The 72,089-nt window shown below is 44.3% G+C and overlaps 2 protein-coding genes and 1 long non-coding RNA gene across 3 annotated transcripts; all 3 read left to right on the top strand.

Annotated features, from left to right (window-relative positions):
- Positions 1–39,778: 39,778 nt before the first annotated feature.
- LOC136497005 (uncharacterized) lies at positions 39,779–61,387 on the top strand. Its single transcript, XM_066492789.1, has 39 exons — positions 39,779–40,130; positions 41,538–41,587; positions 41,764–41,863; positions 41,992–42,099; positions 42,815–42,931; positions 43,119–43,269; positions 43,490–43,737; positions 44,192–44,377; positions 44,631–44,707; positions 44,793–44,910; positions 47,446–47,529; positions 47,774–47,866; positions 47,944–48,045; positions 48,197–48,262; positions 48,540–48,635; positions 48,723–48,830; positions 50,030–50,143; positions 50,231–50,317; positions 50,970–51,098; positions 52,409–52,607; positions 52,686–52,826; positions 52,948–52,991; positions 53,107–53,190; positions 54,406–54,474; positions 54,548–54,624; positions 55,147–55,216; positions 55,588–55,737; positions 56,493–56,564; positions 56,769–56,913; positions 57,045–57,109; positions 57,203–57,268; positions 57,939–58,032; positions 58,823–58,859; positions 58,963–59,020; positions 59,686–59,796; positions 60,300–60,367; positions 60,628–60,694; positions 60,782–60,850; positions 60,941–61,387. The coding sequence occupies exons 1-39, from the start codon at positions 40,065–40,067 to the stop codon at positions 61,028–61,030; spliced, it is 3,876 nt and encodes a 1,291-aa protein (XP_066348886.1). The 5' UTR covers positions 39,779–40,064; the 3' UTR covers positions 61,031–61,387.
- Positions 61,388–62,570: 1,183 nt separating this feature from the next.
- LOC136496008 (uncharacterized) lies at positions 62,571–64,966 on the top strand. The gene is made up of 4 exons (XM_066491764.1): positions 62,571–62,900; positions 62,976–63,884; positions 64,062–64,370; positions 64,470–64,966. The coding sequence occupies exons 1-4, from the start codon at positions 62,571–62,573 to the stop codon at positions 64,761–64,763; spliced, it is 1,842 nt and encodes a 613-aa protein (XP_066347861.1). The 3' UTR covers positions 64,764–64,966.
- Positions 64,967–69,570: 4,604 nt separating this feature from the next.
- On the top strand, positions 69,571–70,088 carry LOC136498479 (uncharacterized). The gene is made up of 3 exons (XR_010769632.1): positions 69,571–69,680; positions 69,748–69,960; positions 70,022–70,088. It is a non-coding gene; the product is annotated as an uncharacterized lncRNA (long non-coding RNA).
- The last annotated feature ends 2,001 nt before the right edge of the window (positions 70,089–72,089 follow it).

The raw sequence follows: 72,089 nt of genomic DNA, 5'->3' as shown, positions 1-72,089 counted from the left end.
AGTAGAGGAGCGTGTAATCGAGAACAAGAAGGCAACAGAAACACACGAGTTATACAGGTTCAGGCCATCGGTACGACGTAATACCTTACTCCTGTGGTCTGTTGGTTTGCATTAGCTATAGTATGATTTGCCGTGAATTCGTAGGGGGTCCCTGCCCGCCTTATATAGTCTAGGGGGCAAGGTTACAAGTCGGTTAGATCTAAGAGATAACCAGAAAGTAATAACAGATTACAAGAAACATGGAATCGTATATATCCTATCAGATCTCGTAACATCTTTAGGATATCCTCTCCGTGCCTTACGGGGGTCGCCGAGCAGAATCGTGCCCCACAAGGCTCCTTCTTATGGGCTGGACCGCCCCTGGAGGTATAGCCCATGTGACCCGCCGTGGGTATCTGGGGTCATACCCCCCACAGCTAGTCCCCGAGCGCCTTGTACCCGTTGCGCAACGCCGTCTTGAGACTTTCCGAGCAGGTGTGAACCAAGACCGAGCTATCCAAATCGTGGTCCGACCACCATAAGGAGTAGCCGATCAGTCGTGAGCAACTGCCGAGCAGTGTACAACATCGCCGAGCAGTGTGTTCCGAGCACGACTTGTCTTAAGGGTGTAAGGAGCTCAAGTCCAAAATTAAAAATTCCTGCATGGTAAAGTGAAGTGTGCCCACTTAGAATCCGAAAACAATGGTAAAGATACCTGGTTTATCCTTTGGATGCTTGGAGGCTTTCAGAAAAACAAACACATTCACCGCAAGGTGAATTGTGCCCACTTAGTCCCCGAGCCTGACAGTAGGTGACGTAGTCACGTGGTGCTAGGCTCAGAAATTAGTGAACCGTCCGAGCAGGTAGCCAGTCCCCGAGCATATCCTCGAGACAAAAAACAAGCACATTCACCGCAAGGTGAAGTGTGCCCACTTAGTCCCCGAGCCTGATAGTAGGTGACGTAGTCATGTGGTGCCAGGCTCAGAAATTAGCAAACCGTCCGAGCAGGCAGCCAGTCCCCGTGTTTCTGGCGTAGATATCGGATAAATCCAACTACGGCGATGGTTTCCCAAAAACCCTCAGAGTCAAGGGAGAGTGGGGAAAGTGCTTTATAACCGTGCCGCCACACACATCGCCTCCTATCTCTGTCAAACCACTCTGCTTTCTGCCTTTCACAATCCCATTGCTTCACATTTCGCACCAGTCGCGAGCATTCGCCTCCAACCCTAGGATCAATCCATAGGAATGGTGCCGAAAAAAGGAGCCGCAAAGCCGAAGAAAGTTGCCACCGGAGCTAGCCGCGACGAGGAGTGGGTGTCATCAAAGACATCGGTGACGGATCTTGATAAGATGGTGGCGGCGGGTGTTCTTCTAGATCGTCTCACTACTGGATGGCGGCCAGCTATTGGTGAGCCCTTCCTGACACCACATACTGATGAGGCTGTAGTATTTGAGGATTATTTCTAGCGAGGATTAGGGTTTCCTATCCACCCCTTTCTGAGGGATCTTATGGAGTTTTGGGCGATTAGCCTCTGTAATCTGCACCCCAACACCATTCTGCATGTTTCTATCTTTATCCATTTCTGCGAGGCATTTCTCGGTGTTCTTCTTCACTTCAACCTCTTTAGGCACCTGTTCTGTCTGAAAAAGAAGGGGGCAGCGGTTCAAAGGTGGTCGGCGGTGTGTACCTACAGCTTAGGGATGGGATGGCCAGTGAGTATATCAATGTTCCGCTGAATACCTCCCTGAAAGGTTGGAACTCTAGATAGTTCTATATCAAATAGAGTCACCCGTTGATTCGATGCGACGTCCACCACATCCCGGTTAACCACAGTAACTGGTCGGAGAGACCCAACAACGCTGACATGGAGCAGGTAATGGAACTTCTAGAATTGAGTAAAGTCTTGGAGCTTAGGGGTGAACTGGTTGTAGCTAGTTTCATAGTTCGGCGCATCCAACCCTGCAAAGAGAGGGCCCACCCGGCGTTCGACTTTAAAGGTGACAATGACGGTACCCGTGAAAGCACGGACCGCCTGTCGAAGAAAGAAGTGATGGACCATGCCATGGATCTATTTTCTTCAAATGTCTTGTTCAGCTGGCCTAAAGGGACGAAGGCTTTCAACTGCACCAACCCACCTCCTCAGGTAACCATTTTGCTTCGCGTCTATCAGACAATAATTGCCGAGCATAGGACTGACTCACTTATGAAAAGATTCTTTCGCAGGATAGGGCAATATACTTTTCAAACATGCCAAGAGCCGATTGGCCAAAAGGAGTAGATCCTCGGCGGCCACTGCAGCATGAAGAGGGTGAGCCGAGCTCCTCGTCGGATAGTTCATCCCTAGTGTCAGAGAAGGTCTGCAGGAAGAGACCGGTAGTAGACGAGCCGGCCCAAAAAAGGAGAAAAACCACCAGCTCTCATGCACACAAACCAGGAGGCATCTCTCTTGGAGAGGACCGAGCAGTTCGGCCATGACAAACTGCTGTGCTGGAGTGGTCGAACGATAATGAAGACCAGTCAACACTTCCGCCGAGCACGACGGAGGTGCCGGCAGATAGTGTCGCTCCCAAGCATCGAGCAGGGGAAAGTTATGGTCGGGCAACGGCGGACGCCCCAGCGATGCAAAGTACCGAAGCCCCCGAACAACGCACGGAAGGTGGGGCCTCCGAGCACCAAGAAGAGCGGCAGCCCGCTGCGGAGGCACAGGAGTCCTCCCACAAGGTCGACCAAGCAGCCGTGCCTGGGGGGTCAGGCAGGCATCGCCGATTCAAGAAAATCAATCGGAAGACCAAACCGTGAGTATATTTGCCTTGGAGTAATTATATTGTTCTTTGATTTCACCTTGTTACTGAGAAGTCGATATGACGCAGTGCGACGCCGAGGCCCGTGACCTCAGAAGAAAGAATGACGACTGCCCCCGTCCAGGAGTCCCCGAGTGTTCAGCGAATAGAGGACGAGCCAGCCGCCGCTCCCAGCAGACCTGTCGATGGTGAATCGTTGGCGCACACGATGGGCGCATCGGTGACCGCAACCGCGGCTACGACCGAAAAGGTCATTACCGTGGAAACGGAAACTGTGGCTGCTGTTGATGCATCGGAGGTTACAGACGCCACCCCATCAACTGCTGAGGAGCAAACGTCATCACCTGCAGGGGTGCTAGGGTGGTCGGAGCAGCGGTCCGACCATGGAGCCCCCCGAAGGTGCCTCAAGCGATGATGGAGGAGGATGAGGATGAGGTCGTGGAGATCGAGCACGCCGCGCCTGAGCCCCAGTCCGTCCGGATTCTCCGGAAATGCGGGGAAGGGGTGGTAGTCGTCAAGGAAGAAAACACCACCAGAGAGATAAAGAGGTTGAAATCCGCCATCGCCGGAGTTATGACTCAGATCGAGGTGAGTGCCACGCCAATAACACTGATAAATGTTGTCGGAAGATCAAGGTTTATCTTTTGCACTGTTAATCCACAGGGGATAGCTCGGACAGCTGAACAACGGCACCAACTGATAAAGAGGATGGAGCCCCTCGCTGAGGAAAATAAGATACTCCGAGAGGCTTTAAGTCTTTCGGAAAAAAGTATTTAGAGGGCCCAGCGGGAGCGGGACCTTGCGGAGTCGAATTCACGGGACCTTGAACATCAAAATGGGGTTCTATCTGAGCGACTAACGGCGTCGTCCGAGCAGCTGAAGAAGACATCCGAGGAGCTGGCAATTGCATCCGAGGAACTTAAGAAGATGTCCGAGCAGTTGAGCAAGACAAACGTAGAACTCGATAGTAAAACTAAACAGCTCGACCGAAAGTGCCAGCAGTTGGAGGATGCATCCAAGCTGAAATCGGGTATTCTTTTTCACATAATGTGCTTTGCAGTAAGTGGCCATATTTTTTTTGTGTCTTATCTTTTGTGCTTGCAGAGCAAGATGTAGAACTCAACCGGCTTCGCCAGACCATCGAACAAATCCGACAAGAGAAAAAGAAGGAGTCGGATCGAGCCAACAAACTGGCCGAAGAATTGAAAGGTAGGTTTCCCCTGATCAGAAGTGACGCCGTAATTCTTTTTTGTCGTGACGAACCATTGTAATTCTTGCAGATTATCGACATAAAACCAAGGCACAGTTCGATGTGCTGGTGCAAGAAGCCAAAGTCCAAAAGGACAACTTCAACACTATAACTGCCACAATAAAACCCGTGCTGGACTGCGTCAACATTGAACCGGCGCCCCGTCCTGATGGTAGGCAGCAAGGGCCAGACACCATCGTTCAGAGATGCAAGGCAGCGTGGGAAAACTTCAAAAACTTCAACCACGACGCCATTTTGACTGCCGCTACTCATGCCCTTGCGGTGGTTCGATCCCATTATCCATCCGTCGACATCCAGTCGATAGGTGGTGGGTTCGCCGATGGGCTGAGCATGGAGGATGACGTTGAGGATGTGGCGAAAGTGCTTGTCGGCGATATAGATCTATTTGGCGAAACCAAAGCTGCTGGCGAAGCTTAAAGAACTACTCGGATATTACCGCCTGTAATACATGATTTATTTGGCTAAGAAGAATATGTGTATTATCAACCCAATGCACTTTTCCCCAATATAAGCTATGTTCGATCTTTTAGTTTTCACTAAACTAAATGCCTTAGTTAGGTCGTGATCTGTAACGCATAACGCGGAGCCCATGCGTATGTTGGAGAAATAGGCGTTGTCATAAGACCGTGTCCTGCTGGCCAACAAGCCGAGCACCGAGCTCATGGTACGTTTGGTGGGGTGTTAGAGCCTTGTTGCCCTCTAGAATTACTATTGTGAAAAAACGTTCTTTCTAGCAGCCAACGTGAATAACGTGGCGAGAGAAATGGCTAAAGCGGCGTCCGAGCGGTTAGTTCATAACTGAAATCTAGGCCTTGACTAGCCCATAGTCCATAACGTCGAGCGCAGAGGCGCTGAGACGTGTAGGACGAACATGCATGGCCAGGGAACCGCAATCGACCAACCATAACATAGAGGGTGGAGCCCCTAAGCACGTGTAGGATGTAGCCAGGGACTGGGTCGTTTCCATAGAAAACAGAAGGAAAAAGGTGTGCTGTTTGACGATCGGCGGGCTATGTTGCGAAAATTGAAAGTGCAACACCGTCGTTGTTTTTGTAGGAAAACCTACGCGTCCCGGAGGAAGCATAGTAGGCGATTTTTGGAAAAATCATGTTCGGTGATTGGGAGTTAATGTGTTTGGCGAATTGGAGATGTCGTGTTTGGCGATCGGGAGTTAACTTGTTCGGCGAATTGGAGAAATCGTGCTCGGCGATTTGGAGAAATCGTGCTTGGCGATTTGGAGAAATCGTGCTCGGCGATTTGGAGGAATCGTGCTCGGCGGTTTGGAGAAATCGTGCTTGGTGATTTGGAGAAATCGTGCTCGGCTATTTTGGAGAAATCGTGCTCGGCGATTTTGGAGAAATCGTGCTCGGCGATTTTGGAGAAATCATGCTCGGCGATTTGGAGGAATCGTGCTCGGCGATTTGGAGGAATCGTGCTCAGCGATTTTGGAGGAATCATGCTCGGCAATTTTGGAGGAATCGTGCTCGGTGATTTTGGAGGAATCATGCTCGGCGATTTTGGAGAAATCGTGCTCGGCGATTTAGAGAAATCGTGCTCGGCGATTTGGAGGAATCGTGCTCGGCAATTTGGAGGAATCGTGCTCGGTGATTTGGAGGAATCATGCTCGGCGATTTGGATGTATTAGTCAAGCATATTGGAGGCCATCGCGGTGTGGCTTACATCTCGCTAACGTTAGTTGAAGCTTATGATGAAGGAAAAATGTAGAGAAATTATGGAGACCAGAACTTTATTAATATTAAAGTAAAGAATACGTATCTATATTATTTTAGGGGAAGAAACATATAAGGTGCTCTATGTGCCAGGAGTTGGGAACATCGAGTCCATCTAGGTCGCATAAACGATAAGACCCTGGTCGAGTAACACCTTTTACGATGTAAGGGCCCTCCCATGGTGAAGACAGCTTGTGAAGCCCTTCGGTTTTTTGTTTCTAACGTAAGACGAGGTCGCCGATCGCGAATGAACGACCTTTGACATTACGGTTGTAATACCTCCGCAGACCTTCAAGGTACTTGATTGTGCGAACGCAAGTAATCAGACGTTCTTCCTCGGCCTGATCAATGTCTTCTGTCCGAATAGCTGCGGCTTGGTCTTCATCATAGTTTTCTACTCTGGGTGCTCAGAATGCAATATCTGCTGGAAGTATGGCCTCTGAGCCATAGACCATAAAATATGGAGATACACCGGTACTGCGACTAGCTTGAGTGCGCAGTCCCCAGACCATAGCTGGTAGTTCTTTGAGCCATCTCCCCGGGTGCTTTTCTTCTTTCTGATAGAGCCTTTTCTTGACGGCGTCGAGGATCATACCATTAGCTCGTTCGACCTGACCGTTAGCTCTAGGATGAGCAACAGAAATGTATTTAACAGAGATGCACCTGTCCTCGTAGAAGTCTCAAAAATGATGGCCAGTAAAAGTTGTCCCGAGGTCAGTGATGATGCTGTTCGGGAGACCGAATCTGTGTACGATGTCTTCAAAGAGCTTGACTGCTTTTTTAGCAGTAGCTGCGATGACTGGTTTGTATTCGATCCACTTGGAGAACTTATCGATGGCGACGTACACATACCGGAAACCTCCTAGCGTAGGTTTGAAAGGCCCGATCATATCCAGTCCCCAGCATGCGAATGGCCAGGAAGCTAGAATGGTTTGTAATTCTTATGCTGACACATGTATTTGCTTGGCGAAAAATTGACATCCCTCACATCGTCAGACGAGATCTTCTGCATCGGTAATGGCCGTGGGCCAGTAGAAACCTGCTTGGAAAGCTTTGCCGACCAGTGTTCTCAAAGCCGCATGATTGCCACAGGAGCCAAAGTGAATTTCAGATAATAGCTTCACACCGTTGTCTTGGATGATGCATTTCTACAGTATCCCTTCCTTGGCACTTTTCCTCATCAGGGTACCATCCACCAACACGTAGTGCTTACTTTGGCGAATTAGTCATTCGGTTTTGATTTTGTCGGCGGGTACTTCACCGTTGGAGAGGTACTTGATGAATTGTTCCCTCCAATCGGCGATCTACAAAGGTATCATGAGCACCAACTGCTCGGCAGGGGGTACTTCTACAACTTCCTTGTCTTCCTTAATTGATGGTGTCAAGAGGTCCTGAACGAAGATCCCCACCGGGGCCATGGTACGAGAAGATCCTATCTTCGATAGTTGGTCGGCGATTTGGTTTTGATCCCGTACCACATGGTGATACTCAATGCCGTAGAATTTTCCTTCAAGCTTCCTGATTTCGGCGCAGTAAGCGTCCATCTTTTCACTGGAACAGGACCAATCTTTATTGAGTTGATTGATAACCAGCGCGGAATCCCCATATACCATAAGGCGTTTGACGCCGAGCTCAACGGCTATATAGAGGCCGTGGAGACATGCTTCGTATTTCGCGGCGTTGTTAGAGACCGGGAAATGTATGCGAAGAATGTATCGGAGTTTATCCTTCGTCGGTGTGATGAACAGAATGCCCACACCGGCCCCATTAATATTAAGGGCGCCGTCGAAGTACATCACCCAGTGCTCGGGGCAAGTGGCGGCGACGGGTTCTTGGATTTCGGTCCACTCAGCGATGAAATCGGTGAGCGCCTGCGACTTTATGGTCGGCTTGCTTCTGAAGTCAATGGAGTAGGTGCCGAGCTCAATAGCCCACTTGATGATACGAACGTTGGCCTCTTTATTTTGGAGAATGTCTCCTAGAGGGAACTCGGTGACCACAACGATCTTGTAGTATTCGAAGTAATGTCGGAGCTTGCGTGAGGTGATTAAAATTGCATATAATAGCTTTTGCACCTGAGGATAACGAGTTTTGGGCTCATTAAGTACCTCACTGATGAAATAGACCGGATGCTGTACCTTGTAGGCGTGTCCAGTTTCCTCGCGTTCGACGACAATAGCTGTACTGACAACTCGAGAAGTGGCGGTGATGTAAACCAGCAGAGTTTCATCAGGTCGTGGTGCTGTCATGATTGGAGGTTTTGTTAAAAACAATTTGAGCTGCTCGAAAGCTATGTCTGCCTCCTCTGACTAAGAAAAAAGCTCAGAGGCCTTGAGAAGCTTGAAGAAAGGCAGCCCTTTTTCACCGAGGTGCGAGATAAATCGGCTTAACGCAGCCATGCAGCCTGTGAGCTTCTGTATATCCTTGACACACATCGACTGTTTCATGTTGGTGATGGCGAAGACTTTGTTGGGGTTTGGTTCGATGCCCTGAGTGCTGACGATGTAGCTGAGCAGGATACCGGATGGAACTCCAAAGATGCACTTTGAAGGGTTCAGCTTCCATCGGTATTTGCTTAGGTTGGAGAAAGTTTCTTCTAGGTCGGAGATAAGATTGTCGGCGGTTCTAGTCTTGATGACCACGTCATCGATATAGGCTTCAACGTTGCAGCCGATCTATTGGTCGAGGCACATTTGGATAGCCCTTTGGTAGGTCGCGCCGGCGTTCTTTAGTCCGAAGGACATAGTGGTGTAACAATATGCACCGAAAGGCGTAATGAACGATGTTTTAACCTAGTCTTCCTCCTTGAGGGAGATCTAATGGTAGCCTAAGTAACAGTCGAGAAAGGAGAGCAACTCGTAGCCAGCGGTGGAGTCGACAACCTCGTCTATCCGAGGCAAGCCGAAGGGGTCTTTAGGGCAGTGTTTGTTAAGATCAATATAATCAACACACATTCTCCATTCTTTATTCTTTTTCTTAACAAGAACAGGATTAGCTAGCCAATCTGGATGATACACTTCTTTTATAAATCCGGCAGCTAAAAGCTGTTTTATTTCTACCCTAATTGCCTCCTTTTTGTCCGGCGCGAATCGTCGAAGTTTCTGCTTGATCGGCTTAGCGGTTGGCGAGACATTCAAGGAGTGCTCGATCTTCTCCCATGGTACCCTCGGCATGTCTGCAGGTTTCCAAGCAAACACATCGGCGTTGGCACGTAGGAAGGAGACGAGCGCGCTTTCCTATTTGGGGTCAAGGTGAGCCTCGATTTTCACCGTCTTGGAAGGGTCGTCAAGGCCGAGGCCGATCTCCTTGACTCCCTTGGACTTGGTGGAGGCCCGGGGAGGCTCTGGGATCTCCATGTCTAGCCCACCCCTAGAGGTATAGCCCATGTGACCTGTTGTGGGTATCTAGGGTTGTACCCCCCACAGCTCTGATACGTTCTTGTTCTTTTTGCCCCTTTGCATGGAGGGGCCCTCGCCTTGGTCCTCACACTTGGCCTTGCCCTTGTCCTGGCCTCTACAAAAGACCGCTCCGACCACCTCCTCGCTAGAGGTGTGGTTCGTGGCGATGTCGAGCATGTCGCGGGTGGCACGGGGCTTCTAATAGCCGAGCTTGTGGATCAAGAACTCACAGGTTGGCCCAAAGAGGAATGCGCTGATGACGTCCGCATCAATAACATCAAGAAGGGAGTTGCATCATTTTGAGAACCTATGGATGTAATCCTGCTGGGACTCATCGGGCTCCTTCTTGCAGCTCTTGAGGTCCTAGGAATTCCTAGGGCAAACATACATCCCCTAGAAATTCCCGATGAAGACCCTTTTGAGATCCGCCCAGTCGTGGATGCTGTCAAGTGGGAGGAATTTGAGCCATGCTCGAACATGCTCTCCCACGCAGATGGGGAGGAATTGAATGATGAAGTGGTCATCATCCACTTCTCCAGCTCGGTAGGCAAGCCAAAAGTCTTCAAGCCATATACTAGGATTCGTTTCCCCGGTGTATTTGGCGATGTTGGTGGGTGGTCAAAAGCGCTGTTGGAACAATGTTTTCTGGATGCGACGGCCAAAGGCCCAAGGTCCTAGGCCATCCGAGCTAGGACTCTGGTCGTCTAGTCGATGACCATGCCTAGGGTGTGTTTTCCTGCTCCCCTCGATGGTCTGGTCGAGGCCCGTGCCGCCTGCTCTCATCGCCCCATGATGGACGTTATCATCGCGCTGGGCTTGATGTTGGTTGTTGATGACGCTGCAAGCATCATGGTTCAGCCTGAGCCATTTGCACATAGGTGGTCGATGTGGAGCGAGCGCCAGGTCAGGCTGTGGTGCAGCTATGGCCTCCTATTCCATGCCCGACAACTATAGTGTGAGCGGTTGGAGCGATTTGACTAGTGTGCCCCCATTCTCCTAGTGGGGAAAGAGGCTATGAGGCGGTGTCGCAACGTGGAACTCTCCACCTATTGAACAGTGGCGGTTTCCACCAACATCCAGAGGTTCTGGTGGGTCACTTGCTCCTAGGGGTCAACAGGCTTGGGAAGGCCACACAGAAGCATTGCTACAGCGGCGATGTTCTGGCTAGCCCAAGCAAACTGTGGGGGGGTCATTTCCTCCATCTAGGATGTTGCGCGATGTTGCACTGGACCTGACGAGTGCCACCTTTGTCGTAACTCCTCATCGTGCTCCTGCGCACGCACGAGGGCATCCATGAGGGTTCGAATTGGTGTGAGTCTATAGAGACTCCGCTACCACCAGTGCCTATCCCAGAGCGTCCGCCATAGCGCACTCCTAGGACAGAGGGTGGCTAGGTGCCACGACGTTGCTGATGCTAGAGCTGTCGCTTTCAACCTCGTCATCCACGAGGTCATGGAAAGAGGCAGGAGCGTAGCCCACCATCCCCATGAATTTGGATGTGAGAGAGGGTGGTGTTAGCATCTTTTGGAGCCTCCATGCATACGTGTTTGTGGGGGACGTGAGGCCGTAGGGGAACCAATCGCATGGCGGTTGCGGTGGGGACAACGAAGCCCCTTCGAAGAATCGGCGGAAGGTATTCAATAGTGAGTAAAGAACAATATGTACATTACTCATAGTGGGGTTTGAGCCCAGCGTGGGCTTGAAGCAAAGCGCAGGTGTCTTGTCATTGAGGTCACCGGGTGGCCCAGAGCCGATGAAGGGCGCTCCTCCTCCGACGGGCACCGGGACAAGTGCATCCTTGCAGAGGCGAAGCACGTCGAGCTAGTCAGCGACAAAGTCTGGACTTCCGAAGAGGAAGGTCTGGGATGGCTCGAAGACAAGAGGAACCCACATCCCAACAGGTGGGAGCATGGGAAACTCTAGCGAGCCAAAGCGAATCGTATCACTTGAGCCCGTCATGCTGAAGATGGTGGAAAGGTGGGCCATCCGATGACCAAAAGCGTGAACGTATGGCGTTCTCCCCACGGACGGTGCCAACTGTTGGTGCAAAAAGTGACCAATAAGTAAATATTTATAGTTTTGCCATGCATTATGATAGGATGTGGCCTAGCACTCAATGACATAGGATTTATACTGGTTTAGGCAACGTGACCTACGTCTAGTTTCAGTCGGTCGGTGACTTTATTCCTGAGCCTAGGTGCTCGAAGTTTGCTATGGGGTTACAAACGAGTGGGAATAAGAAGAGGGTGTTAAAGGTCTGGTCGGGCTCTAGACCAAAGGGCCAAGAGTGATGGTAGCTCCTTCGTGCGCTAAGTATTGGAACATATGCTTTATGCAGCTTTAGAGTTTTAGAGCCATGGAGCTGTTCGAGTGCTCAGAATATCTAAAGCTTAGCAGAGAGAGAGTCGAAATGACCGTCCCCTATTGGGAGAGAGCGTATCCCTTTTTATAGATGAAGGGGATAGCCTTACAAGAGAGAGAGAGTGTGTGTACATATGCTATTAAGTCTTGTTGCCCATGTTGTTGGGTACAAGACGGTCGTTGGCACCCACAATACTATTTATATCAGACGCCTATGGTAGACTTTACCGTGTTTGCCTGGTATGGAAAATGATGGCACCCACAATACTATAAGGCAAATGTTGGTGCCTACAACACTGTTTGGGCCCTGACATGCCTAGAAGGTTGTAAAGCACCCTTCTGGTATGTCCTGGCAGTACTGTCCTATAGGTGTACAGGGTACGGTCATCGGTATTACAGTTGATTTGAGCGCCTTGCCTTATCTGCTCCACCAGATTCCTGGGTCCTCACCGAGTAGGCATTCCCAGTTAGTTGTTCCCAGTTGGCTTCGACTATGTTAGTCGGAGAAGAGCTGTAAGTAGAGGTTCGCTGCATTCCCGATCAGAAAAGTGGGTCAGCTCCGATTGTGTTAGTCGGAGAAGAGCTGTAAGAAGAGGTTCGCCGCATTCCTGGTCGGAAAATTGGGTTAGAGTCAGAAGCAAGCGTCGTCCCCTCCTTAGCCAGACCTTTTGGTCGGAGACTGGATCGCTCTTTTGGCCTATCGTTAGGTAACTGGGCCGGCCCAGGAGTCACGCATTGTTGTAATGTCGTCTGTTGGGCTGAACTTTTGCTGGGAAGCGGGCCCATCGGGGACCCTGGGTTTATGAGCCCAACACAAAGTGTAGAACTTATGTGCATGTATGTTAGCATTTTTCAAAGCATTTTACAAGGGTCAAGGTTAGCACACTAGGTTCCTAAATGCATATGCAATAATCATGTCACCTAGTGGCACTCGATAAACCGTTTAGCCAAAGATTTTCCCTCTTTATAGTACGGCTATTGTTCCTAAATACACTCACACCCTCTATGGTGTCTTGAGTGCCAAAACAAAAACTTATTTGATACCTTTGCCTTGATTAACCTTGTTTTTATTTTTCTCTTTCTTCTTTTCAAGTTGGAGCTTGATCATCTTCAACACATGTCCATCTCTATCTCCATGGACTTCATCACCATGCTCCATCACTTGGTATGTTCCAACCTTGCTCACATGACACTCATGACAAAGGTTAGTACTTAGGTTTCATCAATTAGTCAAACTAGGGCTTTCAATCTCCCCCTTTTGGTAATTGATGACAACCTTTTTACAAAGATATTCAATAAAATATTTTTGGATTCATGTTGCTTGCCCAAGCATTTTACTATGTGTAAAGGATATGGACAAGTTTCATAAACCTGAATTGGTAACATTAGCTCCCCTACATATGTGCTAAGAGTTTGGATTTGAAAGCTTGCATATATGCATAGTTAGGAAGTGTGGGGAAGTAATGGCTACCAAATGATGCTAAGGTGTAAAGAATGGACCTTTGAAGCGTGATACCAATCAGAGTTGCCATTTGAACACCATCTTTAGCACCATGATTAGTTAGATAGCACTTGCAAAACATAAACACTAGATACCTCGTGAGATCAACATTATAAGTAAGGCTCTAGTACCACTTGTAAAACATGCAAGGCACATCTAACTACCATCCTATGATTGCTAGTTTTTCATTTCATCAATTAATCGTACATCTAGCATACACCACACAAGCATGGATATGGAATTTAAAAACTTGTGCCATGCAAGCAAACATATGTAATGCACATACAAATACAACATACAAGTTTTTGAGCTTGCTCCCCCTACTTGTGTGCTTCAAATTTTAATTGATCCCCTTACAATGTCATTTCATTTGTTTGCTCTCCCTATCTTTCTATTTTTGTGAATCTCTCTCCCCCTTTGTTATTGATGACCATAAAAGGTGAGCTCAAATTTTAGATAGGTTTGGGTGAAAACATGTGAAGTGAGGGTCATTTTTCTAATTTGGTTCAATTTAAATCACTTGCAAAAGATATTTAACTCGGTTTGATCCAAGAACAAGCTTATTCACACCTCCAAATAAGGGTTATCTTGTACCATGTTGAGTTAAACACTTATAGCTCATGCTCTAGATCAAACAATAGGTTTGCAAGCCCAAAAATATGTCATATGCTACCACTAGATCAAGTCAAGCATACTAGCAATAGTGGTACCATATAAACATCAAATCCATTTGATTTTCATGAATGAGCCTAAGACATGTGAGAAATGACTAGATGCACTAAACAAGTCCTTAGCAATGGATGAATAATATGTCAATCAATTTTACCTTGCTTTGCTCGAAGGAGAGGCATGTCATATAATGGGGGTGCATCAACACATATTTGAGAAGTCAAGTATGTTCAATTCATTCCTTAGCTTGCAAAACCTCTTCTCATCAAGTGGCTTGGTGAATATATCGGCAAATTAATCTTCGGTGCCCACACTCTCAATGCAAATGTCCCCTTTTTGTTGGTGGTCTCTTATGAAATGATGGCAGACATCTATGTGCTTTATTCTTAAATGTTGAACCGGGTTGTTGATGAGCTTCATGGTACTCTCATTGTCACAAAGCAATGGCACTTGTTTGAACTTGATTCCAAAGTCACTCAAAGTAGCCTTCATCTAAAGTAATTGAGCACAACAACTATCGGCCGAAATGTACTCCGCTTCGATGGTTGAAAGTGCTACACTATTTTGCTTCTTTGATGACTAAGACACAAGTGCTCTTCCTAATAATTGACGTCCTATTCGCTTGGCTTATAAGCTGTACTTTTTAGCTAATGAACAATATTTTTCTCTCACAACAAATCAGCTAACAGTACTTTCAATCATGGCTTATCAGCCAAGCGAATAGGGCATGACATGTGCCCGATGTGCTCTTTCTCTCAACTTTGCATCCCACATAGTCGGAGTCCGAATATCCAATCAACTCAAATCTTGTTCCTTTGGGATACCACAATCCAATATTTTGTGTATGCTTAAAGTACCTCAATATTCTCTTTGTTGCTTTCAAATGACTCTTTCTTGGTGAGGCTTGAAATCTAGCACACATGCATATACTAAACATCACATCCGACCTTGATGCGGTCACATAGAGTAGGCTTCCAATCATAGACCGATATATCTTTTGATCCACCATGTTGCCACTAGCATCACTATCTAAGCTTTCATTTGTCCCTGTTGGTGTACTAATAGTTTTAGCATCATTTATTTCAAACTTCTTAAGCATGTCTTTGATGTACTTTCCTTGACTCACAAATGTGCCACTCTTCAATTGCATGATGTAACACCCAAAATGTTTACCACAAATTAGCAATTAATTCTTAGCATTTATTACATTTTCTAGGTATTTTTAACTTAGGCCAAATAATAAATATTGAATAAATAAAATAAACTATAAGTTTAGAAACTTGTTTGTTGCATTCATGCCGAGTCATATGGATTTTGATTGAGTGTAGGGCTAGAAGATTTGAAATTTGTATTCAAACTTATTTGAATTTGGCTTAAAAATGAAAATGGAGAAAATAGAATTTGATAAACATTTGAAAAAAAAGAAAAAGACACCTTCTAGCCCAGCTAGCCTGGCCCTTTTCCCCTCCTCCTCCCGCTGGCCTATCCCGGTGGCCTGCTCGCCTGGGCCGCTGCTTCTTTCCCGCGCCGGCCCGCAATGCACGCGGCCCAGCTGGCCACCCCCACGCACGCACGCTTCGCTGCGGCCCGCTTCGCGCCACTGCACCGTGCGGCCTGCTTGGCTTCACCGCGACGCTCGCCCTCTCCCTTTCTCTCTCGCTGCTCTCCGGCCCCACCGGTCAGCGCCCCTTCTTCTTTCCTTTATTCTTCCCCGAGCTTCCTTTTCCTCCCTCGGCATTTTCCTTTCTTCGGCCACCGATGGCGCGTCCCCGATGGAAATCACCGGCGCCGTTAGGAAGGTGGCGAGCCCCTCCCTGCTTCCCTTCCTTAATTCCGCGCACACCCGGCCTATAAAACCCCGAGCCGACCCCGCCTTCTCTCCCCACCCTTGCCTGCTACCGAGAGCCACCGCCGCCGGTGAGAGCCTCCCCCTTCCGAGCGCAAACGCCGACTCCAAGGCCACCCGAAGCTTCACCGGATCTTCCCGCGCCCGTAGGTACATTCCATTTCGTGTTTTGGCGCTGTTTTGCCCGGCTACGCCCTCACCCGCGCTCTCTTTCTCTCTCCAGAGCCCCGCCGCCGTCGACACCGCATCTGGAGCTCGTCCTGAATGCCGCATTCCCTTCCCGGCGACTCACGGTAAGCCCCTCCACCTTCCCGTGCCCTCAGCCTTTGTTTTGGCGCCCTAGGAAGCCGTAGCCCGAGGTCCCAGCGCACCGGCCATGGCATCGCCGGCCTCTCTTTCTTCCCCGGCGAGCCATCACCCGGATCTCACCTTGCGCCGTCCGATCATCAAGGACCGGTCCAGATCAGCTGGTACCGATTCGGTCCACAGCGGACCATGGACTCAGTCCACCGTGGCCACGTCAGCGCCCACGTCAGCGCGCCCACGCCCACGTGGTGCACCGCACCTATCCTGTGCTGCCGCGTGTCGATGAGTCAGCAGCCCGGTCAGCCGTCGGGTCAAACCCCAGTCAACCGAGCACGTTTTGCAGAAAAGCCCCCGCTCTTTCCAGAAATCAACCCGCGGTCCAGTCCAGTTCAAACTAATTTTTATTTAGTCCTATTTTTATTCATTCAAGTCCCTAAAGTTTCTAGAAATAGTAAGCCCGGTCCAGATTTCTTTTAAATTCAGATTTTTAATTATTTTAATTCGAAAATAGGTTAGTTTATTTACAGAATTGCCATTACATCTTATTTCATGCATAACTTTCACGTTTTAAGTCCGATTTGAGTGATTCTTTCGCTCATGTGTTCGTAGAAATGCGTAGAACAGATCTGTAAGCTTTTCAACATATGTTTTCACTGTTTGGTGTACTGTTCTAATAGAGTTCTATCTTGTATGCATGTAATGATTGGAATGATGCTTGATTGATGATTGGATCACGATTAGAGGGTGAGCCATTCGAGGTGACTGAGGACCCCCAGTAGGATCAGCAGTACTCCCAGGATGACTTTGAGGAAGGCAAGTGTACCAAAGGCCCCTTGTTACCTATGAACTACTACCACTTACATTCATGCATGAGTTTAATTTGAATTGCCTTTAAGGACTTTACCTAGATGATTCATTGTACCATATATCCTTGATACCTGGGTGTTTTGGGTAGGCATTTTGATAGATGCTGCAGCGCTTAACATGAAGTAATTGTTAAACATATTTAAAGACTATATGTAATGTGATAAAATGGAGCTTTTTAGCAACAGATAGGGGGCTGGAGTACGGGGTTGAGTACTCTAGTGCCTCTCCATAAGGACTTTATCCTGAAGCGGCAACCTAGGAGGGACCGTACAACCCCGAGTGTCAAATGGCTCTGACTTTAACCTATTATCTAGTCTGTGCTAGCTCGTCTGTAGCTCCAGTAAGGGGTAAGAGGGTATCTTTCCTTTTTCTGTTAGGGTGTGCACCGTGCTGCGATGCCCACGTGTGCCATTCCTTTGTAGCTACGATTTGTTAGTGCAACTAGCTAAGGGTTTCATAGTGAAACTCTGCCACACTTCCTGGGAAGAGGTGTAGTGGGTCTCGCGAACCCCGGCATTGGGAATCACGGCTCAATGGGTAAAGATGTACAATTTCTGCAGAAATAATTAACCTGTTATAACAGCCGTGCTCACGGATACGAGCGGTCTGGATCCTTCGAGATTAGTGGTTACTGTGGATGATGGATGGTTGGGAATTGAGACAAAGCTGGATGATACTTTAATACCACTTGGGATTTGGGACTGTTCATTAAAGTAGTAATTCCGGTTGCTAAAAATTAATCAATTAAAATTGCGAACCGCAGTCAAACAGTGTCAAGCCTATTTGAGCCTCATAGATCCCTTTGTTATACTTGCTAAGCATGGTGAGCTTACACTTGCTTTACATCAAATGAAAATCCCGGATGGGTAACAGATAATGGATATGAAGAGTTTCCAGAGGATGCCCAGGACTACTAGGAAGACGTTCACCAGTTGGAGTCCCTGTGGCAGTGGGCTAGTTTTTTTTTTCCGCTGTGTTTGTAATAATATTGCCTTCGAGCAAACTTTGTATTTAACTTTATGATGAGATATGCGATGTAATAAGTACTTTACTTTGATACTACTGCAATTTGTGATATATGTGTGTGTTTGGACATCCTGGGCGCACATATATGAGTACTTGGTTTTGCTTTGCAAAATTGGGTGCGACAAATTGGTATCAGAGCTATAACTGACTGTAGGACGAACAACCTAGTTAGAAATGGACGTTTCTAGGATCACATTATCTTTATTTTACTACTTTAATTTGCTATAAAATTTTTGCTTATATCCTGTTCTTTATCTATTGCTAAAAATTATTTTGTTCTAATACTCAACCTTTTCATTCTTATAGATGGCTCGTACCAAGCTGACCGCGCGCAAGAGGACCATTCCGATGCCCACCAGGAGGACCAGGTTCACTTTGGGCAAGCGTGTCCCGGCACATCTGGTGGAAGCTTTGAGGAACCAGGAGGAGGAACCACCTGTGGAGGTACCCATGGGGGAACCTCTGGAGGACTTGTTGGAGGACCCGATGGATGAAGAAACAGAGGAGGGACCCATGTTTGAGGGACCCATTGAGATAGAGGAGTCTGAGGAAGATCCTGAGGAAGTACAGGAACAAGGTGGCCAGGAGGGAGCAGGTGACCCCGATGATGGAGATGGTTCTGATGATTCTGATGCTGATGGAGGTGATGAGGGTAATGGTGGAGACGGTGGAGATGGTGGAGACGATGGAGATGATGGAGACGGTGGAGACGATGGGGATAATGACAATGATGATGATCACAATGCACCGTTGGCTCAGGGATGGACTGCGGAGATCCACTACGACTTGGAGGGTGATGGCTACTACCACCCTAGGCTTCTCGCACTTGTGCATTGCTACCACCCTGGAGGCACTGTTCAGTACAGGACGGAGCATTGGACCCACCCTGACTACACCGGCTTCTGGGAGACAGAAGTGTACATCCGAGAGGGGACTCGGGTGCGCTACATCCACCGCGCCACCACTGCATGGCTCACACGTGCGGCCATCATCAGGGATGCAGCTTGACAGGCGTTGATGGTCAACCGCGACCGTCACTTCGACGACATCGCCTGGGAGGATGACCGCTATCTTCCCCGCCGTCGAAGCGGACAGTCTACGTGCAACATCGCTACACCACTTGGAGAGGCGAACCTGAGGCTGAGGCCTACCCTGTTGTGCTTGGCTGAGACCCACACTGACTTGGATCAGGCCCTAGACGAGCTCGATGTCATGGGGAGGGCCTACATGCAGCTGGCTCGTGAGAACGCTACACTGAAGCAGCAGCTAGGAGGTCCAGATGTGGAAGATTCAGGAGTACCCGCTCAGTCACCCCTGAGGACCAGAGGAGAGTCCGGAGACCCCAGCACCAGCACCACCATCGACCCGTACCCATAGGAGAGTCTTAAAAATATGTAATAAGCACGCGTAGCTACGCAAGAGAGTATTTAGTTTCTTTCTTTTAATGGTTGGACAAGTGTTAGTTGCATGGTTGGATGTTTATCATTATGAATAATGTTTGATTTGGATCTTTGATATGATTGTGATGACTTGTGGGCATGTCCACGGTCATTTAGTTAAGGTTAAGGTTTAGAGATATTATGAATAAATAGTTGGGTTTCGTTTTATTATGCTGTCCATTCTGTATCTTTCGGAACAGTCTGTCTTTATCAGTTCATATCTCACAATCTAGATACTCAAAGGTCATGAAATTTTTATGGAGATAAGTAGACTTCAACATCTTTCTTCTGGCTCTGGAATCACCTCAATAGCTATTATAAATTGTGAGATACAACGGTTGTAAGTCGAGGTTTCTGTGCTGTCAGGATTCCGGAACAGTACTTCTTATCGTCTGAATTTGACTAAGTAAACGTTGGAATCTGAAAAAGTATTCTAAACAAAAGTTGTAGAGAATTTCATAAGCTTTCCAGAAAGGTATGCTACGCAATCATATGATAAACAGAGACTGAGATATGCTCGTTTTACAGCACTGCTGCTATCCAACTCGCTGGAAAAATTCAGAACAAATATCTTCTTGCATACCCTACATATATCTCTTGTCTACACCTACTCTTGTTACACCGGTATCTTGTAAGAGTTATATGCTTGGACATGTGAGACTTATATGATGCCTCTACAGATGGTGAACACCAGGAGGAACAACCAGGGAGGCGAGGAGCCGCCACCACCACCCCCAGTCTCCATGGAGCAGCTGATGATGATGCAGACCCAATTGCTTCAGCAGATGGCCCAGAACATGCAGAACATGGGGCAAGGGAATGGAAATGCACCCCCTCATGTCAGGGATAAGAGGGGAGAGTTTCTGAAAGGACACCCACCTGTATTCAAGCACTCTGCCGATCCACTCCAAGCTGATGATTGGCTACGTGTCATTGAGAGGCAACTGGAGATTGCCCAATGTGATGATAGGGAGAAAGTTTTATATGCTTCTGGACAGTTGCAGGGAGCTGCACAGGATTGGTGGGACTCATTCCGCTTCGGCCGCACCGAAGCTAATCCCATCACTTGGGCTGAGTTCCGCAGTGCCTTTCGCACTCATCACGTGCCTGCGGGACTGATGAAGCTGAAGAAGAAGGAGTTCTTGGCTCTCAAGCAGGGGGGCATGACTGTTGCTGAATATCGTGACAAGTTTATACAATTGTCACGGTATGCACCTACTGAGGTAGACGAGGATGGAAAGAGGCAGGAGCTGTTTATGGAGGGCTTGAATGATGGTCTCCAGTACCAGCTGTTGTCCCATACCTTTACTAACTTCCAGCAGCTGGTGGACAAAGCTTTAGTGATTGAGAACAAGCGCCGCCAGATGGAGGACAAGAAGAGAAAATTTCAAGGACAGCAATCTGGGAGCAACTCTCGCTTCCGTACCAACCCTCAACAAACTCAACCTCAGCAGTGCTATCAAGGTCAGACAGGTCTCAACCGCAACTAGCAGCAGCAGCGTGCACAGCAGCAGCAACAATAGTTCAAGGCACCAGCTCAGCGCCAGCAGCAACCCAACAATGTACCAGTGAGGAATAATGCCCCCAATGCTCCGCAGAGGAATGGCGCACCAAAAGCGCCAAATGCAGTTAATGACAACAAGTGCTTCAATTATGGAGAGCCAGGACATTACTCTAATAGATGCCCCAAGAAGACTAACTCACAGCAGAACTACGTTCGAGGAAAGGTGAACCATGTTACTGCTAAAACAGCTCAGGAGGCACCGGATGTGGTGATCGGTACGTTTCCGGTCAACTCAAACTCAGCTACAGTACTTTTTGATTCTGGTGCTTCGCATTCCTTCATAACATACACATTCATAAAGAAGCATGGTATCCCAGTAAGTGTTATGAAGAAACACATGTTAGTAAGCTCACCTGGTGGGGTAATGAAAGCAGAGTGGATATGCTTAGCTGCTAGTCTCAGCATAAGGGAGGTAGAATTTCAAGCAAATCTTGTAGTCATAAATTCCACCGGTATCGATGTCATCTTGGGTATGGATTGGCTAAGGTTGCAGAAAGCAGTTATTAATTATGGTAATAGCTCGGTGAATCTTATCACTTCAACTGGAGAAGAAGTGGTGTTTGTGGCAACTCAGTCTGCTACAGAAATCTGTCGGGTTAATCGGTTGGAGGGTACAACCTTAGAAGATATAAGGATAGCAAATGAGTACCCGGATGTCTTTCCCGAGGAATTGCCAGGTATGCCACCTGACCGAGACATCGAGTTTATAATTGAACTTTTACCTGGAACTGCACCCATAGCTAAGAGACCCTATAGAATGGGAGTGAATGAATTAGCAGAACTTAAGAAACAACTAAGGGAATTGCTAGATAAGGGTTATGTTCAACCTAGTTCATCACCATGGGGTGCACCAGTACTGTTTGTAGAAAAAAAGGATGGTACACAAAGGATGTGCATAGACTACAGGTCACTTAATGAGGTCACAATTAAGAACAAGTACCCATTGCCTAGAATTGATGACCTATTTGACCAATTGAAAGGGGCTTGTGTGTTTTCCAAGATTGATCTTCGATCTGGATACCATCAGTTGAGGATAAGGCGTACTGACATCCCCAAGACCACCTTTGTGACCCGCTATGGACTGTATGAGTTCACAGTTATGTCTTTTGGTCTGACTAATGCACCTGCCTACTTCATGTATTTGATGAACAAAGTATTTATGGAGTACCTTGATAAGTTTGTCGTCGTGTTTATTGATGACATACTAGTGTATTCTAAGAATGAAGAAGAACATGAAGGGCATTTGAGATTGGTATTGCAAAAGCTTAGAGAACATCAACTTTATGCCAAGCTCAGCAAATGTGAGTTCTGGTTAAAAGAAGTATCTTTCCTTGGTCACATAATCTCTAATGGAGGAGTAGCAGTAGATCCCAAGAAGGTTAGAGATGTGTTGAGTTGGAAGCCACCTAAGGATGTTAGTGAGATTCGAAGTTTCCTGGGTATGGCTGGGTATTATAGGAGATTCATCGAGGGATTCTCTAAGTTAGCCAAGCCCATGACTGCGTTGTTGGAGAAGAATACCAAATTTGTATGGACTAAACAATGCCAGGATAGTTTTGAGGAGTTGAAGAAGAGACTGACTTCTGCTCCAGTGCTCATCTTACCTGATCTCACCAAAAGTTTCTCTATCTATTGTGATGCCTCACGGCAAGGTCTAGGAGGTGTTCTTATGCAAGAAGGCAGAGTTGTTGCCTACACATCTAGACAACTGAGAAAACATGAGCTAAATTATCCGACTCATGATCTAGAATTGGCAGCTATGGTGCATGCTCTTAAGATATGGAGGCACTACTTGATTGGTCATAAGTGTGAGATTTATACGGACCATAAGAGTCTAAAGTATATATTCACACAGTCAGATCTGAATCTGAGGCAGCGAAGATGGCTCGAGTTAATTAAGGATTATGATTTAGATATTCACTATCACCCGGGAAAGGCTAACGTTGTAGCAGATGCCTTGAGTAGAAGGAGTTATGTGAACATGGCCTATACGACTCAACTACCTAAAGAGTTGTGTGAGGAGTTCAAATACTTGAATTTGGGTATTGTGGCCAACACCATGGAGTTAGAGGTAGAATCCACTCTGGAACAAGAGATTCGTAAAGGACAGATGGGTGATGAGAGGATCAAGGATATTGCAGAGCGTATAGTGATTGGTAAAGCCCCAGGATTCCATATGGATGATCAAGGGACAGTATGGTTCGGTAAAAGGATTTGTGTGCCCAAAGTAAAATCTATTAGGGAGTCTATCTTGAGGGAAGCTCATGACTCAGCCTATTCCATACACCCAGGAAGTACTAAAATGTATCTTGATCTTAAAGAGAGGTACTGGTGGTATGGACTAAAGAGAGACGTAGCAGAACATGTGGCTATATGTGACACGTGCCAAAGAGTGAAAGCAGAACATCAGAGGCCAGCAGGGTTACTACAGCCTATGAAGATACCCGAGTGGAAATGGGAAGAAGTTGGAATGGACTTTATAGTTGGATTACCCCGTACACAGAAAGGATTCGACTCTATCCGGGTGATTGTTGACCGATTGACAAAAGTGGCCCATTTCATTCCGGTCAAGGTAACTTATTCGAGTGCAAAGTTAGCAGAGTTGTATATGGAAAGGATTGTATGTTTACATAGTGTACCAAAGAAGATTGTTTCGGATAGGGGTACACAGTTCACATCACATTTTTGGCAGAAATTGCATGAGTCAATGGATACGAAGTTGAACTTCAGCTCAGCTTACCATCCTCAAACAGATGGACAGACCGAAAGGACAAATCAGATCTTAGAGGATATGCTGAGAGCTTGTGCTCTGCAGTATGGGACAAGTTGGGATAAGAGTTTACCTTATGCCGAATTCTCCTACAATAATAGCTACCAAAAGAGTCTTAGAATGGCACCGTTTGAGGCATTGTATAGCAGAAAGTGCAGAACACCATTGTTTTGGAATCAAACGGGGGAAAGCCAAGTCTTTGGACCAGATGTTTTGCAACTGGCAGAAAAACAAGTGCAAACAATAAGGCAAAACCTAAAGGTTGCACAGTCCCGACAGAAAAGCTATGCAGACACGAGAAGAAGAGATTTGGCATTTGAAATTGGTGATTTTGTCTATCTCAAAGTTTCACCCATGAAAGGAGTAAAGAGATTTCATACCAGGGGAAAGTTATCACCTAGGTATGTGGGACCATTCAAGATCATTAACAGGAGAGGAGAAGTTGCTTACCAGCTAGAGTTACCAGAGCAGCTCTCAGGTGTTCATGATGTCTTCCATGTGTCGCAACTTAAGAAATGTTTGAGAGTACCTGAGGAACAACTACCCTTGGAAGAACTGGATATCCAAGGGGATCTATCATACAAAGAGTATCCAGTAAGAATCCTGGAAACAGCGGAGAGAATCACAAGGAGCAAAATAATAAGAATGTGCAAGGTTCAGTGGAACAGACACTCAGTGGATGAGGCAACGTGGGAAAGAGAGGAAGATCTGAGAACTGACTATCCCAATCTCTTTGAACCATCTGAATCTCGGGGATGAGATTCATTCTAAGGGGGGTAGGTTTGTAACACCCAAAATGTTTACCACAAATTAACAATTAATTCTTAGCATTTATTACATTTTCTAGGTATTTTTAACTTAGGCCAAATAATAAATATTGAATAAATAAAATAAACTATAAGTTTAGAAACTTGTTTGTTGCATTCATGCCGAGTCATATGGATTTTGATTGAGTGTAGGGCTAGAAGATTTGAAATTTGTATTCAAACTTATTTGAATTTGGCTTAAAAATGAAAATGGAGAAAATAGAATTTGATAAACATTTGAAAAAAAAAAGAAAAAGACACCTTCTGGCCCAGCTAGCCCGGCCCTTTTCCCCTCCTCCTCCCGTTGGCCTGTCCCGGCGGCCTGCTCGCCTGGGCCGCTGCTTCTTTCCCGCGCCGACCCGCAATGCACGTGGCCCAGCTGGCCACCCCCGCGCGCGCACGCTTCGCTGTGGCCCGCTTCGCGCCACTGCACCGTGCGACCTGCTTGGCTTCACCGCGACGCTCGCCCTCTCCCTTAATCTCTCGCTGCTCTCCAGCCCCACCGGTCAGCGCCCCTTCTTCTTTCCTTTCTTCTTCCCCGAGCTTCCTTTTCCTCCCCCGGCGTTTTCCTTTCTTCGGCCACCGATGGCGCGTCCCCGATGGAAATCACCGGCGCCGTTAGGAAGGTGCCGAGCCCCTCCCTGCTTCCCTTCCTTAATTCCGCGCACACCCGGCCTATAAAACCCCGAGCCGACCCCGCCTTCTCTCCCCACCCTTGCCTGCTACCGAGAGCCACCGCCGCCGGTGAGAGCCTCCCCCTTCCGAGCGCAAACGCCGGCTCCAAGGCCACCCGAAGCTTCACCGGATCTTCCCGCGCCCGTAGGTACATTCCATTTCGTGTTTTGGCGCTGTTTTGCCCGGCTATGCCCTCACCCGCGCTCTCTTTCTCTCTCCAGAGCCCCGCCGCCGTCGACACCGCGTCTGGAGCTCGTCCCGAATGCCGCGTTCCCTTCCCGGCGACTCACGGTAAGCCCCTCCACCTTCCCGTGCCCTCAGCCTTCGTTTTGGCGCCCTAGGAAGCCGTAGCCTGAGGTCCCGGCACACCGGCCATGGCGCCGCCGGCCTCTCTTTCTTCCCCGGCGAGCCATCGCCCGGATCTCACCTTGCGCCGTCCGATCATCAAGGACCGGTCTAGATCAGCTGGTACCGATTCGGTCCACAGCGGATCGTGGACTCAGTCCACCGTGGCCGCGTCAGCGCCCACGTCAGCGCGCCCACGCCCGCGTGGTGCACCGCACCTATCCTGTGCCACCGCGTGTCGATGAGTCAGCAGCCCGGTCAGCCATCGGGTCAAACCCCAGTCAACTGAGCGCGTTTTGCAGAAAAGCCCCCGCTCTTTCCAGAAATCAACCCACGGTCCAGTCCAGTTCAAACTAATTTTTATTTAGTCCTATTTTTATTCATTCAAGTCCCTGAAGTTTCCAGAAATAGTAAGCCCGGTCCAGATTTCTTTTAAATTCAGATTTTTAATTATTTTAATTCAAAAATAGGTTAGTTTATTTACAGAATTGCCATTACATCTTATTTCATGCATAACTTTCACGTTTTAAGTCCGATTTGAGTGATTCTTTCGCTCATGTGTTCGTAGAAATGCGTAGAACAGATCTGTAAGCTTTTCAACATATGTTTTCACTGTTTGGTGTACTGTTCTAATAGAGTTCTATCTTGTATGCATGTAATGATTGGAATGATGCTTGATTGATGATTGGATCACGATTAGAGGGTGAGCCATTCGAGGTGACTGAGGACCCCCAGCAGGATCAGCAGTACTCCCAGGACGACTTTGAGGAAGGCAAGTGTACCAAAGGCCCCTTGTTACCTATGAACTACTACCACTTACATTCATGCATGAGTTTAATTTGAATTGCCTTTAAGGACTTTACCTAGATGATTCATTGTACCACATATCCTTGATACCTGGGTGTTTTGGGTAGGCATTTTGATAGATGCTGCAGCGCTTAACATGAAGTAATTGTTAAACATATTTAAAGACTATATGCAATGTGATAAAATGGAGCTTTTTAGCAACAGATAGGGGGCTGGAGTACGGGGTTGAGTACTCTAGTGCCTCTCCATAAGGACTTTATCCTGAAGCGGCAACCCAGGAGGGACCGTACAACCCCGAGTGTCAAATGGCTCTGACTTTAACCTATTATCTAGTCTGTACTAGCTCATCTGTAGCTCCAGTAAGGGGTAAGAGGGTATCTTTCCTTTTTCTGTTAGGGTGTGCACCGTGCTGCGATGCCCACGTGTGCCATTCCTTTGTAGCTACGATTTGTTAGTGCAACTAGCTAAGGGTTTCATAGTGAAACTCTGCCACACTTCCTGGGAAGAGGTGTAGTGGGTCTCGCGAACCCCGGCATTAGGAATCACGGCTCGGTGGGTAAAGATGTACAATTTCTGCAGAAATAATTAACCTGTTATAACAGCCATGCTCACGGATACGAGCGGTCTGGATCCTTCGAGATTAGTGGTTACTGTGGATGATGGATGGTTGGGAATTGAGACAAAGCTGGATGATACTTTAATACCACTTGGGATTTGGGATTGTTCATTAAAGTAGTAATTCTGGTTGCTAAAAATTAATCAATTAAAATTGCGAACCGCAGTCAAACAGTGTCAAGCCTATTTGAGCCTCATAGATCCCTTTGTTATACTTGCTAAGCATGGTGAGCTTACACTTGCTTTACATCAAATGAAAATCCTGGATGGGTAACAGATAATGGATATGAAGAGTTTCCAGAGGATGCCCAGGACTACTAGGAAGACGTTCACCAGTTGGAGTCCCTGTGGCAGTGGGCTAGTTTTTTTTCTGCTGTGTTTGTAATAATATTGCCTTCGAGCAAACTTTGTATTTAACTTTATGATGAGATATGCGATGTAATAAGTACTTTACTTTGATACTACTGCAATTTGTGATATATGTGTGTGTTTGGACATCCTGGGCGCACATATATGAGTACTTGGTTTTGCTTTGCAAAATTGGGTGCGACACATGATTTGAAGACCAAGGAAGTAACTAAGCTCTCTAATCATAGACATCTTAAACTCACTTGCCATCATCTTTCTAAACTCCTCACAAAAATCTTAATTGGTTGACCCAAAGATAATGTCATCAACATAGATTTGCAACACAAACAAGTTATTGCCTAGCTTCTTGATGAAGAGAGTGGTGCCAACCTTGCTCATCTTGAATCCCTTGGAGAGTAAGAAATCTCTCAATCTCTCATACTATGCTCTAGGTGCTTGCTTCAATCCATACAAAGCCTTTCTCAACTTATAGACATGGTTGGGCTTCTTCTCATCTTTAAAATTGGGAGGTTGCTCAACATAGACAAGCTCATTAATGTACCCATTGAGAAATACACTCTTTACATCCATTTGGTATAACTTGATGTTGTGGGCACAAGCATAGGATAACAAGATTCTAATTGCTTCCAATATTGCAACCGGGGCATAAGTTTCTTCAAAGTCAAGACCTTCAACTTGTGTGTAACCTTGAGCCACTAATCTTGCTTTATTCCTTACAACTATCCCATCTTGATCTTGCTTGTTCCGAAAGACCCACTTTGTCCCAATTACATTATGATTCTTAGGCCTCTCAACTAACTCCCATACTTGATTTCTTGTGAAATTGTTTAGCTTTTTATGCATAGTATTTACCCAATCAACATCCTTTAAAGCTTCATCTATCTTCTTTGGTTCAATAGATGACACAAATAAAAAATGTTTACAAAATGATGCCAATCTTGATCTTATTTGCACACCTCTTGAGATATCACCAATAATAGAATCCAATGGATGATCCCTTGCAACATTGGTTGGTTGGAGCACTTGCACTTGATTGCTTGCATTTGATTGATCACTTAGTAGAGATGATGAACTAGCCACTTATTGTTAATCTTGCACTTTGTCATCACTAGCACTGGCTTGATCTTGATCATGAGAGCCACTAGCTTGCACATTTGAGTTAGAGAGCACTTGATTATTGTCATCTTCAACATTAATCATCTTTCTAGGCCTTATGTTACCAATGTTCATGTTCTTCATTGCATTGACCAATTGAGTGCCTCTCACATTATCTAGATTCTCATCTTCCTCTTGGGAAACATTTATTTCATCAAATTCCACATCATGCACCTCCTCAAGAGTACCACTAGCCAAATTCTAAACTCTATAAGCGTTGCTAGTAGTGGAGTAACCAAGCAAGAAACCTTCATCATATTTCTTCTCAAATTTGCTCAATCTTATGCCTTTCTTCAATATATAGCATTTGCAACCAAAAACCCAAAAGTATACAATATTGGGCTTTCTATCATTCAAGAGCTCATAAGGTGTCTTCTCCTTCAATGGATGACAATAGAGTTGGTTGCTATAGTAGCAAGCCATGTTGATTGCTTCGACCCAAACTGAATGACTCACATTGTACTCACTCAACATTAATCTTGCCATGTCAATCAAAGTTCTATTCTTCCTCTCAACTAGGCCATTTAATTGAGGAGTGTACTTGGCCAAAAATTGATGTCTAATCCCAAACTCATCACATAAATCATCAATTCTTGTGTTCTTGAATTCACTTCCATTATCACTTCTCACTTTCTTGATGGTTGTTTCAAACTCATTATGAATTCTCTTGATGAATGTCTTGAAGGTTGCAACACATCACTCTTGTCAACAAAAAAGAACACCAAGTGTATCTAGTGAAATCATCCACAATCACAAATTCATATTTGTTTCCAGTAATGCTAGTGTATGTGGTTGGTCCAAACAAGTCCATATGCAACAACTCAAGTGCTTTGGATGTGCTCATCATGCTCTTCTTAGGATGTGTGTTGCCAACTTATTTTCTGGCTTGACATGTACTACAAAGCTTATCCTTCTCAAATGTGACATTTTTTAGGCCTCTAACTAGATCATGCTTAATCTACTTGTTTAATTGTTTTATTCTAACATGACCAAGCCTTCTATGCCATAACCAACTCATGCTAGACTTAGTGAGCAAACATGTTGATAATTGAGCTTCTCTAGTATTGAAATCAACCAAGTATAGATTCTCATATCTAAATCATTTGAATATCAAGTTAGAGCCATCTATACTTATGATCTCTACATCATCCATGCCAAATACGTACTTGGAACCAAGATCACACAATTGAGCTACTGACAATAGGTTGAAGTTCAGGCTCTCTACTAGTAGCACATTGAAATGCTCAAGTCATTGGATATTGCAATCTTATCAAGACCTTTGACCTTGTGTTTACCATTATCACCAAACGTGATACTATCAATCCCATTGCTCTCATTTTCATTGATTGAATTGAACATTCTTGAATTGCCGGTCATATGTTGTATGCACCCACTATTAAGCACCCAATGCCTTTCTTCGGCTTTATAATTGACCTACAAAAGAAGATCAATTCTTTTTAGGTACCCAAACTTGCTTGGGTCCTTGAAGGTTAGTTACCAAAGTCTTTGATACCTAAATAGCCTTCTTCTTTAGGTCCACAATTGGTGTACCAATGAACTTAGCCTTCACACCATTGGCACCCTTAACAAGCATGTAACAAGAATCAAATCTAATTGAGAATACATTAGGTTGCTTGTTCTTGTTAGTCTTGCAATATTGCTCTATATGTCCAACTTGCTTGTATCTATTGCAAAACCAACCATTGCCCTTCACAAAGCTAGATTTAGGAGTGACAAAGGCCGCCTTGCCTTTCTTAGAGGTATAGCCTAATCCTTCTTTGTTGAGAGAAAATCTTTGGCTACCCAAGCACTTTAGCAATCGAGCATCTCCACCATAGGCATTGCCTAAGGCACGAGTGAGCTCATTCACCTCCTTCTTGAGGGTCCTATTTTCCACCATTAGTGAGGCATCACAAGTGAAACCGTCACTCAAAGGTGAAGTGGAAGTGCTAGTGCTACAAGAAGGGTTAGTGGAATCAACAACAATGGGCTTATAAAAAGATTCATCAATAACATCACATGTTAGTCCCACATCACAAGACACAATCATTTGCTTCTTCTTGGCTTCCTCCTTCTTGACTTGCTCGATGAGAGAGGAATGGGCCTTTTCAAGCTTAGAGTGAGCTTTGCCAAGCTTCTCATGGGCTTCCATTAGCCTCATATGAGTGGCATTGAGCTCATCAAAGGATTGCTCAAGAAATTTGACTTTCTTGCGCAATTCTTTGCTCTTCTTTCTCTTCATCTCAAAGCAAGTGTGCACTTAATCACACATATCTATGAGCTCCTCCTTGGTGTACTCTTCATCATCATCACTCCTACAAGCATCACTTTCACATTCATTATCATCACTCACATCATATTTTACCTTGGTAGGCTTTGCCATGAGGTATGTCGATGGAGTGTCGAAGATGAAAGGCTTGTTGTTGATGGCAATGCTTGCTAGTGCTTTCTTAATGGATTTCTTGTCATCATCACTAGAGCCATCACTATCCGAAGAGCCATCACTATCCCAAGTTACCACATAGCCTCCACCATTCTTCTTCTTTTGAAAGGTCATCTTCTTCTCCTTCTTTTCCTTCTTGTCTTTCTTGTGCTTCTTCTTCTCATTGTCATCATTGTCGCTATTGTAGAGACAATCCGCTACAACATGATCTAGGCTCTTGCACTTGTAGCATCTCCTCACATACTCTTTGCTCTTGTTGTTGTCTCTTCTCTTTCTTACACCATAGCCCTTCTTCTTCATGAATCTTCCAAACTTGCGCACAAAGAGAGCCATGGCTTCATCATTAATGTCACTAGCATCTTCATCATCACTTGATTCTTCTTTCTTAGATTTACCCTTATTCTTGGATGATGAGCAAGCCTTGAATGCTATACTTTTCTTCTTCTTGTCTTCATCTTCCTTCTTGTTGTTCTTGTCAACCCCCTCCCTTTCCATACGGTATGTCTCTTTTGTCATGACATCACCTAGTACTTAGGTTAGGGGTGAGTTGCTTCAATCCTCCTCTAATGATGATCAATCTCAATGTCTCAAATCTAGGAGGTAAGCACATCAAGAACCGATGAGAGACATTATCATCAATGATCTTTTCTCCCAAAGCCTTCAAATCATTGATAATTACTTACAATCTATGGAACATCTTTGGAATACTCATCATCCTTCATCTTGAAGTTTATCAACTTGTCCTTGAGGATGTATAGCTTGGCACTCTTTACCGCTGATGTGCCCTCATAGGTCTCCTCCAATCTCTTCTACACTTCACTAGCTTTCTCACAATCCTTGATTTGCTCAAACACCTTAGAATCAATGGCATTGTAGATGGTATTGAGAGCCATTGTATTGCACTGCTTATTGGCCTTGTCTTGGTTGGTGAGATTATCAGGATCAATGATAGCATAGTCACTCTCAGTCACATCCCACACTTGATCATTGATTGAACCAAGATACATCTTTATCTTTCTCTTCCAATAATTATAGCATATGCTATCAAAGAATGGTGGTTTGCCCCTATATGGTTGAACACAACTTGAGCCATAATTTGACACCAACGTTGTTAAGCCTTCAATCAAACAGTGACCATGGCTCTGATACCACTAGAAAGGTCCTAATATAGCTAGAGGGGGGTGAATAGCCTATTTAAAAATCTACAAGATCAATAGAGCAATTTGATTAGTATGACAAATAGCGAAATGCAAACTTGCTCTAGATCTACAAGAGTTGCAAGCCACCTATCTACTAATTCTAGTCACTATGATTACTAGGCACATAAGAGGCTATGTTTCTACTCACTAAGAGCTCTCAAACTTGCTACATTAAAGAGCTCCACTAGATGAACTTAAACTACAAGGTAAGCTCTCAATTCTAGTTACATTAAAGAGCTTGCTACAACTAGTTTGTGGGAATGTAAATAAGTGAGTAGGGTGATTATACCACCATATAGAGGAGTAAACCAATCACAAGATGAATATCAATTCAATCACCAAGAGAGTACCAAAGGGCAAGAGACAACCAATTTTTCTCCCGAGGTTCATGTGCTTGCTAGCACGCTAGTCCCCGTTGTGTTGACCAACACTTGGTGGTTTGACGGCTATGAGGTGTTGCACAAACCTCATCCACATAATTAGACACTGCAAGAATCTACCCACAAGTGAGGTAACTCAATGACACGAGCAATTTACTAGAGCTACCTTGCGGCTCTTCGTCGAGGAAGGTGCAAGACCTCTCACAATCATCAAAGCCGGCCATGATCAATCACCAACACATGTGTGAGAATAATCAAATCTAACTTATCCCAACTTCACAATCAAGGCTAGATAATAGGAGCGCAGAGGAGACTATTAAGGTCTTCTAGTTCTAACTTTGGTAAGTTTTATCTTCTATTATTCAATTCTAGGGATACTACTAGAGAAAACATAGGCAGAGTATGTTTTCTATAGCAACAAAATCTTGCTAGGCCTACTAATGGGAGATGGACTACAGATGATTCAACGAGGCTATAAGAGTCACCCTCGCGATCTATCACCGATTCAAAAAACAGGGTACATCCATGAGTAACCGAGTCTAAGCACCACGCTTACACTATGAATACTGCTTTAACCCAGGAGCTACAAGGAATAAAGTACTCAAAAGAGAGTCGCAAACCTGAAGAACAATATGAACAAGATGCTTACTTGAATTAGAAGTTGATTGCTAGAGAAATCTTAGAAGTAAGCTCAAGAAGAACTTGATTCTGCTAGGGTACAAGCCGTAGAGAGAGCACCGATAGGCCAGGACTCCTCTAAACTCTTCCCTCTCACTCTATCTCACTATCTCTAATACAAGACTAAATTCTATTGAGGACTAATCTTCTCTTGATTGCTAGCTCTAATCCTAATGAACATATGAATTAGGGTTTCTGGTTTCTCAGCTCTCAGGATTAAATGAGACATTTGCCCTAAGGGGATGCAGTCTGATATATAGCCCAAAGCATCCAATATGAGCCCTTAGATCAAACCGACTTAAAGAATGACGGAGATGCAATCCTTAAGGTGGTAGAGAACCGACATAGCAATGGGGCTGATAGGTGGGGCCCATAGGGCTTGGGCGGCCTCTAGGTGGGGCCAAGCGGCCCCATGTGTTAGAGACACGTGTTCCGCTTTGGTGATTTACCTTCTAGAGTCTTTCCACGTTGATTACGCGGCAAAATTCCATGATTTCTTTTGATGAATAGGTCCTCCTTGGTGATTTTCTGATTTAATCCTGCTAAAAACATAGATTCACCAAAACTCATAGAATTTATCAGTTTAAACCCCTAAGTCTACATTGGTGATCTATTTTAGTCATTTATACAAGTTATATTGATGGTTTATGATGAATGTTAACTATCGTCAACAAACTCTCCCACACTTAGGCTTTTACTCGTCCTTGATAAAAGGATGGATTACTCAAGACATAGCCTTTGGACAAGGCATCAACATAAAACTATTCATAATCATGCATGCACTGCAGGATTTAAAGTGTCTACCATGAAACTTTGGGCGGTTGAAGAATGGAACAGTTTAAAATAGATCACCATCTTCCTTCAGTCAAGTCAATTGGAGAAACATTTTAAGATTTTTAAAAACAAAAACATAGCTTACCTTCTCCTTTTGTAGTACTCTCAAATCACTTTGTATATATATGGTATTTATGGATCCTCACCAAGGCATTGATGACTTTGCCTTCTTTTTACCTACTTCTAAAAGCTTATGTGGAGCTCAGGTAGTGATGAATATGAAAACATACTTGCATTGCATATATTGTAAAGTCAAAACAAGGATCAATGAGAAAGATGCCATACTCTTAGATCAAGATATGCATGTATATGGATGTATATATGGTGGCTAATCTAATTCTACTATGCTCCTTGAAACATATCTCCCCTATTTAAAACTTGAAAAACTTTTGTAAGAAAACATGGGCTATCTTATTCATCTCTCTTCTTTTTTTCAGGCGGATATCTGAGTACCCATTGTTTTCAATATCTCGGACACTTGTCCATTTTTTTAATACTTTTATTTTATTTTATGAATAACTTTTGCATAGCCCATGCCTCTCTATTTGCAATTGAAACTTTTCAAGAGAGACATTTATAATAACTTGGATCATTTATCCTATCAAGCATATTTTTATGCCTATTCCCAGTATAGGAGTAGAACATTTTTAGGTGGATAGAAAACATGTTATTGCGTACTCCAGTGTAGGAGCAGCAGATGTATGTGGAGTGTATGTGATCTTGATCTTGAGAGCTTGATAAGTTTATCAACAAGGGTCACAAGGTTTGACCAAACTCAACACAATGACAAGTAGTATATGTAGAAGATTTCCTAATCTATCGTATTTGGCTCTAGTAGGACATTGCTTACCACAAAGGAGAGCTGTAACTATTCTTTTTATTTTTTGAAATAAAATTCTCTAATAACAAGACATCAAGAATCAAGTTCTCATTATTCTACTATATCTTATTCCACAACAACTTAAGTAACATAGGGTCTCTAATAAGTTCCCAATAGTAGCAAGACTTTCAGGAAAAGTATTATGTGAATCTACCTTAAGTCATGACTGAAATAATCTTTTCTTAGGTTTTAAAGTTGTTTTATTAAGTGATTTTCAATTTGGTTTGAAACGGAGAGCGAAATATATATATATATATATTATTGGGCTCAAACCTGATCGTGGACGAAGCGCGAGGTGAGGCAGCGCTGTGATGGGCCAAGCGGCCCATGTAGGAGGCCGGACGGCCCACTCTCTGTCCTGTTTCGGTCCAACTTTGGCGAGCGTGGTTTTTGTTCTATTGCTTTCTAAATTTCATGATTTTCGTGATCGAATTCTGTCTTGTTGTCATGGTGTGCCTCCCCCATACTTGTTTTCCCGTATACCTTTATGCACAACATGTGGAGACAAACACATATCCAAAAAGAAATAGAGGGCAGATAATAATAATAAGACTCCATTAATATATAAGTCACTTTATTACACAAGCACAAACTAAACACAAACTTTTGACTACCTAGCACAAACTTCAATATTCTAAGATCTGAGCTAAGCGAGTAACCTAAACATACTACTTTTAAACACATGACCTAAACACTCGTGCCTTATTATTAACTACCTAATTATCACTTCTTCATCTTAGCAACAAAATGATTCAAAGCATTTAGGTCATGTTATAGGCTCTTGCGATAGACATGTTCTTTGTCAATCCTTTACTCTAGGGTATAGATAACATCAGAGAGGTCTTCAATCTTCTTCTCTAAGAGAGCAGTGGTCATCTGTGGTCACTTCTCAGCCTCTGGGATAGGTGGTGATGGCGTCTTTCTCTTCTTCTCCTTTGGTGGAACAACCTTGATCTGATCTGGCATAGCACGAACTCCATCGATGATGGTATGAAGGGTGACCGACATATATTTTGCACATGTGACATCTCCAAACTTGTTGGTCTTGACTCCAGTCAGCACCTCGTTTGCCCTCAGAGGAAGGAGATTGATCTCCTTCGTCACCTTGATCGGTGGCAGCGCGTCAGGTTGACGTGGCTTGTCCTTGAGAAGTAGACGTGGCAGCGGCGGAGCAATCATCACCGGATGATGGATGGCTTGGATGAAGTAAGATTAGCTTGAGCGAATTGGGATAACTTCTGGAGGAGCGACGGTCAGCGCAAGCGTGTCGGGCTTCTTGCGAGGATCAAAACCATAGGGGACGATATCTTTGTGGGCCACAGGAACTAGAGAGGAGGAGAGCTTTGCTACTATTGGAAAGAGAAGGCTTTGATGGGATGGCTATGGAGGCAGGCAGAGACTCACTTATATAGGGGGGAACAACTTGCAGCAGGGGTCAAGATCTATCCATATGAGGTCTCGTAACGAGGAAAAACTGAATGCGTTGAAAAACTGTGGGATTTTAATAAGGAAGGATCTAGAAGACACGAGAGAGTTGACCAGCGCGAGAGGGCTGACAAGTGGGCTGGGCAGCCTCTAGGTGGGGCCGGGCAACCCCAGATGTCATCCTCTCGTGGTGATTTTTCTCACAGCGGATTCTAATCCTTATCTAATACCGAAAAGTATATTTTCGCATTTTGAAACGTAAGAGGGGATGGTAGAGGTGTAAATCTATGATAAAATTAGGAAATCTACCTCATTCAAATCCTCAGGTGGTTTTCAGGTTCTAGAAAGATCTTGAGACGGTGGCCATTTACCTTGAATAACGTACCTTCCGTCATTTTAAAGTGTTATCGCTCCATGCGAGGAAGTGCTTATCACCTTGAATGGTCCTTCTCATTTGCTCTAAGGTTTTCCATGCCTGAATAATTTAACCCTAGAATTAAAAAGTAATACCTTATCTCCTGGGATGAACTCCTTCTTCTTGATCCTCTTGTCATGCCATCCTTTTGTTCTCTCCTTATATATCTTGGCATTATGATATACTTTTTCACGTCATTCATTAAGCTTCAGAGAGTTGCATCTTCCTCTTAGTTCCTATGGCTTCAAAGTCCATGTTCCATCGCTTGATGGCCCAGTGAGCTTTGAATTCTAGCTCAATAGGTAGGTGATAGGTCTTCCCGTAGACCAGCTAATATGGTGATATTTCAAGTGGTGTTTTATAGGTCATTCTATAAGCTCATAGTGCAACGGGTAGTCGATCCTTCCATATAGTCCCCATCTCGTTGACCGTCTTTTGCAGAATGTTCTTGATTTGTTTATTTGATGTTTCTGCTTGGAAACTTGCCTAAGGGTGGTATAGAGTAGGCGACATTGTGACAGATCCCATGTTTTGACAAGTAATTGCGAAAATTCTTGTCAGTGAAGTGAGTTCCTCCATCACTAATCACCATACTTGGAACTCTAAATCTTGAAAATATTATTTCTTCAAACATCTTTTTGGAGTTCTTTGCATCAGCAGCTTTGTATGGCATGGCTTCAACCCACTTGGAGACATAGTCAAATGCCACCAAGATGTATTCACAGTTCTTTGATTTTGGATAAGGTCCCATGTAGTCGATTCCCCTAGACATCGAAGAGCTCTATCTGGAGGTTGTTGGTGAGTGGCATGGTATCCCATGAATTGATATTCCCATGCCTTTAACACGCTCCACACCTTCTGATGAAGTCTTTCGTGTCTTCATACATGGTTGGTCAGAAGAATCCAGTTTGCTAGATCTTTGAATGCACCATAAAGTCCTCTATATAGTGATGAGTGTCATCGTTCGATGATTTTGATGTCTTCTTCTACCGGTACACACCTTCTGAGCAGGGCCGTCAGAGCAGACTCTGAAGAGGTACGGTTCATCCCATATGTGGAGACGACTTTCGTAGATGAGCTTCCTTTTACTCTCCCCTGGTGGTACATAACCTGCAACCATAAAATTAACAATATTTACGTACCAGAGGTCGGGTTTGTGACCTTGAAGAGCATGTCGTCCCACAGCGAATCATTGATGGGCAGTTCCTGCGAATTCTCAAATTACAATCTGGACAAGTGATCAGCAACAGAATTTTCTACTCTATTTTTATTTTTTATTTCTAAGTTAAATTCTTGGAGTAACAATCTCGCAAGGTCCACATTCCACGCTAACGCTAGAGTGCTGCACCAGGGAGAAAAGAACATTGGTCCAATCTCTCTGCACTTTCTGCCAAAAATGCCGCCAATCGTGAGGTGTGGAGCATTCTCTCTTTGCCTTTTCCGAGCACTGGCTGCCCCGTGAAGATGGTGTTAGTACAGATGGAGATACCAGATTATCGACAAGCCTCGGCGTGGGACAAATGGCCTTCTGGAAAACACGGAGCAAGCCAGGCGCCCCGGCAGGTCGGCACTAGGGTCCTCCACCGGGGAGGTGGATGGATGATGGATCTGGTTGATATGAAAGCGATGCCGCGCCGCCCCGCGGGCCATGCACACTGCACAGCCTCGGTGGGGCGAACAATCACTAGTGGCATGCATGATGATCAATGATAATCACGAGCCTAGAGCCCTGGAACTGGTTGACGTCTGTTTCGGTAAGCAGTACGTAGGCAAGCAGCCACAGAGAACTTCGATATGCCTTCCACGGTCGATTTACACGTTTCATTTCTCCCCAAACAGCAATGGCGCAACTCATTATTTTATCTCATGTTTATTCTTCCTCTTCCACAGTTATAATCTGGACTTTGGTAGCCACGTCAGGCTGTGGCGTCGCTGAAGTTTGTGACGGAGAAATCCTACGCCGCATGCGTTGTGACTGCCGCAGTATTATAATAAACCATACAACACCTTTCGTGGCCACCATCAGGTGTGGCCGTGGCGTGCCGTGGCTTATAACCAAAGATCCTATTTGGATAGACTAGGAATAATTGCTAGCAGGGGCGAAGCTACATTGTCAATAGGAGGTGCAAATGCACCCCCATAAAAAAAAAGTAAAAACAGTAGATTTGGTTAAAATTTAACCATCTATGCACTATCTAAAACACATGTTTATGCACCCACAAGGCATGTCACCCTCTCTAATTTATTCTAACTCCGTCACTGATTGTTAGCCATAACTAAAAATAGTCAGCTAAAAATTAGCCAACTAATTATTTGCCTATGATCGTGGACTAACATAGAGAGTGAGAGAGGAGAGGGACTAATTGTTAGCTCCTAATAGTTGAGTTTGAAGAATTAGTAAACTAACAACTAGTTGGGTTTTAGCTAAACTAATTGGTCTTAATTTTTTTTAAATACAATCAGTCTGCTTGCCGCAGGTGTGGCTATTTCATGCAGTAGCTACAGTAGATATAATAGTTCTTTGTGGACTACAGCTGCAGCTTCAAAATCTACCGCGAGCAGAACCAAATTTATCATAGTACCAGGTCAAAATTTTAAATCTGAACAAATTTATATGAAAACTAAAATTATGTAATTAAAATTTATCATAGGACATTTTTTATAATATACTGTACATATTTTTGTATTATATAATATTAATACTTTTCTCTATCAGTCTGCGGATCAGCCTGCCATGTCTATCGGCAGTGCTGTAGCTGTTGTTGTACAAGGTGCCAATTTTTTTTTTTTTTTGATCGGACAAGGTGCCAAATCTACGTCTACAGCCAATCCACAGCAGTCCAAACCGTAACAAAAAAAAAATCACAACCTGGCAGGCCTTACAAATCTAGTCAAACATTAAAAATTTTGGATAAGCTATAATTCGTCATTTTCTGGACAGAGACATTATAATATTATATATATAGTAACTTCAACGAGGGACCAGTTCATCGGAAATCAAAATCATCACGTATCAGTAGTAGCAGTACTGGAAGCTGGTTGTTCGCCCGCCACCCACCAGTCCACACCAGGAGCAAAATCAGCAAGCGGCAGGTCTGGTCCCACCACATTCTCCTCTCCCTCAACACGGATGCCAGCCTATCGCTAGCCGCTGAATGACACCCGGGCCTGAAGCTTGCTTCAGCGAATAACGAGGCGAGTAGATTGGAACCAGACGCAGAAAATGAGATAAAACTGGCCAGAAAATGCCCTTTCTTCGGCTGTCTCCTCCCTCCGGCGTGAGGTGGCGCCATCGCGAACTCGTGGGCTGCTCTTGTTCCTTGTTCCGCTTTTCGCCTTCACCCGCCGTTATATAAGTTCGGCCGGGAGGATCATTCCAAAAAGTCCACACCTCCCCACGCCAGTCTGTGCGGTGCGGGTGCCCCCACCCCCTCCGGGCCTCCCCCGTCGTCTCCCTCCGCTTCGGCATTTAGCGCTCCCGCGAGAGATCGAGGACGAACCGGAGACAGGATGGCCCCCGGCGGGCGCCGGCGCGTGTTTGCCACCTTCGCCGCTGCGGCGATCGCTCTGATGCAGGTGAGTCCCCAGCTCATGATTCTCGACGGGTACTGTACTGGTGGGTGTCGTTGGGTTCCGCCGCCGCCGCCGCCGCCGCTCCGAAGGGTCGGGGGGTTTTGGGATGAGGTTTTGGTCGTGCTTGGGGTCTCGAGCCTGCATAACCGTCTCTTGGGTTGCTACTATTTTTTGCACGGCTGCATGAGGTAGATGCAATTTTGGTTGGAGCGGTTCGTAGCTTCAATTTTAGTAATTGCCGCAGAGTTACCGGGTTTTTGGAATTTACCGTTGCATTGTGGCTTTTGTGAGTTCCCATATAGGATTGAGACATCCGAACTTGGAAGAATATCTGAGATTCCCTTTTACACGTCTTAGTCTGACCAATTCTTACTATCATTAACTAACTGACATGTATTGGGGTTTTGGTTTCGCGGATCGACATCATGTAGTTTTGTCTCATTGGTGTTGGGGTTATTTTCCTAGGTTGGGTCACCAACTTAGTTCGATTTTAGTTAAACCCGAGGGAGTTTAGTTCGGCATAGTTTAGTTAAATTTTTTGTTTCACTGTTGGGTTGTAGTAAGCTATGCTTTGCCTCTTTGGTCATAACTTTCCGTTTTTATATTTTTGCTTTGAAATGCACGCTATCAGGATATATCTTACGGGTTTGTTGTAATGTTTTTCTGAATTCCCCCTTTTATCACATTTTGATTTGAAGGGTATCTGCTCCTTTAAAGTTGGATGGTCAACTTTGATTCTTGTTATAAGATGTAATGTAATTTGTTGCTGCATTAGTCCTTGTACAGGATTGGAACTTCGACACGACTCTATTTGCAATTCATGTCGTGATGTTCCTTAGTTGAACTCTCTTTTGCAGGCTTCACATGGAACTTCCATTGTATAATTATAATCTGTTTCCACATGTTTTTCCGCATTTTGACCTGGAGAATTGATTACATTCATGTGTCCCATAATCCAACAACTGTATTCCAATTTCAAGCTATTCAGAAGTTGCTAGGTTACAGTTGCTTCTGACTCGGTGATGTCTGCATTAACCTTTTAATTTTATCTATAAAAGTTATTTCTAGACTATATTTCTGAATTCTATGGATTAAATTATGGCCATACTGCCCCCTGAGGATTTGAAACCATAACAGTATCACCCAATCACCTCTGTATTTTCCTGCAAACACCTATTTATTTACAGGGGTGACAGAGAGACGAGTATGCAGTTAATAGGGGTAAATTATGTTGATAGCTAAGATATCACTTCTTTACTTTTTCTGTTATGTGTGTATATGGAGCGAAAGCAATATTTAATCTGGATCATGTATAGTGTGTAAGTAGGCTATCATATAGATAAAAGTACATTTTACAAGCAATATTCAGATGGTCTAAATAACATGTAACTCTTTTTTACTATGGAGCAGATCAGTTTTCTAGTGTTTCCTATCAGCGCACAGCAATCCAATGGCTCAAGGTAATCTGTCAGAATGACCTGTGTTTTACTGAGTGTAGCTAGAAAGTCTAAGATATGCTCGATTGCTTCTAGAATATGCTACTGTATTTTACTATTTTACATTTAAACATGGTGTTTCATATTCCTGGAGGCTGGACCCCTTGGTGATCATCTATCTTACCATTTTGCTTTTGTAGGGTTGAACCAGCAGAAGGTTACTGTTCCATGTACGGCATTTGTGCGCAACGAAGTGATGGGAAGGTCTTAAACTGTGCGAATGCAACCAAAGCTGTTAAGGTGACAATATGATCCTTGGACCTTGATTTGAATATAACGTAGTTGGAGAAACCCTATATATTTGCAAAAAAATATTTATGATTATTCAAATGTGGCCTGTTTATCAAGTGTTGTTATTGCTTTTCCAGCCAGACACTTTGTTTTCTTCAAGGATCCAAAGTTTGTGCCCAACAATCACTGGCGATGTCTGTTGTACTGTAGATCAGTTTGACACATTACACCAACAAGTCCAACAGGTAAATGTGCTGATTGCTGAAGATGTACATGGACCGTGCACTTTAATAAGCAAATCAATGTGGTAATATCACTTGTGTTTGATATAGATCAAATGATCAATCAGGAAAGTCATGTTAATGAGTGCTTAACATTCACCAATCACAGTTAATCTTCAGTAAAGTTGTCTTTGCAGTATATGATTTTTTTTTTTCAAGAAGAAATGTTTGGTGAATTTGTGACCAGCTAACCTGAACTGCTGAATATTTTGTCAGTGACAAGTTACCTTTGTTTTACATGAGGTTCATGTTTGCTTCATAGGTCATCCCTCCACTCGTTTCGTGCTAATGCATACTTCTATCTACCAGCATGTAGAGCCTCTGTCAACAAATACATTTGCCTAATTATTGATTATTTGTTTGTTGCTGGTCTTTGTCATGACATTCTTACTGTATTTCCTAATAGGCAGTGCTACAGCCAATTGGTTGCATTTTCAGTACATTATTATCTATTAAATTAAATGTGAATTGGTGACTATTCTCTGCACACTCGCAAGCCTTTTTCTCTACAGGTTCTATTATGAAATTTGAATACATTCATAAGGAGTTTCTCTTAGTCAAATGTCTTGATTATTTTTTGCACGCCAAATGATCTAGTGGCTCTTTGGTGGTTTCTACTCTAGATCTATGTTCAATATAAAACTTCACTCCATGGTCTTTAAATGTTAACTTTTTGCAGGCTGTTCCATTTCTTGTTGGATGCCCGGCATGCTTGAGGAATTTCTTGAATCTCTTCTGTGAGATGTCTTGTTCTCCAAACCAAAGCCTCTTCATTAATGTGACTTCAGTAAAACAGGTCTTTCTTTTCTTAATTCATCTACTTCACCACCATAAAAATTTCCTACGAGATTCTATCAGCCCCATTTCATATGGTTTTGTGCAACCATTTATTTGCTTAAACTGCTAGCTCACTATGAAAAGACATTTGTAAATACTTTGTATGTTCAACTTTTACAGGTGCACTTTTGTCTCTTTTTTTGCAGATTAATAGCACTATGACTGTCGATGGCTTAGATTACTATGTAACTACTAACTATGGTGAAGAGCTGTATAACTCATGCAAGGATGTTAAGTTTGGCACTCTGAACACCCGTGCAATGGATTTTATTGGTGCTGGTGCTAAAACTTACAAAGGTAAAATGGAAACCCTTTTCTGCTGCTGGGTATCAAGTTTAATGGCAACTTCGATTCCTGCACCCCATCTTGATGTGCATCCAAATTCATGTTTCCAGCTGATGTTATTAAGCCTTTTAGTGCCAGACTGGATAGTAGACTATGTAATTTTGATTACATTGGTTACTTTATCTCATTCTAATCATGTTTGACTGACTTGTATAATTCTTGGCATCTAAAGATTGGCTGGCATTTATTGGGCGACAAGCAAACCTTAATGAGCCAGGGTCACCGTATTTGATAACATTTCGATCGGATTTTAGTGATTCATCTGGTGTGAAGCCTCTAAATTCTACAATTTATTCTTGCGGCGACCCTTCTCTGGGTTGTTCATGTGGTGATTGCCCTTCTTCTTCTGTTTGCACGGGATCCTTGCTGCCTCAGCTGAATACAGATACCTCCTGTTCAGTTAAAATGGGATCTTTAAAGGTAGGCGATATCTTGTTACCTGAATCTATATGTATGGTGAAATTATAGAAGGATCGGGTCTAGTATACTAAGCTCTATATTTATCCTAACAATTTAGAGATGCCGTAATAATAAATGCATTAGAAAATGGCACAGATCATGTGTTGTCATAGGCAAACATCGTGTTAGATTTGGCTGAACTATTCTCCATGCATGTGCTCATATGCTTGGATCATGTACTTATTGGATATACAACTTAATTTAACTGTGAAAAACAAATGCCTTCATTAAATCTTTATGAAGTATGTATCACCTAAGGCGCTAAAAAACTTTCCCAACATCTAACTAAATTAAAACATTAACTTATGTTGAGATTCTATGGGTTCAAAATTTTGTCCATTATTTAGCAATCTTTTGGATGTTTTCTTAATTGTGTGGTGTGCCCCTTAACTTATATTCCTTTCTATATCTACAGGCCAAATGCTTGGACTTCTCAGTAGTGGTTATTTACCTTGCGTTACTATGCGCTTTTCTGCTATGGGGTTTGTTACACAGAACACGAGGAAGAACTGCTTTCTCCTTGCAAACAAAACCACTGAGGAATTCAGATAATAAGTCGGACTCGAACAAAAATGGCAAGAGCCCTCATAACTCAGTTCAGGTCCTCTTCTGCCAAATCGTTTTTCATGGCCAGAGCTTGATGCTAACTAGAATATTTATTTGTCAGTTTTGAGTATTTATGTGATTGTCTTGAGTATTTATGTATTTTTTAGTTCCTTCTAGCATGTTTCTCTAGTATTTTTTTGAGAAAAATGCTGGCACGATTATAATAGCTTATTTCATTACATAGCACTTGAGTTCTTACTTCTCCCAAGTTCATTGTTTTCTTTTTGGTGAATTTATCTTGGTATCAGGTGCCCGAAGCTGCATCCTCTACTGTCAAACCATCCAATCCTTCTATTGTTCAAACTTACATGTCAATTTTCTTTAGGTTAATTTCCTTCTTCAATTGTATCCATACAATTAATATTTCAAGTGCTTAAACACTATCTTAATTTTTTAAAAGTATATTGCAGGAAGCATGGAATTTTTGTTGCTAGACACCCTCTCCTTGTGTTATGTGTGTCATTGCTTGTCCCTGTCCTCTTATGCATTGGTCTCTTTCGCTTCAAGGTTGAAACCCGACCAGAAAAGGTACTTAATTTATTGCAATCACTAATTTTCGACATTGTTGTCTTCTCATAGTAAGACCTACCTTTGGTAAAATACTCAGAATCCAAAGTTGAGATCTGTAATTAAATTTGTGGTTTTGTATTTGATATTTATTATTACTTGGTCCATTTGGTGTAAGTACTACACATTTCTTCTGATGGTTACTACTCATAAATTAGCATCCTGTAACTCTGGAGCATGAAAAATGAAAGTAACAGACATCACAAGTGATTTCTAATTTTCTATGTATGTTTAGAATGATCGCTTCACTCTGTTATTTATAAGACTAGATGTACATTTTTAAAAATAAAATGGAAACCACAAATCCTCTTTCTATACAACAGTGAATCTTTTTCTGATACCATTGTATCCTTATGTTAGATATGTTCTCTAAATGGCTATGATCCTTTCTGCATATACCGAAACTTCAATAACGTTCACATTCTCTATAATTATCACTTTTCCATTTCTTGGAGCCTGGAGTATTTGGAAACATTGCAACCGGTGTGTTTTTAATGGGATCTCTTCTAGCCTTTCTGGAGTATTATTACTTGCTGGGGAGGAGCTCTATGACTGGAGTTGGGCAGGGGCTAGAGGCATTTTCTTCCTCCTTGCCCTTGTGCTGGACTCTGAACAGTAGTGTTCTTTGTTAGTCGGGGTTGCCTTCCTTTATTCAAAAGGCACATTCTGTATTTTTTTTGGGTGGTGGGGGGTGGGGGGGTGGGGGGTGGTGGGGTTGGCTAGTGTGGGTTGTTTGTAAGGGCTCTTGCCCCTTTACCTTCTTCTTAATGTAATGTAATGATACACAATTCTCTGAAAAAAACACTTTTCTATTTAACTTTTAAAATGTCAAATATACATTACAAACATTAATAAAAGTATTGGGCTTACCACAATCTCGAACAATCTAAAAATTTGGTAATCATCTTACTAATAGTCAACGTTCAGCTAGGCGCTAGGCGGAATCTAGGCGCTGACCCATTGCCTAGCGCCTAGTCGGGAGTACTCGGTCCTAGGCGGTCCTAGGCGTTTTGGCAATATAGCCATAAATTATATATATATTATGTATATAACTATATATATGTATATAACTACTATATATGAGTCACAGTAAGTATAAAAAGAGGGCCAGTAGACATATCTGATTCCTAGCTGGCTTACTCTTGCTTTCTTGCATGTTCCTAGCTCCTGCAACACATTCAAATTCAAGAGTTCAGTCATACTTGTTATAAGTAACAAATTCAAGAGTTTAGTCATACTTCTCAGAATCCAACTTTATTTTTATGGCAGCAACAAATATAACTTGTTATAAGTAAAATGACAACAATGCACTGGTAAATCATATCCATTCATGACATATACATAGATCCACTAGCTGGATCCTAATTTCCCAGAAATTTTTATGTCATACTCATGATTTTCACAAAATCATTTTGATTTCTTATTGTAGTACCTAAGGTAAATTTACCACATTTTGTACCCAAGCATACAGATCTTGCAGAAGCAGAACTGCATGTGCATATACATGATACGCAATAGTTCGACAATGCAACTCAGACACATTGGTTCAGACCCACAATCATGAAGGTGAAGATTGGTGACAGAAATGGAACAGGGGAGATGAGCAGGGGAGGAGTTGTCGGCATGGGAGGGGAGAGGAGCATGGGAGGGAAGGGAGCTCACCTTGGGGACTTGGGGTGGCCGACGGGGAGGGGTTCCAGTCGAGGACGAGCAGGACGGCGGCGGCGAGTAGACGACACGCAGGACCGGCGGCGCGCGAGTCGGGGATGAGCTTGGACGAGCAGGGGAGGAGCAGAGGAGGAGCAGGACCGGCGGGAGGAGCAGGGGAGGAGCAGAGGAGGAGCAGGGGAGGAGTAGAGGAGGAGCAGGACCGGCGGGATGGACCTCGCCCGGCGGGAGGAGCAGGACCGACGGGGAGCAGGGGAGGAGCGAATGGCGCCGCGCTTCATTAGCCTTCCGCGCCTGGGTCTCGTGGCCGCGCGGGAATTCCTCCCGCGCTACGATTTGGCGCCAAATCGAAGCCGCCCTCGAGCTCGCGCGCGTCCGCGCCGCGTCCGCGCCCGCCTAGCGCGCCTCCGCGCCGCCTAGCACCGCCTAGCGCCGCGATGCGCGACTAGGGCCCTAGTCGCGGCGACGGGCTTCGCCCAGCGACTAGGCGCGCGTAGTCGCCGCCTAGCCGAACTTTGCTAATAGTAAATCCAGCAACTAAATAGTTTACATTGTTAGCATTCTCGCATGCTGGGTGGTTAATATGCTTAATACCATAACTCTAACGTTGATCTAATATGTAAGCATACACAGAAATAAATATAATTTTATTAGCTATGTCCATGACCCACAAAATGAATTGGCATAATTCAGAACTTAAGACTTCATATGCAAATTATCAATCAGTTGCAAATACATCTACAATACTTCCTGTTTACTTGATCAAGCAGTTATGAATACATTTTCTTTTCGAAAAACTTGTGATTTCAATTCCTTATCTTTTGTCAGCTTTGGGTTAGCCCTGGAAGTCAAGCTGCTGATGAGAAGAATTATTTTGACAGCCATCTCGCACCATTTTATAGGATTGAGCAGGTCTTTTCAACTCTTATACCTCATTTATGTCCAATGGCAATAGCATTTCTTACAAATTGTATTAGCTGAATTCTTGTCGTATAGAACAGTTCTTTTCCTGTGATTAGGGGCGGGCGTTCGGTTTTAACCGAATTATCGGGTCCGAATATTTTGACATCCTATCTGTGGTTTTATTTTTCCTGTTTTCCATTTGGAAATGAATGTTCTAAACAGTGAATTCTGTCGTTAATTGTTGTTACTGCAGCTTGTGTTGGCCACTTCTGCATCTGGTGGGTTCGAAGCTCCTTCAATAGTAAATGACAACAATATGAAATTACTTTTTGAGATTCAGAAAAAGGTAGGAAACTCACATAGTAACTTGAATTTTGGGACTGTGTTTGCCGTATGGTTCTCACGTTTCTTCTAACTGTAAAGGTTGATGATCTACGTGCAAATTATTCTGGGTCTCCAGTAGCTCTTGCTGACATTTGCTTAAAGCCACTCAGTACAGATTGTGCTACTCAAAGTGTCTTGCAGGTGATGATCCTATAGCGTCTACTGTCTAGTTTCTGTATTGAAACCAACTTGGTTTCTCAAGAATTATACAAATTTTATACCCCTGTTTTGTGTTTAATATGGTTTCTTCAAAACACTATAAAAGTGATAGTTTCAATGCTCAATGCTGCAGTATTTCCAGCTGGATCCTAAAAAGTTTGATGATTCTGGAATAGACCATGCTAAGTTTTGTTTTCAGGTAAATCTCTACTTCAAAGTATCTCATCAGTACATGTTTTTATGACAGTTTGAGTAGCAACTTCAACAATATTAGAGATTGAATTATGACTTTGATTGTTCTGCTTATTGGAACATGGATTCTGTAATTTTTGTCATCGTTTTGCTTGGTGCTTAAGTTGTTGTATTAGCAAAGGCATGTGGAGTACATCACATTCAATACTAACTGTCAGGATACTTATTAGGTTTTCGAGCTGGTTGTAATAGTGGTGCCTAAGTACTTATCTTGTATTTTGCAGCATTACACTTCTGAAGAGACATGTTTGAGCACTTTTCAGTCACCCATTGATCCAAGTACAGTTTTAGGTGGTTTTCCAGGAAGCAATTTTACCGAGGTAATATTTGATCACACCTTTGTACTAATATAAACATATTACATCTTCTGATAGCCCACTCCTTATCAACTTGATGTTGCTGGGCAGGCTTCGGCATTTGTAATAACTTATCCTGTGAACAACAAGGTTGAAACAACAGGAAAAGAGAACGGGAAGGCCGTGGCTTGGGAAAGGGCATTTATTAATCTTGTTAAGGTTGGCCATGCTAATTCAGTTTCTCTTGTCATTGCATGTGCTCAGCAAGTGGCTCTACCTTTGATTGAAGTCTACTCTAATTGATACTTGTTCTATACAAGTCAATGCTTCTTTATCTATTCTTGAAGCAGTTCCTGTAACATAAGTACTTCCCATTGCATTTTTTTTCTCGAAAACGCAGGAGAGTTGCGCTTCATTATATTAAGAAGAAAGAGGGGGTAAAGAACCCTTAGTACAACACACACCCTTATCTTTATCTCATAAGATACATTCGCGCCGATAAAGAAAGGAGAAAACGACCCTGCAAATCAACTAACAGCTTGAGCGGGGCAGTCAAGTGGGATATCCCATGAGCCCCTGCCATTGTCCACCGCCGATGCTCATCGCCGGCCAACCTCAAGGTTTCAGCTATGTTAGGAATTGCTCCATCAAAGACGCAGCTGTTACTTCCCATTGCAACTTCCCATTGTCCACCGCCGATGCTCATCGCCGGCCAACCTCAAGGTTTCAGCTATGTTAGGAATTGCTCCATCAAAGACCTGTTCCAAATTATCCACGCTCCCAGAACTATTAGGGAGTTCAAACCTTTTTGCGTTAAACCAGAAGTTGCTGCACTTACTTCCCATTGCATTCATTATGTAAAGAATGAACATTGTTCGTGGGCTAGTCAACTATTGAAAGTTCTATGTTCCTTTCAAACACATTATAAAGAACATTTTAGTACACATGGCCCTATTATGTCCTCATAAGATATAACATTATGAAAAACTTGGATAAGGCGATCTAAGTGTATTCAACTTTATATCTTGTTATAGCTCGCCAACCCAGCTCTCATATTCCAGCTCCATTTGGTTGAAGCTTGTAATATTTGGGTGGGCTATTTGAGGATATGCCATCCCTCAAGAGTTAGGGTATGCCATTCCTTGCCTTACTTACATGTGGTTCCTGGTCCACGTGTCATTGAGATATCAGGTAACATTTCCTGAAATTCTACTTGTGTGGCATATCCTCAAATTACAGTAGTAAACACTTGACTGCTAATGTCATTTGTGTGCACAACGGTTTTAGCTCAAAGCATCTATAACCTTTAGTGTGTTGTATCTTCTATTTTATCCAGTGAAGTTACTTATTCTTTGTTTTTTTATATTTTGCTTTAAATATTATGAACAATGAGCGAGAAGGCAAATATTTTTTTTCAGGAGGAAATACGTCCGATGGTATTAGCACAGAACCTGACATTGTCCTTTTCGTCCGAGAGCTCTATCCAAGATGAATTAAACAGAGAAAGTACAGCTGATGCAATTACAATAGTGGTAAATATCTTTTATATGAAAAACTTCTAAAGTCCTTAATATTGATGAATAAATGTACTCTTATTTGTTTTCTTTGATTGAAATCAGATTAGCTACATTGTGATGTTTGCATATATATCATTCACACTTGGAGACCGTCCTTCTCGTTGGCTGTTACTATTTGTTTCATCAAAGGTATGAGTGCAATAAAATGATCGCTCAGCTCTTTGCCATGCTTTTGGGTATACTTTTCCTCATTTTTGTCCTTGTAACGGTAATATAGAACTGTACACCATGGAGATCTATTCTCATTTAGATGTGCTGTTGACCTTACAGCTAGTATCTAGATTCTTGATACAGTGCTTATATTTTATTTATGTGCCTAATACAAATGAACAGAAGATACTTTATGTGGTTTTGTGCTCGATTTGAAATAATTATATATAAGTGAAAAGTATCATATGTGAATCCCTACAATTTTGTGCTTTAGATTGAGTAGACTATTTTGCAAATTTACCAGAAATACCATACGTTTTACAAACAACATATTTTCCTCAAACAACAAACAACCACCCTTGTTATTCTGTAAAACTGCATGTAACCATGGCAAACAGTTATCCTTTTAATTGCACAAAAAAGACAACTGAAATTTTCTGTCAGGAGGCAATCTGCTTTTAAATTTCTTATATAATAGTTCAATCTCTGAGTATCTGACAAACAAATCGGCTCTTCAAAAAGAAACTCAGAGCCGATTTGTTTGTCAGATACTGATTTACTTAACAATGCAAAACATGTCTTTCACTTGGTACATTTGGTCATGACAAACATTTGACAAGATTTATTTCAGGTCCTGCTTGGTTTGTCTGGTGTTGTTCTGGTGATGCTTTCAGTTTTAGGATCAATGGGATTCTTTAGTGCTATTGGAGTGAAGTCCACCCTTATTATTATGGAAGTGATTCCTTTTCTTGTGCTGGCTGTAAGTCTTCTGTACAGTAGTTAATGATTTTTTTCTTAACTTATATAATGTTCTTTCCTTATGTTTCTTTCATTTTTTGTTAACAAAAAACTATTTATTCTTACACCTGAGTTACACTGTAGCACTTTTATGTACAATATTGAATTGTTTCTGCTAAAATGTTTGTTTACCATGAGCTACCTCTGCTTAAAATTGGAATCCCATGAACTATGAACTATATAAGATATTGGTTGATACTGAATGCTCAAGGAACGTGTCTCCAAGAATTGTTTCTGAGCCAGAACAATGTTTGTGTCTGATTTTACCTCTTATGTTGGCCTTGTAGATCTTTATGTTTGTAATCCTCCCCTTGCTCATGTGATACATACTATTGTCCACTTTTGTGGACGCATTTGTAGGCAAAGCCTATGCACGCCGCAAGAAGAAGTCTGTGTCCACTAGTCGCTGAGGTTGATTAGTTATCTTGCATGCAAGAAGGTGGCTGAGGTTGATTAGTTATCTTGGCGTTCTAGTGCATTGTAGATTCTTATCCAAGACTTGTATCATCTCATGATGCCATGTGAATCACTAGAAACATGTGAAGTGTATGGCTAACCCAATAACGAAAGTTTTGTAAGGGGACTGGAGCAGGCTACCATGAGACAAAATATCTTGTTTCTAAAGAGATTCGATTAGGAACTCTTATATGTCCAAGGTCAATATGGAAATTCTTTCAGAGGTTTTCCCTTACTTTGTCCGTGTCAACAAACAATCCGAAATACCTCGACTTTTTCAGAACAGGTCCGAGTCAAATAGCAATGATTCGATGGCGTCCACCAGTGGCTGAGGTTGATTAGTTTAGTTTAAGTCTGTCGAGTGTTCGGGTTTGTTACTAAAGTTAGCTTCTGTTAGTCAAGTTAGGGAGTTTGTTAGTGTGCTCAGCCAAGTGGAGTTTGTTAGTGTGCTCTGCCGGCCTTATAACTAATGGCCGGCTAAACCTTTGGGAATAAGCAGGAATTGAGTCATGAGCGCGAGCAGGCTTCACTCCCTGCCACTGTTACTCTTCTTAGCAGATTAATAAAGCCAATTCCACAGCCATATCATACTCATATTTTATCCATATTGCTGTTGTGACTACATTATGCCTATTTTACTTGAAGGGTTTGGTAGTTGATTGATGTCTTTAATTGGTTTTCTAATTTGTTTGAGAAGTAGGTGATCATGCTACAAATAGATAAACAGAAAGGATTACAAAGTTTGCAGGATGGATACTCTGAAAATGCTAGATTTTCATTTACTATGAAGAAACTGACAGTTGCCACTGTGGTTAGGTCGGTGTCGATAACATGTGTATCCTTGTGCATGCTGTCAAACGTCAACCAGATCAATCAAACTTGGAAGAGCGGATAAGTGATGCACTGGTGGAAGTTGGACCATCCATTACTTTAGCCAGTTTTGCTGAAGTACTAGCTTTTGCTGTGAGTGCAATCAATCCAATGCCTGCAACCAGAGTGTTTTCCATGTTTGCTGGTTGGTTTCTCTACATTGGCTTGATTGTATCCCTACTTGTCGCTTTTGGGATTTTCCAACCTACTTTATCTTGTGCAGCACTGGCGGTCTTTATGGATTTCCTTCTCCAAGTGACAGCCTTCGTAGCCCTTATTGTATTTGACTTTAGGAGGGCACAGGATGGAAGGATTGATTGTGTCCCTTGTGTGAGAATCACGCCAAGTACAGGTGCTGGTGATGGTAAGTAGTAGTAGTAAACTAGGATCTTGCATTTGCTTTGCTAGATTCTGCTGTATTAAATGTGAAGTAATTTCGGTTCTTTACTAACTGTCTTCTTTTCTTACTTCCTTGCAAACTTAAGGTGGCGATGAGCAGAGGCTCCACTTGCTTGCTAGATATATGAGGGTAAACATTTAAGTCTTCTTTTCCTGTTTTTTATACTTCAGTTTCAGACATGTTTTAGGTTCCCAGATCTCCCTCTTCTTTTGGCAGGCTTATAGTTGCCCTTTTTTTTTGGTAGGACGTTCATGGACCAATTCTCAGTTACCGGACGGTGAAGTTCGTTGTAATCACTGTATTTGTAGGATTGACATTTGCAAGCATAGTAAGTTTTCTTCGATTTACATTGCATGCATCATGGTTGTTAAGAAATCCATTTGTACTTCTTAGAAATCCTTTTGACCATCAATATGGAATATATTATGCATGTTTTAATCTAGTTTCATGTTACAAGGTGGTCTTTCACTAATACAAATTTGACCAAATGGCTAATGGCACTTCATGGCACCTACGCTAAGTGATGCAAGTGTTATCCATTAGCATGAGATGATATTTTCATGCGCTTATCATAGGTGCTTTCACAGTGATACTTCCTTAAGGTAGAGAATTAAAAGGCTGTGATGCGGATCAGGGCACTTATAACTTATCCATTGGTTTGAGCATTGTCGAAATGGGAGCTTTATTTAGTCTAGATATCAGTCCTTGCCAACACCCAACAGCATCCTAAGAGCTATCAAGTATATGTACATGGTTTGGACACTACTGCAAATACTATTGTATGAGAAAAAATTACAAAAGACACTTTGGGATGGCAAGGGAATGCATGATGGGGAGACAGGCAGATCTAAGAAATTAGAGCAGAAATCAAGGGTGGTGTCTTGTAGTGTTCGTGTGTATAAGACTGGAATTTCCTAACTCTCAAACTCTGGTTCTTTACTAGAAATCTTAGCTGCCAAAGTAACAACTGAGGTCCTAAACAACATGACCCCCCCCCTCCCCCCCCCCCCCCCCCCCCCCCCCCCCCTCTTAAGATTACAATGCTCTCCTGCATGTTCGAGAAAAAAAAACTGTTGCTTTCAAAACCTGTACAAGTCCATGGGTTATGTATGTGTGGAGTATTACTGAGGGAGTCAGTGGCCACCATCCTTTTCCCCATCATTCATAAAACAGCTACAGCCTGAAGTAAGATGGTGGCAGGCACTTCAAGTTTTGGTTTTGTTTGTTACCAAGTTTCCAATTTTTAGAAAATATATCTCAATACTAGCATATGCTAACCATCTAGTTGCAAAGATTATCCTGCTTCTAAGAGCATGGGTCATTTTTCTCTTTTTTCTTAAAAAAATTCTTACAATCACATTATGGGGACACGCCTGGCACTGATGTTTTATGGTTTCATGCATTTCCTAACCGCATCTTTGATCTAGGCCTTATTCATTGTGACTGAGCATCCTGACCATTTCTCCTTATGCACTGCATTTTCTCCAAAAGAATCAGTTGTTGAGTTATCACTCACCTGTAGTGTTTCCTCTGTTCTAATTAGGCATTGTCTACTAGACTGCAACCAGGACTGGAGCAGCAAATTGTTCTGCCTCGGAATTCCTATTTACAGGTTTCCTACTAAAGAGTTTCAAGTGCTTTTTGAGACACCTTCCTTTAGCTCACTCTGATCATTGTATTTGCAGGATTATTTTGATGACCTTGCAAAGTACATGAAAGTCGGTCCACCATTATACTTTGTTGTGAAGAACTTCAATTACAGGTATTCATGTGTAAAAATAGCGCTCCTAAAGTTTCTTAAAGAAAAGAGTCACGTTACGTGCAAATATAACAAATGTAATATTGACTCTTCCATCTTCCTTAGTTCTTCAGATATGGTCAACTTTCACTGTCATGTTGGTTCCTGTGACAAATGTTGCATATGATATATGCTTTCTTTCTTATGGAGAAAAAATAATGTCCCAAATAACTAAAATTTCAGGTTTCGTTCATTCCTGATATCGGCATAATAACGGCAGTAGCAAATCCTTTTGTTCCTGATATGCAAAAAAGTTTTAAAAACAAACTAAGTTTCTTATGTTGCTTGACATGGGACAATTTAGTTGCTCTTTTTGGAAAACAAGTACAAATTGTTGGACTAAACAGGGACAGTGGAGATCCTTAAGTTCACCGAATTGCACCCGGAACCTCTTTTTCTCGAATGCGCCCCTGAAGCTCTTTTAAGTTGCATGCTTAACAGAGATAGCCAAGCTTGATTTATGGTTTCTTTTATATTGTTTTCCAGCTCTGCATCGGTGCATACGAATCAAATATGTTCAATCAACCAGTGTAATTCAAATTCTCTTTTGAATGAGGTATATTATTTTCCTGTGTTTTAACAAAGTTCTGTTCCAGAATATATTCATTGGTAAATTATTCTTAGCCCAATTTAGTAGTGCAATATATATCAGATATGTGCTTGTTTAGTACTTCCTCCGTCCCAAATTATAAGACGCTTTGGTATTTCTAGATTCATAGCTTTTACCATGTATCTAGACATAACATATATCTAGGTGCGTAGCAAAAGCTATGAATCTAGAAAAGGCAAAACGCCTTATAATTTGGAACGGAGGGAGTATAAGGCTGCCCAGTGCAGAGTGCACACTGCAAACTGAGCATCCGGTGCAACAGTTCATTTTGTTGTGAAGATTGCTGATTGCACAACATGATTCTTTCAATAATGCAGATATCAAGACAATCATTATCCCCTGAGACCAGTTACATTGCTAAACCTGCTGCTTCATGGCTTGATGACTTCCTAATTTGGATGTCCCCTGAAGCATTTGGATGCTGTAGGAAATTTGTGAATGGAAGTTACTGCCCTCCAGATGATCAGGTTATACACTGTTTCCTTGCTTGGCTTACGATATTTGTTTGGATTTGACCAAAACAGAACTCTTATCTGAATCACTGGAAACTTCCCTCACTGTGAGAAATAAAAAGGATGACTAGTACTAACCAAGAAGGGCAGGCCTGGTGCAGTGGTGAGAGCTGTCTCACTGAGTCACCAGGTCGTGGGTTCGAAGCAGCCTCTCCGCAGATTTGCGGGGGGAAGGCTTGCTTCGGTTTTTCCCTTCCCCAGACCCCACTCATGTGGGAGCCTCCGGCATTGGGTCTGCCCTTTTTTTTTACTAGTACTAACCAAGAAAACAGTAGCTGGTCACTCCATGGAATATCTTTTCTCCAATGTGTAGACATTTGGAGGAGCAAACTGTAGGCAAGCGCAGCAACAAGAAAAGGGCATCTTCCTTGCCTCATCACTGCAGGAAACCTGTGGGTCACTGCATAAGAATACATTGCTGCACATACTGAAGTAGCAGAAGGGCGGGCCTGGTGCAAGCGGTAGAGTCTTACCGCCTGTAACCGGAAGGTCCCGGGTTCGAGTCGCGGTCTCCTCGCATTGCACAGGCGAGGGTAAGGCTTGCCACTGACACCCTTCCCCAGACCCCGCACAGAGCGGGAGCTCTCTGCACTGGGTACGCCCTTTACATACTGAAGTAGCGACAGTTGCTATACTAAGAAATTAACTTTTTGAGTGCACCTTTTTCATCTCATAATATGGTAAGTAACATTCAAAACTGTACTTTACAGCCTCCATGCTGCCAACACGATCAGGTTTCAGGCTCTTGCATCACAGGCAGCACCTGCAATAACTGTACAACGGTAATACCTGTAATCTCTGTGCCTTTTACTTTATTGATCAATTGATCAATTCCAGATGATTGTTTTTTGTACACTGTACTACCGTGTCCTATTATATGCAATGGATAAATGCTTAAATTGTATGGTTCACATAATCCACGCATTACTATATATCACGAGTAGAAATGAAATGTTTCTGATCTAGTTGACATGCTTTTGTCTCAGTGCTTCCTACACTCAGACTTGGATAATGGGCGTCCATCCACAACCCAATTCAGAGATAAACTTCCATGGTTTCTTGATGCACTTCCATCGAGTGATTGTTCTAAAGGGGGAAAAGGAGCTTATTCAACAAGTTTAGACCTCAGTGGTGTGTGTAGTGTTTTATGATTGTGTACCTTATCATTACACTGTCTTTTAGGATCTGAAATCGTGTGTAACATATAGACTTCCACTAAGCAGGTGGTGAACTAGTGTTCTTGATGAATCTTTCTTTTTCAGGTTATGAAAGTGGCATTATACAAGCATCGGCATTCCGAACATACCATACTCCCCTTAACAAGCAGGTAGTAAACTAGCATGCAACCCATTATGATTATCCCTGAATTTCCTTTCAACATTGCCAAAACTAATCAGTATTTTCTTTTTCTTCTTCCTAGAGTGACTATGTTAACTCAATGAGAGCTGCCCGGGACTTCAGTTCTAAAATGTCCAAAGATTTACAGGTACCTTGGCTGCAACACATTTTTAGACCAGGACAATATTAATGAAAAGTATAAAAAGTACAGCCTTCAAATATAACAAGTATGGATAGTTGGACAGTGGATACTGACTATATATTTGTAACTGTTTGTTCTCTTGATCTACTTTCTCCTGCTGCAAACTCAAGAATAAGATAGATTATGCTCCTTTTTTCTCTATCATAGGGAGAGACCTAGCTGGTTAAGAAATTTACTGATAGCACCAACCAACCAAGCTACTGCTTATTATTTGGAGAAAATCTCATTGTGCTAGCTTTATCTTTTCAGCTGAGGTGCATGAAATGATAGTTTGATACTCCCTCTGTTCAAATTATAGTTCACTTTTGCTTTGCCCTAAGTCAAACTTCTCTGCATTTGACCAAGCTCATAGAAAATGCACCAACATCTACAACATCAAATTAGTTTAATTAAATTCTCCATGAAATATGTCTTGATAGTGCATTTATTTGAACTTGTAGAGTCGTAGATGTAAATATTTTTTCCTAAATTCTTGGTCACAGTTAGAGAAGTTGTCATTAAGGCAAAGCTAAAGTGATCTGTAATTTGGACCTGGGGGGTATTTTGCGAGGGTTGCTTCTGAGAGTTTTCCATGTTGTACTTTCTAACAACCCTCTGGTATATCTTATTCATGCAGATGAATATTTTCCCATATTCTGTGTTCTATATATTCTTTGAGCAATACCTGAGTGTGTGGAAGACAGCTATCATGAACATATGTGTTTGCCTTGGTTAGTAACTAAATCCGCTATTTGTTATTTTATTTAGTGTTGCCTTGTGACATATTTATTACACAGGTATCCCGATTCATGAAATTTTCACCCAGTATAACTCTTGGTATAAAAGAGAAATCCTAATATATTCAATTAGTATCGTAATATAAATACGCAGCATAGAGCATTCTTGCTAGACTGTCATATGATTGTTTACTCCTCAAATTAGTTCATCAGATTGCACAGAAGAAACAACGGTTGTTGAGTGCCAATTGATATGGACTGGTTTTATGATTTATTGAACTGGTATTGGTAGAGTACTAGAGTGAGTTTCCAGTGAATTGATTGCTACTTGTTAGTCATTCAGACAGTATTTATGAAACTTCCGGGTATTTTGCTTGAAACTGGTGAGTTCCTTCCCGGCTTTGGTAGACCTGGAGAGGTCCCAGTCAGGTTATGAACAGTTGCACAATGTCCTGGCTGAAGTGGTCCCATCCAGCTAGGCTTCTAGCTGAATCTCTCGTGGCTTCTAGCTGAATCTCTCGTTACAGTATTAGTTTTTTTTAACAAATGAATGCTTTATATTTTCTTCATGAAATTACAAGTTTCCATTCCGTTTATAGCCTAGATGAAAACGAAAGTAATACATCGCCACTATAAAAAAGGGGGGAATGTTTTATTCCACTTGTTTTTTTACTCCATAGATTTTCTTAATTTTGAATTAGCTGCTAGACACAATCATATAATGAAGTAGTAAGATATCTGTCGCATTTAATCTGATCATGTTCGTTGTGCAAAAAAAATGCAGGTACCATATTTGTTGTTTGCTTCATAGTTACCAGCAGGTCAGCTGAGTGACTGAGTCCATTCATAATCCTAGTGCCAGCTATTTCCAATTTGTACTCTATTTATTAGATCCTTATATTCATTATCTTCTCCTGGTTTCAGTCTATGGGCTTCAGCAATCATTTTAATTGTGCTAGCAATGATAGTCTTGGATCTCATGGTATGTTTGACCCTCTTTTAAGAATGCATACTCTTGGAGTTTGAATCTTTTTGAGAATTGTTTAGCTTAATTATTTATTCCTAATGAGTATATAATGCACATACCAGATTTGAAGTACGCTGTTAAAATCATGTGGGCTATCGGGTCATGGTATGATTTGTTTGATAGCTGAACTAATCAAGAATTGAGGCTAGCTCAGTTGGTCAAGGGCCACCTAGGTTCAGGTCCTTGTTGAGGCGAATTTGGGTGCCTATTTGTTTGTTCTTAATTAAGAAACCACCTATATTCCCCCTAGGTTGGCCGTTTTTTTTTTTTTTTTTTTGGTTAGAGGCCACTGAGTAAATTATAGGATTCGCAGCCATTGGTGAAGCCTGTGGATATGTTACCTAGCTATGCTACAACATGTAATAATCATGCTGAAATATAAAAGTGGAAACCTTTATAAGTGAATCTAAAAAGGTCCCCTTTACATCACCTGCCAATATTGGCATGTACTGCACTCCTGGATATTTGTATATATAATATAACCCTAGTCTATATGATGTTAGGGAATCACAGTACAATTTTACACCCCTAGTAATGATATTCATTCTATTCTCTTGCAGTGCTAAATTACCGTTTACTCTAATTTATATGTTCCTTTTTGCCCTGAAATTGTTTTGCAGGGGGTGATGGCCATCCTTGGTATTCAGCTCAATGCAATTGCTGTTGTAAACCTTGTTATGTCTGTAGGAATCGCTGTCGAGTTCTGTGTTCATATCACGCATGCCTTTATGGTAGGTGCACTGTACATTGGGAAATATCAGTCCCAATTCTTTGAATTTTGTTGATTTATGTAATCACTGGAAAGTTCTAACCCTAGCATTTTTTTTGAGACGTTCTAACCCTAGCATCTTTATACTACATTTGAAGAATCTAAAAGGTTTGGCATGAAGATGCCACATTTTTCAGGCCATTTCCGCTGAACAATTTTTCACACAATTTCACTTGTCATGAAACCTGTTGACCAGTATTTGCATCATTTCTAGTAATTCAGTTTTGGACAGTGTGGAAGCATTTCAATTATATATACTTTGTGTACAGTCTGCATAAGTTCTCATAGCAAGGAACATGATAATTCTAATGCCACAGAACCCATTAAAACAGAACTGCATAGCTTTTTTTCCTCATATAAACGTACTTCTAAACAAATATATTTAGGTTAAGTGTTTGTTAGCTGTTCTTTTCCACAGCACACACCATGACTTAACACTTGGTTTCTCTTATTGTTTTATTATAGATTGGCACTGGGGACAGAGAAACTCGTGCAAGGCAGGCTCTATCCACGATGGGTGCGTCTGTATTCAGGTTAGAGATTGCATTCACCTAAGGAAATAAGAAACAGGAGGAAGATTTAAGCTTTAATCACTGGAACACTTTAATTGGTTTTACATTATCCTTGGTTGATTGAATTTATGCATTCATGTGCCTGGTTAAGTGTTTTTACAACAACTGTTAGATGTTAAAATTTGACTTAAAACTGGCGTCAACTGGATTTGCTTGTTATTATATCTACACTTCAGTGCAATATTTATTATCATAGTCTGACACACTTTTTGGCGTTTCAGTGGAATCACCTTGACCAAACTTGTGGGAGTTATTGTCCTACGTTTTGCGAAATCTGAAGTTTTTGTGGTACCTACTTCTGAATCCACATTGAACCTAAAATTTCAGTTACATATTAGCTTGAATTGCACATTTATCATGTCAATATGACTACAGGTCTATTACTTCCAAATGTATTTGACGCTTGTCATAATTGGATTCCTGCATGGGCTTATCTTCCTACCGGTTAGGATCTAGATAATTTGTCTGGCATCTCTTATTGTTTCCACAGAATCCCGTAAAAGAACTTCACCCATAAATTACTAAATCTTTCAGGTCGTTTTGAGTTTATGTGGGCCTCCTCCAAAATCGGGAAAGCCAATAGAACAAAGTCAACCACCTTCAGATTCAACCGAGCGGACATGACAGGATTTTATTTTTGTTGGACGGTTACATACTCAAAAATTGAAATAGGCTAGTTTGGTGCTTCCTCTGTGCGTCCATGTACATGTATATCCATCTGTCCCAGTGCAGGAGCAGCAGTGAGGTGTACAGCATTTGCTGAAGGTGAAAGCAGTCTTACAGATCCGTAGAAAAATATTGTACATATCCATGTTAGCATAACTAGGTTATTTGGTGCTACACATGGCGGGGAAGGAAACTAAGAGGCGAATTGGGCTCGGTGTAACTAGCTGGCTGCAGTCCGCTGGTTTGTTTATGTGTTGAGTGTCACCAAGAGTCGAGACTAGAGAGTAGTGCTGCTGTTTTGGTGTTGCTGTGGCATTGAGCTTGTGTCTTCGTTCCGTATGCTGGTACTGGTAAGGCTTGTTTTTATAGTCACATGCGTGTGAGAAAACAGCAACATGTCACGCTCCCCCGCTCCTCCGCCCCCGCCCCCCACCCCCACCCCCACCCCCACCCCCGTACGCCGCTCCCCGACCCAGATCCGACGCCGCCGGCCACGGCCCTCGGTCCCCGCGGGTGGCCGCGGACTCCCCATCCCGCGCACGTCCTCCCCATCCCTCTCGCACGGCGTGCGGCGACCCCCAGCCCCAGATCAGGCCTCCCCTTGGATCGCCTCCCCGCCGCCCACCACCCAATTCGGCCGGCGTGGAGCTCCGCGCGCCCGTTGCGGCGCCTTGGGCTCCCCACCCCGCACCCGTCCTCCCCAGCCCGCACGCGTGGCGCGCGCTGGTCCCCCGCCGCAGATCAAGCTCGCCGCCCGCAGCTCTGCCCCCAGTTTGGCCGCTCTGGGACTCCGCGCGCCAGCTGTTTCTCCTGACGCCCTCGATGCTTTCATTGCTGCTCCCGCTTCTGTCGCCGGGGGATTGGACTGGGCGCGGGGCGCGTCGGGTTCACCTCCCCCCTCTGCAACTCCCCGGTGCATGGCTACTTCTCCAACGCCAACACGCCACCCAAATCCTGCCTCAGATCCGCAGCTGTGAGGGGTACCGCCGGCGCCCTAGCCTCCGGGCTTTCAAAGCCACACCCTCGGCCTGCGGCATCCGGCTTTGATGGAGGTTTTCCGCCCCGGGGGGGAGTGCTCGGTCCTGTTGCCGCCGGGGTGGCGCATTCACGCGCACGTCTGGCGTCAGATGTGGAAGATGGCTGGTCTTTGGTATGCCCGAGACGCTGGTGGCGTCTCCCGGAATTCGCAAGCACGGTGCATTCAACTCCCTCAACCACCCAGGTCAAATCGCCACACCACCGGCACAGCGTTGATCTGCAGCGGCGCATGCGCGGTAAATGCTTCCGCTGTCTCTCCCCTGGGCACGCTGCGGCGGACTGCAGAGACCCGGTTCGGTGTTTTGCTTGTGGCCGCTGGGGACATAAAAGCTATCTGTGCAGAGGCGGTCCTTCGTCCTCCAGGAAGCAGCTTTCGTCCTCCTGGAAGCAAGCTCCCACGCCAAACTCTGCTCCTCCACCACTCGACACCACCAACTTCCCTCCTCTGGTTGCGGCTGCGATGGCCAGGCCCGAGGACCCCGCTGCCCGTCTGCTGGACACCTGCGCCGTGGCATTCTCCGTCGACAGCATGGACCAGGAGCTCGACCGCCTCTCCATGCATGGCATGGTGCCCTGGCTGGGGGGGAACCGGCCGCGAGTGGAGCCGGAGGTCATCAGGAGGGCCATCTGCAACCAGTTCCCTGTTCGCCCCGACGACGTCACCATGGTCAGGCATGCCCCAGAAGACTTCTTCGTCGATTTCAAGCACCGGCACCACCGCGACGAGGCCGTGGCGCAGGGGTCCTTCCCCTATCGCAACCTCGACATCCACACAAGGCCGTGGCAGCTGGTCACACACGGCGACATCTGCGAGCTCAAGTACCGTGTCCGGCTGTGCCTGGAGGGCATCCCCCTCCACGCCTAGAATGAGAGCATCGCCAAGAGGGCTGTCGCCAGGGCCTGCGACATCGACTACATCGAGAAGGCGTCACTGGACCGCGCCGACACAAGGGCGCTCTGTGTCTGGGCCTGGACACACAATCCGTCCGACATTCCGAAGGTAACCTGGCTAACATTATCCTGCAGGAAGGCAGAGCTCCACACCTCGCAGTCCGCACGTGGCCGCCGGGGGCTCACCTTCAGGGTGCTGGTGCACCTTGATCTGGTGGAGGACCCACCGGCCAGAGATGGGCGGGCTGCCGCTCCCCGCGTTTACACGTGGGACTACGGGGTCGTCGACGGAGAAAGGGTGCCGCGCGACCGGCACAACCCTCCGCCAGCTGACATCCACGGCAGCCGTCGCGACGACGACGACGATCGTCGTGGATGTCGAGAGCGCCAGGGCGACAACTGGTACTCGCGACTCACCCGCAGCCTGTCGCGGGCGCCCAAGGATCGCGAGCGGGAGCGGTCGGCATCGAGACACGGCGGCCGTCGACACCGGAGCCCCGAACACGGGGGTCGTCGTCGCCCTCTACACGACGCCGACGTCGCTGCTCGCCATCTGGCTCCAAGCGACACTGCTGGCCATGGCACCTGCGACACTGCTTGCCTCTCTGCCCCAAGCGACACTGCTGGTCACGATGCAAGCACGGGGGCTCCGCTGCTGCTCGCCAAGCCCGCGGAACCCCGCCGCCCGGGGGAGGTTCAGCGCAGGGCTAGGGGGCGCAGCAGGGAACGGACGGCACACCGGAGGAAGCACAGGCGCACGCGCTCGGAGACAAGGAACGCCACGCCGCGCTCCAAATCACCGTCACCGCGCCTTCGATGCAAGTCGCCGGACATCATCGGTGCAAACGGTGGCAACCATCATCCATCACCAAGCCCCCCCAAGGTTCGTGCTACTCAGAGTCCTTATAATGATCAGCCGCTTCCGCGCCCTGTTTCCCCTTCCTAGAAGCCGAACTCCGCAACTGAGGAAGCAACGCAGTGCAGGACCGTTCCACCGAGCGCCCCATCTTCGGAGCCTCTAATGCCTACTGTGATTCTTTCTTGCCGTAATGAACTGTAGGCCCCCACCGTCAATGACCACGACAACGCGACAAGGCAGCGACCTCACAACCTCGCTGCTGAACGTCGCTTCCGCGCGGGATGGGTCTACTGCAGGCGGCCTACGGTCCACACCCCACAACGCAAACAGGCGCAACCTACGCAAACGGTGGGAAGCACCCAGGTGCTGCGGTTCCGCCCCGGGCTCGTCTACTCCAGACGCGGCGCACACGAAACGGTCGCCAACTGCCAGCGCCGTCGTCGAGTTACAGAGGGACTCCAGCAGCACCATCCAGGGCACAACAGCCTCTCCCACGCCGGCACGCCAGAGGTACTAGAGACCGCTGGACAGAACTCAACGACCGCAGCAGCGGGGGTGTCGAACTTCCTAGAGGGGATCTCAATACCTTTGCCTCAACCAATCTTGTAGGGTCCCGTGCGCCAGCCCAACCCCCCACAGACATGCAACAGGGGAGCGATCCCGGTGCGCAGGAGCGTGCGCATTGTGGCTGTGAACTGGCCGAGGGGGGACACTCAGGCGAGGGCTAGGCAGGTCCTGATGAAAAAGCTCGGCATCCTCGATGCCAAAGGTCTTAGCCACGACGAGGCGATGCTGCGCTACTTCGACCTGTTCAAGGGGCCGCTCACCGACGACGCCGCCAAGGCGCTGACGGCCTTGTGTGGCATCGACGTGGCGACACCGCTCACCGCCACGTTCGCCTAGATAGCTACTGAAGCTAAGGGGTAGATCTTTTGGTTTATGTTAATAATCTTTCAACGCTACGGAAACTCGGGGAGCTTCAAATCTTTTGTGTCTGTCCAACAATGGTGCTTGGACGGGGCGACAGCCAGAGGCCTACAGTCACCTCCCCAACACATTGCTTGCACCCTGCACCTCGTTGTTTGCTGTTGCATCAATTCTGTGACCAGAAACCTTTTGCTTTCTAGCGCTCTGCCAACGGCTAATGCAGTTTAGATGTACTGGCAACAGCAGTTTGCAGCTCTAATGAATGCTTGCCTCAGTGTCATTATCTTGCTAATTATTGCCTATATCACACCTAGAGAGGGCGTCCAGCTTGCCTCCCTCCCCAGTTCTTTGTTAAAAAGGGCGCTTTTGGTTTTCTTATGGCACAGTTGAATTGCTAGATACTGAACTGGAACGTCAGGGGCTTGAATGATGGAGCGCGGCAAGACTCCGTATACGAATTAGTGAGAACCACAGCGGCAACCATCGTATGTCTACAGGAAACAAAGATGCAAATCATGGACCATAGTGTGGTGTGCCGAACGGTCGGAACAAAATTTGTAAACTCCTATACTGTGCTACCGGCGGACAATACGCGAGGAGGCATCTTCCTTGCGGTGAATGAAGACTATTTCGATCTCTCCGACATCTTACTAACCTCGAACACCATAACTGCGCAGATCACTATGAGGGCCGATGGAACAAGATGGCAGATTACGGTGGTATACGGCCCGTAGGGAGAGGCAGCCAAACTTCAGTTCCTCCATGAATTAAAGAACATTCCACCGCCGGAACACAATAGATGGCTCATCCTGGGGGATTTCAATCTCATCTACCAGGCGGAAGACAAGAACAACTCCAACCTAAACCAGCGTCTCATGGGGGCATTTAGAGCGGCGATCAATCATTTGAGGCTCAAAGAAATTAAGCTAAATGGGCGCCGCTTCACCTGGAGCAATCAACAGGACAACCCGACACTCACTAGAATTGACAGACTACTATGCACCCCCGAATGGGATCTGCTCTTCCTCGCGTGTTTCTTACACTCCCTCCCATCGCTCATGTCGGCCCATACCCCGCTGCTACTTCAGGGAGAGCTTAGCCACCATCAGACCACGTCTTTCCGCTTCGAGAATTACTAGACAAAGATGGAAGGCTTTCATGATCTTGTCCATAATTCTTGGAATAGGACGGTCGCCTCGGCTATTCCTATGAAGCGTTTGCACATCAAAATGGCGCGTCTGGCAAAAGCGCTCAAGCGTTGGAAGAAAGACAAGATAGGGGATACAAGGATACAACTCGCCATAGTAAAAGAAGTATTGTTACAATTAGAAGCAGCCCAAGAGCATAGGTTGCTCACTGCCATGGAGCTTCACCTATGTCGCCGCCTCAAATCCCATGGCATTGGCCTCGCCGCTATTGAAAAATCAAGAATCAGACAGAGATCGAGGCTAACTTACATCCGATGTGGTGATGCTAACACTAAATTTTTCCACAGTAGAGCCAATGCACGACGGAGAAAGAACTACATACATTGTCTACATACGAAGGGGGGATCGCGATGGCGCAGCAAGACAAAGAAAAGGTGATACAAGATTATTTTACGAACCACATCGGCTCCGTGGTCCCGAGAGAGGCCACCATAAACTGGCAATCCCTTGGCTACATTCAACATGACCTCTCCGAGCTGGAGGTGCCTTTCTCACAAGAAGAAATAAAAAACACTATATATTCAATGCCTTCCGACAAAGCGCCAGGACCGGATGGCTTCACGGGTGCCTTCTTCAAAGCGTGCTGGGAAACCATTAAGGAAGATGTTATGGCGGCAATGATCAGTCTATTCAATCTAAATGCACAGGGCTTCGAGTGGCTAAATTCGGCATCCATAATCCTTCTACCAAAAAAACCGATGCGACAAGCGTCACTGTGTTGATGCAAAAGTGGATCTACAAACACAAAGGGCTAATACCCGAATCGATATCCAAGGCGTGCCAGTCGATTTGACCTGTTAATCGACAAGGATGAAGATACGAGCACTTTGGTCCTGACAACAGCGATACGCCCGGAAGTCACGGCCAAGAGGTACTCACGCGGAACTCGAGGATCGCCGAAGGTCGCACTGAAGCGATGCAGCTCGCCGAATCAATGAGAACTCGTAAAGAGAAAATAATGCAAATTGACGAAGTCGCCGAAAAGTAAGTAGACGCAAATGGTAGTAAAAATTAGTTTTGATATTGATTGATATGATTTACATTGCCTCTCACTCCATATTTATACCCTGATCTAAAGAGACACAACCAAACACAACTAGGACACCAAGCCCATATCTAAGGAAACACGTGACTCTTACATGAATCATACTCTAACAAATATAGAAAAGGAAATCAACTCCTATCTATTTCCCTATCCGCCTCAATTACGATGGAAATCTCACCGTCCTCCTTCCCATCGGTAGACTCCTTGTTTCATCGGCAGTACTCCTCAAGTCTTCCTTCATCAGCATACTCCCTGTTTCATCGGCAGTACTCCTCAAGTCTTCCTTCATCGGCATACTCCCTGTTTCATCGGCAGTAGTCTTCAAGCCTCCCTTCATCGGCATCACCAGCTATCGGCAACCATCTTTACAAGCTGGCTTTCATCGGCTATCAAAGTATACAGTAACTTTCCCCTTGTCGATTAGTCCACTCCGATCATTTTAACACGTGCAAAAAACGGTGTCAACACATGCCCCCCAATTTTAGAGTATAAAACCATTAATGCTCCGAAATTTACTCCAGATTACCGTAACTCATTCTCCAAGCCAAAATCTGATCTGTTATCAAATCCAATCAAATCTAATCCTGATTTATGCACTTCAGTAAATATCGCACAATTGCCAACCACTCTTGCCTTGATTATGGTTAAGATACCAAAACAATAACCCATCGGCAAGATCTTAACATGATAATGCTATCATTTTCAGAATTAAAATATCCTGTACCGATATCTCTTCCAAGTCATGATTACTTGCCATCAACCCATCTGTACAATCCCCTGATTATCATGCGAACAATTACCATATCCATCTGAACCACTTCGACCTACATGCGCATGGCATAGAGATAAGTCCAAAATACCCCTACTCCAAGCGGCTTATAAATAGATTCCTCCGGAACACTCGTCTTCTACCCTTAGACTCCAATCTTTGACATTTTCTCTTTCCGGCGGCGACTCCGACGAACCACTGCATGACCTCAACCAACAAGAACCCTTCTCCAGCGTTACCTCAAGTCTCCGGCTCGTGCCCTCATCTTCCTCAAGATAATGGCAATCAACTTCGACGTCCCCGCGGTTCGCTCCACTTCCATTACCTTTACTTTGATTCCCCTAGTTTTTGCAAATCCATACAGTTGGTGATTTTTCCTTTCTTTTTTTCTCTGGATCCTTCAAACTTAGGAACTGCGCAACAAATTAGTTATTCCAACCGATCAGCCGCATGTCCAATGCCTAGGACCAATGGGCAACCCAGATCTAACCGATCTGATTAATGCAGAGGTTAACAGAATCCCCTTTAGAGCCCAAAATTTCTCTCTGAATTTATGGAAAGACACATTCCGATCTTGGCCCAAAACCACCAAAGGGTGGAAAGATTGGTACTTGAGGGTTAATAGATCGATGCAAGTATACTGGGCAGAACGGAAGTTAGACCAATGCATTAGGTTATCTATTGCCGATATGCAGAAGAATGAATCGATGATGATTGCAGCTGCTTACTTCTGGTCAGACACAACAAACACTTTTATGTTTGGACATAGCCCAGCTACTCCTACACTTGCCGATGTCCACATGCTCACTGGCTTGGATATTTCAACTGCCGATGAAGGCTCCATTTATGGTAGAAAATCTGAATATAGGGTGAATACCCGCAACATCGGTGGTTGGATGGGATACATTCAAGAATACCAGAAGACTGGGACACTTAACCAAAGGGAACATGCCACATTCTTGAATATGTGGTTAGAAAAATTTATCTTCTGTGGTCGATCAGTAGGACCAACCAACGCCTTCCTCCCCACAGCTGAACTTTTGGCTAATGGTGTAAGGTTTCCTCTTGGCCGATACCTTCTGAGCTCCACTTATCATCTTCTTCATCAAGTGTCTCAGAAACTTCTGCTTAGCGAACCCATCGGCAACCTAGGAGGCCCGTGGTGGTTTATCAACATGTGGCTGAATGCCCATATGCACAAACGTTTGCAATGGGACTTTTTTGCCCAACAATTCCCACGAGAAATTGCTGAAGACCATGTGCTTGGGGATGATGAATCGGCAACACGCTCACCCCTCAATTTTGGTGAAGCCATAATTGTCCTTCCTGGAACAGAGGCCAATGAAGACCAGATCGGCAGATTCTTCCAAAACTTCTACAATGGTCTTTCTCGTGATCATAGGGCCTAGGTACCTTACATTGACGAGGAAAACAGATTTCCCCTTCTTTTCAACTTTGCCGATGACACCCTGAATCAGGATAAGGAACTCATGATGGCCATCATTACTCCCAGGGCAATTCCAGTAAATACATTTGGTAGCGGGAAAAACACCAACATTTCATATGAATTTTACAACCCATCGGTAGTATCCCGTCAATTGGCTTTTGGGTAACTGCCAATCAAACTTTGCTTTGCCGATGTGATCAAACCCAGGGAAACAATCACCTGTGGAACAGATTGGAACAAGGTAGTACAACTCTCCCCCGATGCCGATACCACAGATGTTGATATATCTACCTAGACACCAGTATCCTTCATCACCGAGTCATACAAGCAATGGTGGCGAGAGTGGAAGGAACAACTGTTTGCAACTTCTGCTCACACATATCGGCACATGATCGACCCTGAATATGCCATCCCTGACGACGCAGTAAGTTTCTTTTAACTCCTTTTTGCTTTTTCCCTACATATATCAGTAACTGACTCTCTTATGACAGGTTAACAACCCAGCACCATCGGTGAGCAAAAGTGGGAAACCCTTCGATCTTCAGCCTGTTTCCCCGATATCATCGATCGGCTACAACGCCCCCACCTTAACTGCTTTGACCCACCAGAAGATCCGTACCAAGACCATCACCTCTAAGTCCAAATTGGCTACTGCTAGGGCCACTCCATCGGCTGCTGCTACAACCTTGGTCAAGGCATTCAAGGTAACAACCTTGTTTATTTCTACTTATACCGATTACAAACTGTATTAACATTAATCATCAGGGGGTAAGAGCTGCCACTGGATCATCATCGGCAATTCCTCCGATATCAAGCACCACTTCTTTTGACAAACCTTCAGAGGTATTCTCTTGACTTCTCATTTTATCCGTTAAATATCATACCTTACACTTGTTTTGCAGCAACAATTGGGTACATCGGCAAGCGTACCAGACGTCCAAGCTTCACAACCAACAAGTGCCGATGCCCCCCAGCCAATCGTTGCCGATGCCCAAGCAAAGCGCAAAGCTTTAACAGATGCCGAGGCACAGCCAAAACGACAAAGGTCCATGCCGATCCCTACATCTGCCCCAATGTCATCGGTCATCATACTCAAGAGCCAACCACTGATGAAGTCACAGAGGACATCCCATTGGCAAGCTCAGCCGATCCCTCACACGGCACACTCCAGGTTGTTTCTTCTAGTCAAGCATAAGAAATTGCCTTGAAACAGGTAAACCGATTAACCTAGCTGATTTACAATATTCATACTTATCCTTAACCGACCTCCTTTTCTTTCTCTCAGGAACAAGACTCCCCAAACAGCCTATTCTCCTTCGCTATTGACATCTCTGATGATGATGGAGAGGAAACAAGTTATTCCCTTGCACTGGGAACAATATCGGCAGAAACTAAGTCCAGGTTGGAAGCTCTCCTGAACTTGCTACAGCAGGATACCGCCCAACTGGTAGATGACTCAGACCCCGCAAAGGCAATTTTTAAAACAATCCGTGGCCAGGTCCCTGCCGATGTTGAAGAAGTACTCTTCCCAGCAGCCCATTTAGAGAGTCGCCAACTACAATATCAACGGGCTGCTCAATGTATTGCCGATAGAGCAGCTCAGGCTCAACTCAAAGAAGAGATGCTACAACTGAAACAAATTACCGATGAGAAGCACAAGGGCATCAGCAACTTGCAGACTTCGGGTGCTGAACTTAAGCAGAAAATCTTGGATTTATCAACAAGGAAGATGACTCTATTGGCTGAATTGAAGGAAATCGATGCAGCCTTAACTCATGCTCAATAAGAAGAAAGCCAGCTACCCAATGCCATCAAAACCCTTCAGCAAGAAAGAGATATCCAGGCTCGCAAAGCTTTGGCCATGAAGAAAAAACTCAAGCCTGTGGAGGGTACTGCCGATGACGATATTAAAGAAATGGAGGAAGCCGAGCAGATTCGCCTGCGTGCGATATTAGCTATCCAATCCTTGTTGAACTTGTAATCTTGTTTATTGTATCTGCACTTTATGAGACATTGACATCCTTGCATAGTTCTAGCCGATAGGACTGTTATCGGCACTTATACTTTTATGCATCCATCTAGATACTAGGGTAATATTTCTTTAAATATTTTCCATTTAATGCTCTAGGAAATACAACCCCTTCGAGGGTTTCTAGAATATATGCGTTACCAGGAATAGACTGATTTATCCGATATGGACCTTCCCAATTAGGAGACCACTTTCCAAACTTTGAACTTTTAGTCCCAACCGGTAAAACCAATTTCCAGACCAGATCTCCATTGGCAAACTCCTTTATCTTCACATTTTTGTCATACCATCTGGCTACTCTTTTCTTATTTTCTTCGATGCTAACTAAAGCCCTTAACCGATGACCCGCCACATCTTCCAACTCATCCTTCATAAGAGTATTATAATCATCGGCTGTCAGCTGATCTTGAGAACGTATTCGCCTAGAGCCAACTTTAATTTCCCAAGGCAATACTGCATCGTGTCCATATACTAACTGATAAGGCGTTACTTTGGTTGCACCATGACATGACATCCGATATGACCACAAGGCTTCATTTAATACTGTATGCCACCTCCTAGGATTTTCTTCAATTTTGCGCTTAATGAGTTTGATGATCCCTTTGTTAGAAGCCTCAGCTTGACCATTAGCTTGAGCATAATATGGAGAAGAATTTAAAACTTTAATTTCCATACCTACAGCAAACTCATCAAATTCTCCTGATGTAAACATAGTGCCCTGATCGGTAGTGATAGTCTGAGGAATACCAAATCGGTAAACAATATGCTCTTTTACAAAATCAATCATATTAACCGATGTCACCT

The sequence above is a fragment of the Miscanthus floridulus genome, chromosome 12 (genome assembly GCF_019320115.1).
Source record: "Miscanthus floridulus cultivar M001 chromosome 12, ASM1932011v1, whole genome shotgun sequence".
NCBI lineage: Eukaryota > Viridiplantae > Streptophyta > Magnoliopsida > Poales > Poaceae > Miscanthus > Miscanthus floridulus.
Note: the sequence above shows the minus strand (reverse complement) of the source record. Positions and strands in the feature narration are given on the sequence as shown.

What these genes read in the sequence shown, in the direction of transcription:
- LOC136497005 (XM_066492789.1), top strand. Translation starts at nt 40,065, where the DNA reads ATGGCCCCCGGCGGGCGCCGGCGCGTGTTTGCCACCTTCGCCGCTGCG. An exon ending in ATGCAACCAAAGCTGTTAAG is followed by an intron (nt 41,864 to 41,991) that starts GTGACAATATGA and finishes TTGCTTTTCCAG; the next exon opens with CCAGACACTTTGTTTTCTTC. An exon ending in AGTGTTTTCCATGTTTGCTG is followed by an intron (nt 52,608 to 52,685) that starts GTTGGTTTCTCT and finishes TATCTTGTGCAG; the next exon opens with CACTGGCGGTCTTTATGGAT.
- LOC136496008 (XM_066491764.1), top strand. Translation starts at nt 62,571, where the DNA reads ATGGCCAGGCCCGAGGACCCCGCTGCCCGTCTGCTGGACACCTGCGCC. An exon ending in ACACAAGGCCGTGGCAGCTG is followed by an intron (nt 62,901 to 62,975) that starts GTCACACACGGC and finishes CTCCACGCCTAG; the next exon opens with AATGAGAGCATCGCCAAGAG. An exon ending in CCCACGCCGGCACGCCAGAG is followed by an intron (nt 64,371 to 64,469) that starts GTACTAGAGACC and finishes CCAATCTTGTAG; the next exon opens with GGTCCCGTGCGCCAGCCCAA.